General features: G+C 40.5%; 2 protein-coding genes and 2 pseudogenes across 5 annotated transcripts in view; 2 read left to right on the top strand and 2 right to left on the bottom strand.

Moving 5' to 3' along the window:
- Positions 1-8685, top strand: part of LOC311597692 (aldo-keto reductase family 1 member C21-like) — a 16109-nt gene extending 7424 nt beyond the window's left edge. For both annotated transcript variants that reach the window (XM_084781936.1, XM_084781935.1), the window contains exons 7-9: positions 1-75; positions 2251-2333; positions 4855-8685. The exon at positions 1-75 is cut by the window's left edge and continues 91 nt beyond it. In XM_084781936.1, the coding sequence (XP_084638062.1) occupies positions 1-75; positions 2251-2333; positions 4855-4897 (201 nt within the window). In that variant the 3' untranslated portion in view covers positions 4898-8685. The remainder of the gene's footprint in view (positions 76-2250; positions 2334-4854) is intronic.
- A 9944-nt stretch (positions 8686-18629) lies between these two features.
- On the bottom strand, positions 18630-33938 carry AKR1E2 (aldo-keto reductase family 1 member E2). Its single transcript, XM_084782415.1, has 10 exons — positions 33801-33938; positions 32249-32416; positions 30857-30973; positions 30120-30197; positions 28779-28901; positions 25312-25409; positions 23313-23385; positions 22718-22801; positions 21147-21229; positions 18630-20592 (listed from the first exon to the last, which is right to left on the bottom strand). The coding sequence occupies exons 1-10, from the start codon at positions 33837-33839 to the stop codon at positions 20550-20552; spliced, it is 906 nt and encodes a 301-aa protein (XP_084638541.1). The 5' UTR covers positions 33840-33938; the 3' UTR covers positions 18630-20549.
- On the bottom strand, positions 24331-24980 carry LOC311597885 (FUN14 domain-containing protein 2-like; annotated as a pseudogene). The gene has a single exon. The product of its transcript is annotated as an FUN14 domain-containing protein 2-like (transcript).
- A 3015-nt stretch (positions 33939-36953) lies between the features above and the next one.
- On the top strand, positions 36954-38173 carry LOC311597216 (replication protein A 32 kDa subunit-like; annotated as a pseudogene). Its single transcript has one exon. The product of its transcript is annotated as a replication protein A 32 kDa subunit-like (transcript).
- Positions 38174-72089: the final 33916 nt, after the last annotated feature.

Here is a 72089-nt window from a genome sequence, read left to right as displayed (position 1 = left end):
CGCTACCAGCTGCAGCGAGGGCTTGTGGTTCTCAACACCAGCCTCAACCAGAACCGCATCAAAGAGAACACTCAGGTGAGGAGCGCGACCCTGGGCTTCTAGCTGTTCGCCCTAGGTCACCGTGTGCGCTTCCTTGGCGAGTCAGCAGCCATGTACGAGTGTGGGCCTCCTACCTCATGTTTCCATGGTTGTGTTTTGTGTACATGTGAAGGGCTTCGTCCTGCTCTGTGAAAGGACCGTGGCTTTTGTTGCAATATAGAATTAGAATTGGACTCAAGACAGATTGTGGTCTCAGCATTGCATTGGCAATGCACCTAGTAGCCCCGAGTGCATTAAATAACACTTTGTCTTCTGAATCAAGACATCAGACTAGATAAATTTCAGTCTTCAAATTATTTGGGTTTTATTTTTTATTTTGTCACACACACATTTAACACCAGTGCATTTATCCACGTTAAATTTAATTTTACGTCAAGTACCTGCAAACCCTTTAGAGAGTACTTTTCTTTCTTTTATTTTAAATATGAGGTTTGTTTTGTTTTGTTTTTTACCCACAAATAGTTGCATGAGTTAAAGAAATCAATCCCTTCGCATGTTTGGGCTCCCCTAAAGAAACGTTTATGCAGCTAATTGTTCTGTGCTTAGATTTTTTTTTTCCTGTCTCATCTGACTTCCTAGAGGTTTTTCTGGCCTGGGATGGGTTCTGTCATGTCTGCTGTCAGGTCCCCCTGCGCCAAGATAGAGACTGCATTGTTTGCGGTGGAGCCTGTCGCTTCCCCACGTACTTCCTTCTTCTCAGCCCCATAGTCACCGCCTATTACAAGTAATTAATTAAGTTTACATCCTGGCCTCCCTCTTCTCCTCCAAGTCCTTCCCCTTTTCCGATTCCTATTCAGAAAAGGGGAGCCCCTCTTCCCAACCGCCCCAGTTCATCAGGTCCCGTCAGGACTGCGTTTGTCCTCTTCTGCGGTCTGGTCCTTTCATCGATCTTCTACGTAGGTTTTTTCTTTTTAATTTTAATCTCTCTTCTTACTAGTCCTTAAGTCTCAATCCATCCATGATGTCCTTTTACTACTTTCCACAATTCCCAGTTCGTCTTTCTGTTCTTGGAGCGTGGTTCCACGGCTAATTATGTTCTAGTCTAGATCGGGAATACTATTATTTCTGGCAAAGTGCACTGGAAGATAGAGAGATATCAAGACCCATGGGAATATCTTCTTTCATATCCTAAGGCAAGTGGCTCTGCAGTCACACAGTAAGGAATGGACACTGGAAGACAATGTAGACATTATTATGCTCTTTTAACAATTTTTATACATTGTAATTAAAGTGTAATTATACAACTTTCATTCTCCTTTTTTGTCCTTCATTCTCTTCCAAATCACTTACCTCTTATTTCTATCCCATTCTATTGTTAAAGTGATAGGCCCTTCTTTCCCAAATATTATTGTTACATATGTGTGTGTGTGTGAGTGTATGTGCTTAAATACACAATTCTATAAATTAGGCATGTTGAATCCATTTTTTTTTCTTGTGGTGAGTACATGGCTTCAGGGTTGATTACTTTGTATTGGACAACCAATTAGGAAAATGATCCCTGGTAGAGGCTAGCACTTCCTCTGGTATTATTACACTCTTGTCAATCCATTGGCGGTGTTTTTGTATTCAGATAATTCATTGGTCTCAGGTTCTGAGGTGGAATTTGAAGTTTAAAAAAATACATTGCTTTTCAAATGTTTACTAATATCATAAACAGTGATTCTTTCTCTATTTATCCTGATTCCTCTTTGATTTTTTTTTACTCTATTATTTTGAAAATAGCATCATCTGTTCTTTCCAGTTCATTCTTAGGTTCCACCAGAATTACTCCTTTATCATTTCATGTGTTGATGAAAACATACTTACACAATTGCACTCCTGGGCTAGATCTTCTAGGCAGTGATTTTTTTCTTTGTATTGTGTCAGATGCCTTTTCTCTTCACATTCAATTTGAATCTCCTTTGCCTGTTTATCGTGGTTGGACTGGGTATGCGGAGTGCTGTTCAGTGATTCTGTCCCAAGTATTAGTGTCTCACTCGTGTGTTTGGCTAAATATCTTTGTACTTTGTGAGAGCAAGATTTCGCAAGCATCTTGTCAATCAAGTGTCTTCACTGTTCAGACTGTTGCATTAACAATGTGCTGGTCTGGAAACATGCAATTTAATATGTAAATACATAAAGATGTAAAGATGTCTCCTATCTGTGGGGTAGGTTTTTGACTTCAAGTTGACCTCAGAGGATATGAAAGTCCTTGATGGCTTGAATAGAAATGTGCGATACATAACTGCTGACCGGTAAGTAAATTTGGTTTCATATTTTATTCCACCAGGAGTAATGTTTTTGAAGTTATCTCAATAAATATAAAGAGGGCTCAGTCATTAATGCACTTCCTTATAGTATGATGAAAACCTGGGAGCAGTAGTGTGTTCTTGTAATTCAAGTGTCCTGGAGGTGAAAACATGCAGATACCTGGGGCTTGCAGGCCAGCCATCCTATGCTAACTGGTCAGTGAGGACGCCTGTCTCAGAAGAGCTGAATTCATTCTTGAGCATTACACCTGAGAGTTTCCTCTGGACTCCACATTTATATGTGGAAAATACTTGTATTTTCATATGTACCTGTAATCACAAATTAACCTTATATACACACAGGGACACACACATGTGCATTTTAAGAAACATGGAATAGTCTATAGAAACACTCCCATCGCTTTACAGAATGTAACGCACAGAGAGGTTGTATTTTTCATTCTACACATAAGGCTGTAGAATTTAAGACAAGATGTATTATAAATGAGAGAACAAAAGGAACACCCGGTGGGAAAATTAATGAAAAATATGATATTGTATGAAAAGTATATGCATAATGCAAAATAGCATGTAATAAAACTTCTAGATACAGTATTAGTTTAATAGTATACAGAAATATGAATAATCAGCTCATTTTGCACAGAAACAGAGCTAGCATTCATATTATTATCCTTGGTGAATAACCTTTTAATTCTTTATAATTTGTGTGACTTTTGTTATGATGATCTGCGTTTATCTCCCTGGATGTGATATTTTTGTCTCTGACAAATACTATTTCTATTTATAATCAAAACCACTGTATTTTATTTATACATGATATTTATTTATTTATTTATACATGATACTTCATATTTAATACATGATTAATCAATTCTGAAATTGAAATTAAATATGAGTGTAGAAAACATTCCATTTAAGACAGTATTTCCTAAATGAAATATTATGTTACAAGTCCACTAAGCACACAAACGTTAGATAATGCATACTCCAAAGTATTGATACATATATAATATGGTATTGCTCCATCTGACTTTTCTATTTCATAATTATCTAGAAATTTTAGTTAAAAATTTAACATACACATTTATTTGTGCTTGATGATAAAGTATTCTTATGACAATGGTCTTTATATTTTCATTTAATTTTTAAATGCTTTCATCTGTTTTTCATTTTTTAAAAATAGATTCTTTTATCATCTGCTCTGTCCTGATTACAGTGTCTCCCTCCCTCTACTCCTCCTAGATCCTCACCACCTTCTCTCCCCTCCAAATCCACTCTTTTTCTGTCTCATATTTGGATGAACAGGGTTCTAAGAAATAACAACCAAACATGACAAAAATAGAATATAACAAGGGAAAAAAAACATCACTTTGAGGCTGGGCAAGGCAACCCAACAGAAGGAAAAGATGGCAAGAGCAGACACAAGTTTCAGACCAACTCATTCACACACTCAGGAGTCCCCTAAAACTTCTCATCTGAAACGAGTCAGATATACGTTGATGATCTTTTTATCGTACTCAGAGTCAATGAGAGCCCAAGACATAATAAACACAAATGTGATTTAAAACAAAGGAAACTGAATATCAGTAACAGATATCTCCGCCAAATATTTTTAATTTTTTATATTTATTTACTTGTATATATGTGGGCATGTGTGATCCACCACACACTCACCACACAGATGACTACTTGCCGCAGTATTTTCTGTCCTTCAAATATATAGGTCCCAGGGATCAATCTCAGGTCATCAACTGGTAGCTGGTGCTTTACCCAACTAAGCCATCTCCCTACCCCTCAACTATTGTTTAGTATAGGGTATATAAGCTAGTTTCTGTTTTTCTAATCATAGAGCAATCCTTGCTTTCCTCGGGGATGATTAGAATAAAGGGTTGGATATCTTTTTACTTAAAAGTACACTTTAAAATGTATTATATAAATGATTTTTAGATAATTGTATGAGTTTGGCTACATGGTTGTCTGTGCACCACATGCATTGTGGGAGCCACATGGGCCATCAGAGGGCATAGCATCCATTGAAACTGGAGTTAGAGATGGCTGTAAGCCACGATGTAGAGGTTATGAATACCACTTGTGTGCTCTGGTAGAGCATCCAGTGCTTTTAAAAGGCCAAGTAATCTCTCCAGATCCTGTCTGTTTTCTTCTTCTCCTTCTTCTTCTTCTTCTTCTTCTTCTTCTTCTTCTTCTTCTTCTTCTTCTTCTTCTTCCTCTTCTTCTTCTTCTTCTTCATACATACCTTTTTGAACATCTTAGTCTTCATTTTCTATATGGTAAGTAATAGGGAAATAAATCTGAATCATGTATCTATTGTTATCTTTTCAAGTAGAAAGCAATGGTTTTGAAAGTAAGAAAAGACAATTGCATGTTTTGGGAAAAGAAAATTTCATACTTTCACACAAAAATCATCTTCAGAGAAATTACTCCTTAGAAACAGAAAGTAATAGAAAGAGGATGATTAAGGCATTACTGATTTTCTTTGTCTTTGCAGTTTTATTGGTCATCCTAATTTTCCATTTTCTGATGAATACTGAATTATAAGGATGTGTCCTGGAAGGCCTGCTGTTGGGAGACTGCTCAGCTTCAGATATCTGAACTGTCCAGTTCTTCTCTGCAGCAACTGAGAAACTCTTGGATATACTCCTTATCCAAGACAGAAAAAAAAATTGTACCATTTGAAAAAAAAGACTCATTTTTCAGCAGTTATCATGGTCACTGTATTGTTTTTAAGCTTTATCTTTCTCTGATTCATTATGACCCCTAATTAATTTGCCTAAGAGTGCCCAGGATAGTAGATTATAACAGTTACTTCATAAAAAATTCTTCCATGTGAAAAGGTGATGTTCTCATCCTTTGAGGAGTAACAGGCTGCGGGTATATTTTAATGTATGTTTCTTCAGGTCAAGGATGGAAAATGTGTATCTTGTGGTTAGAAAGGTGAGGTGTAGTTGAGAATAGTAGACAATAAATCTAGAGGTACATTAGGTATTTTGGGCACAGAAGTTCGAAGGTTTACACAGAATGAGATTTGGAACATGAGGGCTGTCAGAGCAGAGTGAGAGGTGACTGAGCCAGCAATGTCCATAAGGTCCCAATAACAAGTGTATCATTCCTAGAGACATTTTTATTAGGTATTCATTTTTCTCTTATATATTATGTCACCACTGTGTTTTCCTCTCTCACTATAATTTCTACTCTCCCCTGCCCATGCTTCCCTCTCCTCCAGATCTACTTCTCCTCCATTTCCGTTCAGGAAAGATCAGGCTTCCAAGGGATATCATCCAAGCATGTCATAACAAGTTACAATAAGACTAATGGCATGTGCTGTTCTTCTTCCTGCCAGGAGACACAGCCAGGTGTGCAGCTGCCCTTGCTCCCCTTGCTCCAGCTCCATGGCCTTTCCTCTGGAAGAGGCCTTCTATCCCTTGGATCATCCAGGCCTGGGATCCAAAGGAATAGCCAAGTTACACCCCACCCAGCCTTTATCCTACCTCCCAGACCCACCAGGAACACAGCCAGCAGAGGGACATCCAGGCCTACAGGTCCCCAGGAACACCCAGTCAGCAGAAGTAAGCAACCTGCTATTCCATGGCCTCCACTATCAGACCCAAGGCTCTGCCTGCCTCCCCAAGGAGTCTTGTCAGCATCAAGAACATCCAGCCAAGAGCAGGGTCAGCCAGATGGCTAAAGGCCAGCAAACCTCTGACTTGTACTCTGGTGCCCATGATCTGTTCATTGCCCCTAGGCAAGATGGGCCTGCTAGCACACAGAGGAAGGGGATGCAGGCTGTAAGATGAGATGTAATGGCTGTGTTCAGGCAGTGTGGTAGTTGGGCCCCTTCTAACAGAGGTCTCAGGGAGGGGAATGGGGCAGAAGCAGGAGGGAGTGTGGAAACAGGCAGGTAAGAGAATGCAGGTAACAACTGGGATGTAATGTAAATAAATCATAGTTAATAAAAGTGAAAAATATATTAAATAAAACATTAAAAAAGAACATAATCAACAAGAACTAGCTATCCTACTAGAGCAAACACTGGACATCTGGACACAGCTGAAGCAAAAAAAAAAAAAGAGCCTTAAATTAAACTTTATAAAGTTAATAGAGGCCTTAAATGAGGATATAAATAAATCCCTTAAAGATATCCAGGAAAATTCAACCAAACAGGTGCATGAAATGAATAAATCCCGTAAAGAGAAACAGAAAACTAAAAACAAACAGGTGAAGGAACTGAATAAAGTACAGGAAAATACAACTAAATGGATGAAGGAAATGAATAAAGCTATCCAAAACCTAAAGTTGGAAATAGGAACAATAAAGAAAACACAACCTGAGGAAATCCTGAAGATGGAAATCCAAAGGAAGAGAACAGGAGCTGCAGACACAAATATCAGCAACATAATGAAAAATATGGAAGGAAGAATATCAGGTGTAGAAGAGTTATACATGACTTCTGAACAGAGACTATAAAATACAGAATGGCCTAGGCAGATATCTTACAGATGCTAAGAAACCACAGATGTCATCCCAGACTACTATACCCTGCACAACTTTTAATCACCATAGATGGTAACACAAGATATTCTAAGACAAAAACACATTTTAACAATAGATATCTACAAATCCAGCACAATAGAATATATTAAAAGGAATTTGGTAACCTAATGAAGCTAACTACATCCTGGAAAACAGAAAATAAATAACTGCACATCAGCAAACCTAAAATTTGAAAGCACACACACACACACACACACACACACACACACACACACACACACACAACCACTACCATCACCACCACCACCATCAACAACAGCAACAATATCAAAATGATAGGAATTAACAATCATTGGTCATTAATATTTCTCAACATCAATGGACTCAATTCACCAATAAAAAGTCACAAGGTAACAGAATAGATATAAAAACAGGATCTATCATTCTGCTACTTACAAGACATACACCTCTGCCACAAAGAGAAGCATTACCTCAGAGTAAAGGGCTGGAAAAGCTGTTCCAAGCAAACAGACCCACGAAGCAAGCTGGAGTAGCCATTCTATTATCATTACAGACTTTCAACCAAAACTAATCGGAAGAGATAGGGAAGGACACTTCATACTCATCAAAAGAAAAATCCAGGAAGATTACACCTCAATTCTCAACAGCTATGCCCCAAAAGGGAAGGCACCCTCATTTGTAAAAGAAATATTACCAAAGCTTATATCCCACAGTGAACCCCACACATTAATAGAGGAATAGGAGAAAGTTCAATCTCACTCTCACAAGTGTACAGATAACCAAGGTAGAAACTAAACATAGAATAAATAAAACTAACAGATGTCATGAATCAAATAGAATGAATGAATATCTACAGAGCATTTCACGCAAACACGAAGGAGTACACTTTCTTCTTAGCACCTCACAGAACCTTCTCCAATATTGACTATCTACTTGTTTAAACAAAGCAAACCTCAATACACACAAGAAAATTGAAATAACCCCTTGTATCTTACCAGAAGCTAGATTTGCGTTAAAGCTAGATTTCAATAACAACAAAAAGAAGAGAAAACCTACAAACTCAGGGAAACTGAACAACTCTCTAGTCAATGACCACTGGGTCAGGAAGCAAATAGAGAAATTAAAGACTTTATAGAATTCAATGAAAATGAAAGCATAACATAACCAAATTTATGGGGCACAATGAAGCAGAGCTAAGGGAGAAGGTCATAGCACTTAGCACCTTCATAAGGAAGTTGGAGAGTTCTCATAATAGCAGTGTAAAAGCACACATAAAAGCTCTACAACAAAAGAGAAGCAAACACACCCAAGAGCAATAGATGGCAGGATACAATCAATCTCATGGCTGAAATCAATAACTTAGAGACAAAGAGAATAATACAAAGAATCGATGAAACCAAGAGTAGGTTCTTTGAGAATATCAACAGGATAGATAATCACCTAGCCAAACTAACTAAAAGGCAGAAATACCGTATCCAAATTAACAACAACAAGAAAAAAAGAAAGAAAGAAAGAAAAAAGAAAACAAAAGAAAGAACAAAAGAATTGAAAAGGGAGAGATAACCGCAGACTTTGGAAATCCAAAGAATTATCAGGTCTTACTTTAAAAGCCTGTATTATACAAAATTGGAAAATCTAAATGAAATGGACAACTTTTGATAGATTTCACTTACCAACCTTAAATTGAGATTGGCTAAATAATTTAAACAGTTCTATAAGCCTTAATGGAAGAGTAACTATCATCAAAAGCCTTCCAACCACCACCACCCTAAAAAAATCCACTACCACCACTAACAAAAAACAAAAACAAACTCAAGGCCAAATGGTTTTGCAGAGAATTCTACTCAACTTTCAAAGAACACCTAATGCCTGTATTCCTCAAACTATTCTATGAAAAAAGAAACAGAAAGAACATTGCCAAACTCATTCTATGAAGCCACAGTCACCTGATACCTAAGCCAAAGATTCAAGAATTCCTTCTTTGAACATGCTATCATCTATATTTAGAAAATCTTCTCATTATGTCAAAATGGAATTTTTCATGTTATAGTTGTCTGTTAATACAACAGAGAAATCAACTGTGTTCAGGAAAATCACATTTAAAAAACTTTGTTGTAGAATTCTCTGGCTCTTCAATTTTATGATGCTTAGGATTGTTTCAGGATTGCTTGCTACTCAGCTTCCTCTGGAATCTCCTATCCATCAATCTGTTACATTTGGGAATGTTTCTATTGACTTATCGCCTGGTATTCATTATTCAATTGAATACCTTCCTTCGAAGCTATAGTAACTTAGAAACTTTTGTGGTGCCTTCAGTGTTAGTTCTGTACCCCTTGGTTTTATTAATTTGAAACTTCCACACTGGAAAAAACCTAACCCAAGTATAATAAAACTATTTCCTACTTTTGTAACAGGGTCTTGAGTTCCAGCAAGCTAAAAAAGACATAAAAATCTTACCTGCCATGAATAGAACTTTACATTACTGCAATAATGAAATGGAAGCAATGTTAGTTAAGATATGTTCTGCCATGTATTTCCTCAGTGTGAGTAATATCTCTCTCTCTCTCTCTCTCTCTCTCTCTCTCTCTCTCTCTCTCTCTCTCTCTGTTTATTTTCAAGACAAGGTTTCTCTGTGTGGCCTTGGCTGTCCTGGACTAATTTTGTAGACCAGCCTGGTCTAGAACTCACAGAGACCTGCCTGCCACTGCCTCCTGAGTGCTGCGATAAAAGGCGTGTTCCACCATGCCTGGCTCTTCACTTTAATGTCTTTAATGGTTCCAATTTCTCAGTTCCTTTTCATTCCATATTTGTTAAAAAATACAAACACTGAATGTTGGGAAACCCTGCTACTAAGGCCTCAGTCTGCCATGACCAGAGAGCCCAAAGCTTGATGTAGAATAGAGGACTGCCTTTGTCAGTGAACCTTCCTCTTCTCTGCCCCGGGATTCTGGGCCCCGACACCCTCTACCTGAAAAATGTCACGTAGTCCTTAGGGAAATTACAGGTCCAACTCCCTTTTCCCCCAATAAGAACCATACAATTGAGGTATCTGAGTACTTTAGCCTTTCAGCCAATGATCACTGTCCACCCTTGGCACCCTACACCCACCCAAAGTTCTGTATATGCCCCATTCACCCCAAATAAAATTGATCTTTCTCTTTGAAGCTGATCCCAGCACAGTCATTTGTGCTCGTGCCCAGACAGCACAAAGTCCCCAGTTTGTTGCTTCTGCTCCCTCGTCCTTGGGGGCTGTTGGCCAACAATTCTTGGAACAAGGGAGAGCCACACTGAACTCTCTCAGGGACAGAGAGTTTGTATATTAAATAGGGTAATTTGTATTGGTAATTCCAAATTGTCATTTATAAAGTTGTCTCACATCGCTGGCTAGATTTATTTCTACATATTTTATATTTTTGTAACCATTAAAAATAGTCTTCATTTCTTGATTTCTCTTCTAGATTTTCAATATCGTTATTTGGCTATTTGTCACTGAGTTTTCTGTTTTGACTTTTGCATACTAAAACTTTTCGAGACAGTGTTTCTCTGTGTAGCCTTGGCTGTCCTGGGCTCACTTTGCAGACCAGGCTGACCTCGAACTCACAGAGATCCCCCAAGTGCTGGGATTGAAGGCATGCACCCCATGCATGCATGGCTAAGTTCTTTCTTTCTTTTTTTTAGATAATATCTTTATATTTGGGAAAACATTAAAATATTAAAAATCATTCCTTTTACTTTCTATCTATCTCGGCAAAGATACTTTTAATGAAGCTACTTTCCCCACATATATATTCAATAACTATTTAATTAGATAACGGATATTACACATTAATTTCTCTGTAAGGTTTCTTCATTTTGAAAAGGAAGAAGGAAATATATTTTGATCTTTTCAACAGTCTCTTCCTTCTAAACTCCTAAATCTATCAAGTCTGGCTGTAAACCCAAAGAATAAACCACAGCAGAACAACACATCTTGAGATGCAGTGCAGTCGTGAAGAACACGAGGAACACAGAAGTGTAGTTTAAAAAAAATGTGTCTGTGCTGGTGTTTAGAGTGTCTTCTCACACCAGAACAAGACAGAAGACAGAGGTGGAAGTTCTATGTAGGCACCAGTTCAAGCTGTCATGTTCAATAAGCTTATCTGGGTATTGTCTTCAGCAGTGGGGCCTTGCTGTCTATCTGTGGAGAGTAACCTTGTTGTCTTGGCAACTGTTAAGATTGCTTGGGAACTTCTAGGGGATCCCTTTGGCCAATAACTCAGTTGGATGTAACCCAGTTTGTTGAAGTATTTTTTTTAATATCCTGATTTAATTGTTTTCTTAAAGGCTTACGGCCTCCATCTCCTAACCTAGTCTTGGAAGTTTCTGGTCTCCATGCACTCTAATCTAGGCCTAGAATGTTTTCAGCCTCTGAGACTTACTGCTGAATAATCTTACCCTTTTCAGCTCTTTCTTAACTCAGACTGGCTGGTTCAACTCAGCTGTTCTGGCTCAAACTCCTTTCCAAGATGAGTGATCCAAACTGGCTTCTCTCAGCTTTGACTTGTATTCACACTAACTTTGGCAATATGTTCTAATCTTTTGGCTCCTTCTCATTTTCTGGCTCTTTCTATCTTCACGTGTTTCTAGCTTGTTCTCTCTTCAACCTCGTTCTATAAAACTAACTTCTTTCCTTTCTACACTGCCCTTCAATAGCCCCCCTTTGCTGTGCTGTTCTCCCAAGAGTTCTGTCAAACCTTTCTCTGATTCTTCACTTTTTCTACCACTAAATTAGTCATCACTTTCAAACACACGTGATTCCTTCTAACAAACTAACTATACCTTCATCGTTTGGGATTAAGGATGTATACCATCACCCTTGGACCTAAGCTTCTCTTTACCTGAAACTTGCTCTATACCAGGCTGGCCTTGAACTCAGAGATCTACTTGCCTCTGTCTCCTGGGATTAAAGGTGTGTGACATCACCACCCAGGATGCTTACATTAAAGCTGGCTCACATAGACTTGGGAGGCCTTTGGATGTGATCTTTTGCCAGAGCAGCCATGTTCTGAATTAAAATTCCCGTACACTAGTCCCAGTACTGGGTTACTATTTGGTGATAAGAGGTGGCCAATTGGGACTTCATCCCTCTCCTTATTTGGATGAGATTGCCACCATTACTTCATTAAGATCACCTTCCCATGAAGATGCTCTCATCTCCTTCCCCAGTCCACCCATACACTCTCTCCTATTTCCTCATCCAAGGAAATCTTTGTGTTCCTTTATATACCTGATTTTTCTGGGTCTAAGAATTTAGCTTTGTTATCATTTGCCTAACAGCTAATATCCACAAATAAGTACATACATATCCTATTAATCTTTCTGGGTCAAAATACCTCACTCAGTATGATATTTTTCTAGTTTCATCCATTTTAATGCAAATTTCATAATGTCATTTTTAAAAAAGTGTTGAGCAATACTCATGTAAATGTACCATAGTTTCTTAATCCGTTCTTCTATTGAGGAAAATCTAGATTATTTACAATTTCTGGCTATTATGAGTAGGGCAACAAAAACATTTTTGAACACGTGTCCTTGTGGTAGGATTGGATGTCCTCTGAATATATGCCTGAAAGTGGTATATTCAATATTGATTTAGATTGATTCCCAACTTTCTGAGCAGTTGCCACACTAATTTCATTCAGTGTATATATAAGATTGCACCCTTACCAGCAAATGGATGAGTATTCCCCTTATTCAACAACCTTGAGAGCATTGGCTATCACTTTTGATTATCAATCTTAGCCATTCTGACAGGTAAATTGTAGTCTTAAAGTATTTTTGGTGTATATTTCCCTCATGTTGTACATTTCTGTAACTGTTTCTCAGCCATTTGATATTCTGCTAATGAGAATTCTTTGTTTAGATCTCGGTCAGATATGCACGTTTTATTCAATGCACATTCCAAAGCTGATCATGCTTAGGGACACAAAGTGGACTCAGCAGCCAAACTCTGACACTGAGTGCTTCCCAGAGTTAACTTATAAAGGCAAAGTCCCCAACTAACTCATATAGTAGGGCGGAAAGTATTTGTGACATGCATAGCCTTTTATCTCTTTTCAGAAAAGAACTGCCTTCACATCTCCCTTAAGCCTCGCTGTATTCACCAGGCCCAGTAAATTAGGCGTATCTATGGAGAACTATAGACTTCAAGGAGCAATTAGCATTGGTCACCTATAGAATACACTTTTCTCTGTTTAATGAACCAATTCTGTTTATCACCCAAATGCTCTACAACACTGCCAAGGAACTTTAGGTTCTTCATCTTGTTGCATGGAACTGAGTGGTGGTCCTGAGTTCAGCTCCTAACATCCACATTGGGCAGCTTACTACCACCTATAATCCCAGCTCGATGGGATTTGATGCATTTCTCAAAGGCACACAGATGGTCAGACAGGATACGAGAATATTCTGAACATTGTGAGTTCATTATGGAAGGGTAATTAGACTCAAGTAAGACATGGTTGCATACCCTCTGGAGTGGCTATAAGAACAACGGCAGGCAGTCAATGTGGAAAAATGGGAACTCTCACATCCTTTGGGTTGGAATGTATATTTGTAAACTATAGAAAACAGGTGACTATTTTTCAACAGTTAAGCATAAAACAGACAGTGCCCACCCTGCCAATCCTCCAACTTTATAACAAAGCAAATAGTTTCTATTAATAATTTACCAAGGATAAATTTTGTCCCATTTTTATGCCTTTCTATTTATCTTTATGTGTTTCCAGTGTGAGGAAGCACACGTATCCACTGAGACATGTAACTTCTAGTCTTAAAATCACCAGAACTGAGAAGCCAATGATCACAATTACGTCCATTAAAGAATAATGACGTGAACTTTTTCTCTTTAAAAAATTTTTTTTTAAACTAGATCCATAGCAAGAAAAAGGAAATAATATAAAAATTATAGTGCTTGAAGATACCAAAGTAGAGGCCCAGTTTTCTGATTCCACATCTGAAAGAAGGTCAGAGCATTACATTTCCATTGCAAAGTAAATTTAAATTCGAATGAGTGTAATTTTATTTTCTCTAAAACTTAAGCCTGAAGACATTCCTCAGCATTCACTTGCTTTTGTTATTTGTTTCTTTTTCTGGTGATTTTACAGTGCAAGAAACTGTAGAGAATGTCCTGTCCATTGGCTAGATCTGGGTAGGGGTTAGAAGTTTATTGCATGTCTTGTCCTTGGCTGGTGCCATAATTCGAACAGGACCCCTGGGCCCAGATCTGCCTGTCATAATGTTCTTCTTGTAGGTTTCTAGGACCCTCTGGATCCTTCTATTTCCCCATTCTCCCTTGCTTCTCTCACCTATAGGAAGTCTTCCCCTCTGTCCCACTTTCCTGGTAAGTGAAGATTTTCATGGGACATGCCCCTTGCGCTAGTGTCCAGATATAAGTGAGTATATACCATTTGACTCTTTCTGCTCCTGGGTTAACTCACTCATTGTGATCATTTCTAGTTCAATCCATTTTTCCGCAAATTTCAGGAATTCCTTGTTTTTAATAGCTGAGGACATTCTCCAGTGTTGAGTGGAGAGTGGGGACTGACTTTCACACAAACTCTGGTACCCCATATTTGACCATGTCCCCTGCATGGGGAAACCTGGTGGCACTCAGAGGAAGGATAGCAGGCTACCAAGAAGAGACTTGATACCCTATGAGCATATACAGGGGGAAGAGGTGCCCCTCAGTCACAGTCATAGGGGAGGGGAGTAAGGGGAAAATGGGAGGGAGGGAGGAATGGGAGGATACAAGCGATGGGATAACAATTAAGATGTAATATGAATAAATTAATGAAATATATTTAAAAAAGAAATTGTAGAGAAAAAGACAGCAATGGGGCCTCTGGGGAGCCAAGAGGGAAGTGAAAGAGGATGGTGGGAAGGAAAGGAAGTAACAGATGCCAAGCATGGCAGCAGTACGGGGCAATGCAGGTATGTGTGAAACTGCCAATAATCACACCTAATAAAAGAAACAAGGAACCTTAAGGTCAAACAGCACCATAAGTGGCTGCTGCCTCCTGTTAGAACTGCAAATAAGAAGAGGCAATAATTGCTTTCTCATTGGCACAGGAAAAGATTTTCTGAACAGAACACCAACAACAGCTCCCGTGATAAAATCAGTAATTAACAAATGGGACTTCATGAAACTGGAAATTTCTGTACAGCAAAGGACACCATCAGATGGACAAAGCAACAATTGAAAAAATGTAAAAAGACTTTTACCAACCAACTATCCAATAGAGGCCTAATAGCCCAACCATATAAAGAACTTAAAAAACTAGATATTAGGAAAATAAATAACTTCATTAAAATGGGGATAAGAATTATAACAAAGAATTCTCCTTAGAGGAAACACAAATGAAGGAGAAGCACTTAAAGAAATATTCAATGTCCTTAGTCATCAGGGAAAGGCAAATCCAAACTACTTTGAGATTTCATCTTACATCCATCAGAATGGCTACTATCAATGAAACAAGTAATGGATCATACTGGCGAGGATGTGGAGTATGGTTGGTAGAAGTGCAAACTTGCACAGCCACACTATATAAATCAATACAATGGTTCCTTGGGAAGATGGGAATCAAGGTCCAAGTATACTGTGTTTGGGCATACAGCCAAAGGATGCTTCGCCCTACCACAATGACATTTGCTCATTGCTGCTCTATTCATAAAAGCCAGAAATTGGAGGAAACATAGATGACGCTCAGCAGATGAATGCATACAGAAAATGTGGTGCATTTACAGAACGGAATGTCACCTAGCCATTACAATAAATGAAATCATGAATTTTTCAGGTAAATGGATGAGTGTAGAAAAATTCAAACTGAGTGAGGTAACCCTGACTCAGACAAATATGATATGTATTTACTTAAGTGTTGATAGTTGTCAAGTCAATGAAAAGCATGCTACAATATGCAGAAAAACAGAGGCTAGGCATAGAGTAAGGGCGAGCAGATATGTTCCTCTAAGAAAGGGAAATAGAATAGATGGGAGGGAAGGGTAAAATGGAGAAATAGAGTGAAGAAGGAGAAGAGGGAGGGACTAAGGAAAGATATAAAATTAAGGGTTATTTGAGGGGAAGAAAAGAAACCTAATACAGTAGAAGTTTTCTAAAATATGTACATATGTGAAAGTGATCTAAATGAACTCACCAAAAAATGAGGGAGACAGAGCCCCAATTAGCCATCTCTTGTCACCAAATAGGCTTCTAATGCTGGGACTAGGTTGTATCTAATTTCACTATTGTCCAAAGGGGTCCCATGGAAATCATTAAACAACCCAAGCTGTTGCCAAGAGATTGCTCTCCACAAACTGACAGCAAGGTCCCATTGCTGAAGACAATAGCCTCATAATTCACTGAACATGGAAAAGTCAAGCTGGTGCCTACATAGAGACTTCACCCCAATATGCCAATTAATATCTTTGATACAAGAAGGTACTCTGCAGCTACAAAAGGAGAGATGTAAACACCAACCAAGCTATAAACGTATTGACTTATAATGATGTCCTGCTGGCAAGATATACTAGTTCAGTGGTGGCACAAGACTCATTGGTGTAAATAACCAATATTTGATTTGGCGTAAGGCCAGCTCCACAAGATAGAACCCATACTGGACACTGTTTGAATGACCAAGGACCTGTGACCTGAGCCTAGGTAGCCTAGGTATCTAGGGTAAAATCAATTATTAATTTATATGACTTAGTAATGTCAGACTCCTAATGACACTCTGATATACTCATAGATCAGTTCCTTATTCGACCATAATCAGAGATACTTCCTCCTGCAGCATATGGGAACAAATGAAGAGACCCAGCACTACATATTATGCAAAGAGCAAGAGACCTTGGAACACTCAGCCCTAAGTGGGATGTCCCCATTAAATCCCCACCTAAAGGCTCAGGGTTCCTTGTGGAAGAGAAGGCAGAAACAGTATAAGAGCCAGTAGGAATAGAGGGCACCAAGAAGACAAGGTCCTCTAAATCAACAAGATTGACATATATATGAAGTCATAGAGACTGGGGCAGCATGCACAGGGCCTCACAGGCCTGTGCCAGATGGGGGTCCTAGACATGACACGATCCCATCCCTAACACAGAAGCATCTCTAATGGATAGGCACTTGCAAATGAAATTATCATTTCCTCCAAGGGAATCTCACTGGAGAAACCAACTCGTAGCCCCTCCCTTCTCTCCCTCCTGTCCTACCCTCCCTCCCTCTTCCCTCATCCCTCCTACTTCTCAGTAAAAGGAAGCCTCCTCTCCCAACCCACCCCAGGACATCAAGTCACACCATCACTGAACACATCCTCTTTCTCTATGTCCTGGCTAGGCAGCTCTCCAGGGGGAAGTGATCAAATAGCAGGCCACAGAGTCCATGTCAGAGACAGTCCCTGCTCCCATTCATGTCTTACAGGAAACCTGTGCTGCCCATTGGCTAAATCTGTGTAGGAGGGTCTACCTGGGTCCAGTCCTTGCATGGTCCTTGGTTGATGCTTTAGTCTCAACGAGCCGCTCTGGGGTCTGGTTAGTTGGCTATGTTCTTTGTGTGGAGCTCTTGTCACTTCCAGGTTCTTCTACCTTTACCCCCACTTTCCCACAAGATTCCCTGTGCTTCGTCCAAATGTTTGCCTGTGAATCTCAACATCTTTTTTGATCCTCTGTTGGGTACAGCCTCTTAGAGGACAACTATACTAGGCTCCCATGCAAGCATAGCGTAGCATAGTTAATAGTGTCAGGGGTTGCCTCTCTCACCTAGTGTGCGTCTCAAGGTGGGCTAGGCATTGGTTGGACATTCCTTTAATCTCTGCTCTATTTTTATCCCTGCACGTGATGTAGGCGGGGTAAATTTTGATTTGTGGGTGGTTTGGAGTTCTCCTTCCTCCACTAGGTGTCCTGTCTAGTTAGAGGGTGTCCTCTTCAGCCTCCATGACCCCTGCTACTAAGAATGTCAGCTAGAGTCGCCCCACATCCTCCCAGAGTCCATGTCAGAGTAGGACATGTCCATGTAGGACAGAGACAGGAACTTATTCTGTCACAGTTCTCCTGCTTGCCAGAGACGCCCCTGCCTGCCCCTATGGATTTTCTTCTCTCCACAGGCCCTCTGTCCTCTTGCCCTGGCTGCCCAGGTCTGATTTCCACCCTCACTTCTCCCCACACTCCCTCTCCTAACCTGTTGCCTCTCTTTATCCACTTCCGCTGTCTATTCTATTTCCCCTGAGTGAGATTTAAGCATCCTTCTTTGGATCCTCCTTGGTACAGTTAATAGTGTCAAAGCAGGAATTTAAGTAGTGACATCATATCCAGTTAAAAGCAGAGAGAAAATAAACACCTGGGACTTCACTTGCTTACTTGTTTGCTCTCAGCTAGCTTTCTCTTTTCATATCTTAAAGGGAGCGTTCTGGGTCCCCTGCCTAAGGAGTGGCACCACCCACAATGGGCTCTGTCATCCTCTACCAATTGACAGTAAAGGGAATCTCTCACAGACGTGGCCACGGGCCAACCTGATCTACATATAATTCATTAAGACTCTCTTCCCAGATGATTCTAGGTCGCGTCAAGTTGACACAAGTTGGAACTAACTAGAAGGGCTTATATCCCATGAATCTACATCCAGTATTCTGAGGCCTTGCACAAAATGCAGTTTTACTGCTGGGCAGCCCGGTAGACATCAAACTTTTCAGTTACAAGTGAGGAAACAGTGACTTTTAAAAATAAAAATAGTACCTTTCTTGAGGGTTCATGAGGATAGGCTTAGGTGCAATAGCGTGGGCTACTCTTAAGAATGAAGAGGGACCCACCAGGCAAAATGACCCCTACTTCCGCTCACACAAAAGGGAAGAAGGAATTACAAATTTGCTTTTTGAAATAAAGTTGAAAAACACTGTTTCTGTGGCACCATCAGGTTTTAGGTTCTCTGTGTTTTGGCAGACACCTGGATGCCAAACCTTTGACACAGGAGGAGACACCACACACTTCCTTACCAAAGGGGGTAGTGGTGGTGTTTAGATGTTGTTGGCATAGACATGGCTATGGTCTGAATTTAATATTCACGTGTGCTTGTTAAAATACAATTAGTTTGAAAGCATGTTCTCAAGGGGTTGTCAGTGTCCTTATGTGAGGTCCTGGGACTCCCAAGTCTTCTTTAATCCAACCAAGGGTTGACTAGGGGACAGCGCTGAGATTTTATATTCTCATAAGACAGACAGGAACAAGGTCTGGACAATCACTAGTGTGGTATTCAATCCTCATCCCCATTGCTGTTGTGTAGAAAGTAATGACCCCTGCCCATACCAAAGACATACAACCCACGAGCCAAAGAATCTGCCTAATGCGAGCTGTGATCAGTGACAGCGGTTCCTGTATAGGTCACCAGAGACATACAAAATACTGCAGTTAGATGTCAGTACTAGACTCTCGGAGATAAGACAACACGGAACGTCCAGGTGTAGTCGCATGCACCCGAGTGGAGGATCTCATTTGCTAATGACTGTGTCATGCACTTTCTATGTATGATGCCACTTAATTATCATGCCTTTATGTTGGTGCAGTTTAATAGCTAACTAACTTATATATAGTGACAAATTTAATAAATGATAAGGAGTTGTAAATATAGAAAAAAATAAGTGTTTATGGTAGTGGGGCTGAGGCGGAGTCAGGGTCTGCTAAATGAGATGCAGCCGGCAGTAGAGGCCTTTGTGGATAGTCTAAGCAGCAGGCCACCCAACCCCAGGTCTACCCACACTGCCTGCCGGCTTCACCTGAGCTTCTTGCATCAGGAGCAAATGACTCCCTGTAGCAAATCTCTTTTGTGGACCTAGACCAAGGAGATTCCTTCACTTCTTTTTGGAAGTCAGACTGTGAGAGAAGTGAATACTCCACACGCATGCACACGTAGGTTCAGCTGCATATATATGTGAAGACACACTTCTGAACACACGTGCGCACACACACACACACACACACACGCACACACTCACTCATACACACACACTCACATACTCACACACGCACGCGTGCACACACACACACACACACACACACACACACACACACACAGTCTTAAAAGTTTTTAAATAAGAAAAATAAAAACACTATTTTTCTGATAGAGCCTCAGCTTAATAATTTTTCTTCTCTTAAGTACAGGTAGATTTTACTTTAAAATCATATAGAAAATTCAGGAAAGGTAGAGAGTAGTATGGGGATAAAACACAATTCGCCTCAGCCTGGTGGTTAACGAAGCCAACTCATGGCTATTAATTATACTAATTTGTCAAATCTTACATGTTATTCAAGCACTTCGGTGAAGTAGGTTTTTTTAAAATGTGAAGGGAATTTTAATTCATGAGCCATGAGCATCTCATTTCAGAGAATAGAAGCCATAAGGACCACCTGACATAAATTACATTATTCTCTGTGCTTAGCTCTCTCTAACAACTTGGTAGTGGCCACAGCCATAGAGGTACTTCCCTCTCTCATCCCTAGATCTTTATGTTTTTCTGAGAACTGGTCCTCTGTTCTAGGCAGGATTCTCCCTGCTCTGACTCCGTTGTCATGCTTGCGGAGGTGGATCGGTGCTGATGCCCTTGGTTGTCTCTTTCTGTTGGGCAGACACGGCGGCGAGCGGCTCTGTCTTCAGTACTCTATGTGGAAAGGATAGTCCTTGTGCTTTTCAGTTCTGAGCAAGAGAACCACAAATGAGAAAAAGAAACAAGGAAAAGGTACTTTTGGGGTTGTGAGACAGGGTTTCTCTGTGCGTGCTCTGGCTGTCCTGGAACTGGCTCTGCAGACCAGGCTGGCCTCGAACTCACAGATCGACCTGTCTTTGCCTCCTGGGTGCTCTACCACCACCCAGTGCAACAGGTGTTTTGTTCATTTTTTGTTGTTTGTTTTTGTTAGTTTGTTTTTTTGTTTTGGTTTCAGTTTTTTGATACAGGGTTTCTCTTGTAGCCCTGGCTGTCCCAGGCTGCCCTTGAACTTACAGAGATCCACCTGCCTCTGCCTCTCGAGTGCTGGGATTAAAGGCATGCACCACAGGTATTTTTAAAGGAAATCTTTTCAGTGGCAGAGCGGTGCTTTTCTATCTCTAGTATATAAACTAGCCACTGTCTCCATTCACTGGCTCAACCTTAAACAGGAAAGAGTTGCAGTATGGTTTAATTAAGCTTGAAACATAAAAGTAAACAGCAGCTCCCGAACCAGTCATCAAGGAAGTGGGGGAGATGGACTTACGTAGGGAATGTGGCCAAACGGAGGTTCTTGTTCAGGCTGAGTAGCTCCTCCATATCTTTTTCTGTTAATTCAAAATCAAATACCTGGAACCAAAGCATAGAAAATTCACGGTAAGCCCCATTTAACTGGCATCTGTCTTCCCTAGACACCAAGATGTGAAAGAAGTTCTTCATGAGACACTTAGAACTTCCCAAAACACACGTTGATTTTCATCACTTGACTGACACTGGCATAGCCTCACTTACATTAAGAAACCTTGGGAAGATGAGCTATATATTGTTTTCATATTGTGTGTGTGTGTGGGGGGGGGCGGCGAGGAACCCAGGGGAGGATGTAGAAACACAGAGCACTTTCTCCACTGGTCTACCTCTTTCTTGTAAAAGGAAAAATCCTTCTTCCACCCTATCAACCAGGAACCCAGCTGGTGCGGACTCTACCGCTATTATAATCACACAAGAGCTTTCTAAGGAACTTCATTTTCAAATACTACGCCTAACTCTCCTACCCCTTCCCTCTCCAACACACCTGAGGACCTAACGCACTCTGATCAACACCGCCAAAACCAGTATCTCACAGTGGCCATGACCCACCGTGGCCGAAGGTCGAACTCCAAGGAGAATGAACAGGAAAACTCCCAGTGGCTTTACCACGCCCAAAGTGGGGAAAGCTCTGGGACTGCAACCCCTACCTTGGGAAGATGACTGTCCTCAGGTCTGGCCAAAAGAGCCACCCAGTATCCAAGGGAATTGAAGAGAGGTGGCCTCAATGCTGGATTCATTTAGACCCGTGGGCAGAATAAACAGTATTAGAATAGATACCCAAACCAAGGCTGGTGTCTCTGTGATACAGCCATACTGACTGGGTACTCTCAGCTGTCACAGAGAGTCTACGGTCTACGGCTTGTACTGAAAGACTTTGGCCAGCTCAGAGGAGAAGCCCATAGCCTGCTGTCCTTGATACTTTTCCTCAGGTTAGGCTCACACAGCCGCCTCCTGCTTTTCCAGAGCTAACTCGCACTTTCTGGAGCCTCTCATAAACTGACCTAGTTCTCTGTCCTCAATACAGTCCCCATTTCTGCTATGATTCTTGGTTGAATTTTAAAAGATTATCTTCAAAAAGGCTGCTCTCCCTCCATATTTTGTACATGCTGTAGCTACATAAGACGTCTAGTTCATTAGTTTTCACTGATTCTTAAATGTCAGTAGGCAGAAGTTGAGGAACGTAACATCCAGAGCTGCTGCCCTCAAAAGATCAGTGGACACACCCTACAGGGCCCAGACTGCCTAGATGGTTGCCAACCCTGTATTCCTTCCTCCTGAGCACACACTGGGCATCTCTAGCTTCTGTTGAGGGTTAGTGTGGCAGTCAACATCCAGCCCTCGGGAAGTTGATGGAGAGGGGACAGGAAGGAGTAAGAGCTTGTCCTGACTCACTAGGTGAAGGGCTGATGACCAACACAGTTTACAGAGGAATACACCTCTGCCAGGTGAAGGCCATAGAGATCTGTGGCGTTGTTTGTTCATTATGAAAATTACTCAGTGCTCCTTACGTCATGATCAGGAAATGCCCACCTGGATATTCTCCCTAATCCGACTTGGGGTGACAGATTTGGGAATCACTATCAAGTTCCTTTGGATCTGAAATCGGATCAAAATCTGTAGGAAAGAAAGTTTCACACAGCAATAAACAGATGGAACCAAAGCTAAGGCATTGCAATATTTCATTTCCATTATATAGGGAGAGCTTAAAAGTCTCTTTCATCTCAAAGTCCTTTAGGGATGAAACTGAATTGCTCTGTCAGTATATCAGTAATCAAGGCCATTGGCCTAAGGCGGAGATCAGAGGACCCACCCACACCTTTACTGGGGTCCTTCAGTATGTACCCAGTTCCCGCAGATGACCAGGGCATTAGGAAAAAGCTGACTTTAATGCTTCGTCTCTCACACTGGTTGTCCAGGTAGTTGGTGGGGCAGAGGAAGTGACAGTGGAGGGCATCCTAAGTGCCGATTGGATGCAAACATGGAAACAACCAACTTATGGGGAGTTCTGGTGACTCAACTTGTGCAGGGTGGACTGACCCCTTCCTAGAAACTGACAAAGCTCGGGGCTGTGGGGAAAGGTCGTGGAGAAGTGTGATCCTGGCACGTGACGGCTCTTCCCACATACCTGAGCAGAAGACTTCCCGTGCTTCTTCGCTATCTTCTGAACGACAAAATTATCCATCAACTCAACACCGTTTCTAGAGAGGCACAGCAAAGCGTGTGGACTTGAGACATTAGTCAACACAAGTGCTAAAAAATAACTTTTCTCTATAATTAAAAACTTACTATTTTTAAATTTTATTTCACTTATTTTGTTTGCTTGGTTTTTTAGGGCAACTCACTACATATCCCTAGCTAGGCTCAAATTCAGTCCTCTTGGCTCTGTCTCCTGAGTGCTGAGATTACTGGCAGATTTCAACAGGCTTGGGTAAGGTTTACTATTTTCTTACAGTAACAACTTTTAGTAAAAGAGATTTGTTTGTTGTTTGTTTTTTGAGTTTTATTTTTATGGAAATAATTTATTTCACATGTGCTAGTCTCAATTCTGAATGCCTGGAACATCTCTTTAAAATTCTCACTTAAATGTTGTATTCCATACAAATTGCATAAACAAACAAACAAACAAACAAACAGAATTTCCATACAGGAACACTGCTGCCCCTACTATTTTAAAAAATGTGAAAAATACCTCAAAATTCAAAGCAATAGATCCCTTTCTATAATATGAACATCTAACAATTTTTTCCTTCTTCCACCTAAGTCACTTGAAACAGTCATGAGATACAGTATGTGGTATGGTGGAAAACATTTCTGGACTGGATTGTAACAACCGAGGATGACTCGTCAGACTGCCCATTAGGTTTCCATGAAGGCCTACCAAATGCAATGCCTACATTACGTCATACATCTTTAGCAGAAGTTAACTTTATCATCAGTCTTCTTAGTTATAGCAAGTATATAATACAGTAGCTATATGCTGCTTTTCCAAAACAAGTTTGGAAAAGGATCTTACATAGGGGAAAAGGAACATGTTGTTAAGCTGCACATCAACCAAGATAGCGGTGTACTGGAAGAATTCATGTCTATTGTCTCTTCCAGCACATGCAGCTCATGAGAAGGCCTGTATTAGCCTTATACCAGGAGAAGCCTATGGAAGCCGTTCAGATTTGCCACAACAGGGAGGAAGGCACAGGACAAGAGGAGGAAAGGGAGTGCCCACTGTCCTGTGTTGGAGTCTAGAAGCTGCTGGCAAGAAACAAACACCAACAAAAAGAGAACGCTGAAGTGAGCTTCTTAGGATGCCGTGCTGAGGAGAAAGCCTTCAAACAATCCCCCAGTCACTAGAACACTCTTCTTTACAAATCACACCACCTCCTCAGCTTTGCCCTTGACCTCAGTTGGGGCTGGCTTGTTCTCACAGATCTTCAGCTGCTCTTTGTGTGTTTTTTTCATGTTCTTTTCTACTCGTTGCCAGTAACTTTGATGTACCCAGTATGGTCTGCCAGGTGAAGGAGAAAGAATCCACCTGCTACAGCTGTCACAGCAAATTTCCCAACTGCCAGGAACATGAAATTGGTGCACCATCCAGGAACACCTCTAGTGAGCAGCTGGGTTGCTACTCTACACTTCGCCACTGCTGGCCCTGATTCCTGCCCAAACAGCTGACACCATCCTGGATGCTCCCTGATTCCTGCCCCAACATCTAACGCCACCCTGCTTGCTCTTTACTTATTTCTGCAAGATCAAGCGCCTCAAATTTTCCGTTGAAGTTGCCTTGGCTTGTTTTGGCCATTTCGGGGAACTAGTATCAGTACAAGAGATTTTTGAGACTATGACAGTAACCGTCAAGAATCTACCCAGGCAAGGATAAAAGTAAGCCATTTTATTTTAGCCATGACTACAATTAGCTGTTTTATTTTATTTTAGTCAGGGTGTCATGTTTGGCTTTGAGCTTGCTATGTAGGCTGAGAATGACTTGGAACTTCTGATCTCTCTCCCTTCTCTCCAAAGTGCTGGGGTTACAGGTGCACTGAACACGGCATCAGAAGCCGGAGCAAGCGAAGCCTAGGGGAGCATCTAGTGTCGGCCCACATGTGGATTAGCAGTCTCTGATGAGTCCTTACCTTGAGCCACCAAGAGGACGGTATGCAGTCACAGACACATCTCTTTCATGGCAAAACTCAATCAGATTCTTCTGATTAAGGTATGGATGGCATTCAATCTACAAACAGAATCACAGTGCACCAAAATTATTCAGGCCAACTGCATGCTAGGAAAGCACTGAAGAGGCGACATCCTTAACAACGTCAGCATCAACAGATAGGTACAAGGGCCCTCTTATGCCCTGGCTGTCTCCACCTACGAATGAGTAGGTTGGTCTCTGCCAGCTCCGTGATGCCAGGTGCTCGAAATGGCCGAGTCACTGGACTCTCAGACATCCCAACATCGTCTGCTCAGCAAGGCTTTCTTCCATCACGCAGGAAAAAGCAGGACAAGTCTGAATCCACCCCCACTTTCTCCCTCCCTAGTTTCCACTACAGAACTTAGATTACCCAACACATTTCATTTGCTTATTGGCTATCTTTTGTCACCAGAACTGGAGTTTCAAACACAAGCCTGGAGAGCAGTGCTTCTGCCTTCTCCATTTTCTCATGCACAATTCCAGGTTACAAACAGACTTATTTAGAGGGAGTTGAGGAGAATTACAGCCTGTGGCTTAGCGCTTAGGACCGTGCCACATGCCGCAAGCTCAAATTCCAGGGAGGTGTCTCTTGAAAGTGTGTTCATGTCCCCTGCAGCATGGACTTGTCACAGGAAATTACCTAATTTCGCCCATTCAACAAATATTTATTGAAAAACTTCACATGCCCAAGCTGGTTTCAGTTTTGGGCTACACCTACAACCGAATTCAGACAAAAATCTCTCTGGTCAGTAAACTTGAATCTTGGTGACAATAGCCTGCAAACATGCAAAGTGTGCGAGGCTTGAGGGTCTGCATGTGCTGCAGCAGGACAGGAAGGGCAGGCAGGAGGGGAAGACTCATTTCTGCACCCTGCCAGCATAGGTAAGGACAGCGTTACCCGCTACCCTTCTGGTGGCAATGTGTACGGGCTGGGAGAGTGAAAGGGAGCGGTTGCTTTCCTTAGTTGGGGTGAGAGGTCTATGAGAAGCCTGGTTTTCTGAACACACTTGGTCATCTGCCTCCAAAAACTTAACAAGAATCGAGATCCATGTCATACCTACCCACTGCATCACCTAACCATAGGAGCTGTAAAGAAACACCCCCATCCCACCCCACAACTGGCAAAGAGACACCTTGGTGGTGTACATCAGCCAGGAGCAGAGTAGATGGCAGTCTTTTGTTCATCCTAGTTTGATGCCTGGCTCAGTGGCCAAAGCTGTCTTATGCCTAGGACTCATAAAAATCAAACCAAATCAAATAAAATCAGATCTGGGCAGCATAATATGGGAGGAGGAAGAGAGACAGAGACCTGTGGACTGCCATGCCACCCACAGACCTGCCCTCCATCTCACGGCACAGGTGGTTCACAGACACCCACTTGATGCCTCCCCATGCAAGATGGCACCCAGTGGCCACCACCATGTGGCCAGCCTGCGGTGTGAGATATCACAGTGTGCACATATGTAGTGGTCAGATGGAAGAGAAAGAGAGGTGGAGCAGCTTGAGCCTTACGGAGAGAGACGAAACTGGAGACTAAGGAGCAGCTGGTTGTGAGTGGCCAGCTGCAACCCCTGGGGCCATGGTGAGGTCTCAGCTCAAGCTGACACCGTGGGCCATGTCTGAGTCCATGGCTACGCACCACCAGGGGTCAGTGTCAATGTCAGCTGTTCACATCACCACTAGAGAACATGGGGTGTCCCTGGTTGGGGCAGCTGCAGGGACCAGTGGACCAGTAGATGTCCTGGTGCTGTGCATAACTGATTCTACCCCTCACTGGATGGTGCACTCTGGAGAGCTGTCCCCTCGCTCACCTGGAGAGTGGGCCCTGCAGGCCTCTCCCAGGCAGAACAGTGGGGCTGGCCCTGGTGGTGGGAGTGAGGGCGCCCAGGGGGGGTAAGTGTGACAGACTGACCCTGCAACTCACCTGCTGTGGGGTGGCACGAGCATAGAAGTGACGCCCTCCCAACCTCCCTTGCCTCTCACTACCTTCCACAGCTGCAAGAATTAGCCCTGGGGTCATGACAGTGGGTGAGCTGGCCATTCCCCTCATGAGCTGCTGCACTTGGGAGGGCAGGCCCTGCTTCTTGCTTGGACAACACAGCAGAGCTGACCCTAGTTGAGAGACCACAGGTGAGCTGGCCCTGAGTGCTACAGCATGGGAGAGCTGGCTGTGTCACTCATCTGACATGAGGTGGCCCAGGTCAGGGGTGGGAAGGAAGATGTCCTGTCCCCTTGTCCCTTGATACCTGACGCAATCGAGAGAGCTGACCACTGGGCCATGAGAGTGGATGAGCTGGCCCTGCCTCTTGCGGATGGTGACACTGGGTGGCCTAGCTGGAGCAGTGCTGGAGAGCTTGCCCTGGTGGTACAGATAAGGGAGAGCCAATGTGCTGACCTGGTCAGCCACCATCCAGGCACAGATCTAAGTCTCCGAGTTGCCCCCCTCCCTTAAATCTCTATCATCTGTGAATGGCTAAGATTCGGGAAAGGGCTCCAGGCCTGCTGTTCCCAAGCTGCAGGATCTCCATGACACAGAGCAACAACAGGATAACTGGGAGGGGTCCCAAAGAGGATCCAAGTGTTGATGGTGGCACAGAAGTTAGACCTTTCAAACTAAACCGATGACTCGTTGCAATGAACATGTGAAAGTGAAGATGGGTGGACAGAGCGATACACTATGGGATACGCTTTAATATACTGCACCTTCCGGGATGGGATGTTTTCTATGCTTTGCTTTTGCTGTTGTTGTTGTTGTTGGTCGTGGTGGTGGTGGTAGTTGTGGAAGTGTGTGTGTGTGTGTGTGTGTGTGTGTGTGTGTGTGTGTTAATTTTGGGAGAATGCTGTGAGGGCAAGAAGCAGACATGAAGTGCTAGAGAGCTGAGGGAACTGGGGTGTATGCTGTAAAACTCACAAAAACTCAAAAGGTTTTTTTTTTTAAGTAGTAGTTGTTCTGACAGGACCAACTTCCATGCACTCAGTTCTGTGATGGAGGCACAGAAGATGTTGACAGAGATGGGTTACCTGAATGAGCTCGCCCTGACTCATCATCTACTTGCAGAGCAGTGAGGGAGAAACTGCTGAGTCTGCTGGGTCTCATTCCAAACATGGTGGACTGTACTCAGGGTCAGAGCTGTTGACTTGATTTCCTAATCAGCCAGAGACTTCACAACTGAAGCTTCTCAAGGTCTTGGAGACAGATGTCTCAGACTTAGTCTTGGTTCAAAGACCCTTTTTTGATGTATTTCCCAGAAAAAAAAAATAAGAAAGACTCTTGCCCACTACACCAGTCATCGGCCTGTTACCTCATTACAACTTATACTGGCACACACACGTTGTATGCCTCATCCACCTCCACGTGGCGGGAAATCACCCACACTGAGTAAGACTTCGGACTACCCACCAGCTCACCTGGTTGGTTAGTGGCCTGAATCTCAATCCAGGCTTATTTAAAAGTCTCTCGAGCTGTTCATGGTTAAAGTTTGACACCCCAATGTGCTTCACCAGACCCTCAATCACCAGGTCCTCCATGGCCTGAAAGGGAAAGAAATGTGCTGAGTATTCAAGTTCCCTAGTCCCCTGACAAGCCATGCCCCTTAGTGGCCTGTCACAGACTTCTGGCACTTTCAACACATTTTACTTGAAGTTACAAAACCATGTGGTCAATATTATCTACACCAGGGCTGTCTTAAAAGTTACATGAAAGGATACACACAAAGCATTTAGCTCAGGCTAGATCTCAGCAGGGGTACCAGAGCTCACAGTGGGAGTGGCCTATTTTCTATTCCTACTTTGTCAGCTTTGTTGACTTCAGGAGACTCTCAAGGCCACCACCTTCCTGCTCTCTCTTGCTCCCTTTGCCTCAAACGTTCACCATTCTTCATCTGGTCCCTGAACACTGACTTGTCACTTTGTCATCTTCCCTCTAACTTTTTCCTTTTCCTATCTTCCCAATGTGTGCTTCAAAATATTGCCAACATTATGTTTGGTAACAATTAAAAGGGAACCTGCAGGAGCTAGGTAAGGACAATGTTGGTGACCACCCTAGGCTGATGGGAACATGGGTTTTTAACCTTCTTTTCTTATACTCTGAATTTCCTGGAAAGAAAAAAACCTGGTACTTTCAATTTTTAAAAAGAAACAGTTGAGGGGAAAAGAGAGATCTGTATTATTCTCTACACTAAAATAAATTAATGAGAAATTCATTTGAGTTCATCTTGAGTTTTTCAAGTACTCATCCATAATTCATACTGTGTGTTAGCTTCTTTTCCTGTTGTTTTGACAAGATTCTCAAAAAAGCAATGTAAGGAAGGGCTTATTTTTGGCTCACAGTTAAAGTGGCAATGCGTCATGGTAAGTTGAGTCTGGGTCACAGGAGTGCTGAAGGCCTTAGTCACATTTCATCCACAGTTAGGAAACAGGGGGGTGAACACGGGTGCCTGAGCCCCTTTTTCATTTGTTCTAAGACCTGAGTCCATGGAATGATGCTACTGGCATCTAGGGTAAATCTTTTGTATCTTTATTTCATCCATTCTAGGAACGTCTTCAGAGACATGCCCAGAGGCCGATTCTTATCTAGATGACTCGAGATCGTGTTGTGTTGACAATCAACATTTAACCACCATGTCCTGTCAACCACGTATCTGAAATACTTCCTGATGTATTTTAACACAGAAGCTCAAGGTCTCGTGCAGCTTTCATTTTGGTTACTGTGGGAATGGTGACGTGTCAAGTTGGCGTGGCTCCACTTACCTCCCAAGTGTCTAGGAAGCTGGTGTTACTGGGTATGACCCTGCCATTGCAATCCAGTGGTACATCTTTTTCCCCGGGCTGTGAGAATCAGAAGGAAGGGAGCTTAATGGGGCTTGTGGCTTCCTCCATCAGGAGACTACACAGGGAGAGGATGCAGTGAATTCGCATCTAAGCCTTGACCCTGCCACTGAAGCTTACTGTAGTGGCTGTGACACTTCCCCTCTCCAGGCCTCAGTTGCCACCTTAGACCGAGTGCTAAGGGAGGGCGAGGCCAGCAAAATCTCACCATGAAGTATGAGAAAAGCTTGAGCCCCCGCCCGGTTCAGATTTCTAAAGGCGAGGAACAAGGAGGCTTCCTCCATGTCCTAATATGATTGACTTTCTCCCAACAACATCATTGGGCTCCTCCCTCTTTTCTCTAAGACTTCTCGTCAAGATGAGTGACTATCATGAGAGAGTACAAAGGATGGAGGGTAGAGAAAGACACCCTGAGAGGTAAATGTCTAGTCGTTCTTCTGAGCAGTGACAAAGGGTTGATGCCTTTCTTGTGACCAATTATACCTTCCTGGTAACAAGCATCAGAAAATATACATCTAGTAATTTCCAAGCATTCCAAATGTTGGAAATTCTAGCCTAATTTGCATTTCCGTTAAGTTTTCTATGATGCTTCCGAGCCCTCTCCCATGCTGACATTTCTGTGCATCTTTTCAGGGACCTAGGCACAAACTGAGTGGCACCTTGAAGCCCATGGGCCAGTGTATGAGGTAGAGGTCCAGGTAATCCAAGTTCAAGGCCTTCAGGGTGTTGGTGCATGCTGTTTTCACCAAAGACTTCTTGTGGTAGGTGCACCACAACTGCAGAAGAGAAGGGAGACAATTGTCACAAGGCCACAATCTAAAACTACCGAGTCACACACTCCTTGGTCCCTCCCACAAACCTGCTTCTGACAATAACCCAAGGCAGGTTCTGAAGGAAGTAGTAAGTAGTATTGCCCTTAGGAAAGGATTATTGGGTTTTCCACAGAAGTACCCTCCTGGGGTACAACGTAGAAAGGAATTGGGAGGGAGCCCTATGTGTGTTAAACTAGGTGAGCTCAAATTGTCTTGTATTTATTATCTTATATTTATGCAGACACATTTCCTTCCATAATGAATAGAAAAAACCGTAATTGTTTTTACGTCATTATTCCCCTCGCTATCTGTTTACTAATGGCCACAGAAGCTAACATGAAGGCTCCAACGAAGCAAGTGTAAATGAAAATTAAGCAGGTGAGTGTATCCAAGACAAGAAAACAACCAGCAGCCCAAGATGGAGGCGGGCTGGCTTATCAGTGTATCATTGAATCTTCAGCTAGCCTAGCAGCCAGGGAGCCCCAGGGATCACCCTGTCTCCATGCCCCCTCCCGCGTTCCGGGTCACAGGAAGTACAAACTATGCCTATCTTCTTAACCTGGGCACTGAGGACTGGAGCTCTGCTCCTCATGCTTGCGGAGCCAGAGCTTGTTTTCTCATTTGTATTAACATACCGCAGCTGCCTCGTTCACAGGAGAAGGCAACTGCCAGACCTGGAAGGAACCGTTGTTCCCAACTCTCTAAGTTTCAAGGAAAAGTCATATGTGTGTGACTGTGGTGACGTGACCCCTGTCCCTTTCTCCAGGGTCCCTCTGCCTCCCAGAGACTCCTGCTGTGTTCATGCACGCCTTAGGTTTGTTTTATTTGCTTCCTGTTTGTAAAGCTATCGTGACTGCATCGGTTTCTTAGTACTGAGTTTGGAATTCTGGCGTGTCCCTGGAGATGGGGTTCACAGGGCTAGAACTTTATTCTGTTCACCACAGACGCAAGGGTGTCAACCGAGATTTGTGCTCGCCCACGTATTGTTGATTGGTGCTGACTTTGCCTATCCATCTGAATGGCCAATTTAAGAGGGGGGGGGAGGAATTAAGCCAATCAACACATAATGTAACTTCTCATGCTCAGGAGCTGGAGAAGAACCAACTACAAACCAGAGCCCCCAATTCCTACAAGGAAATTGAAACATCCTTTAGGCTAGATGATTCTAGCTTTCCTAGTACCCAATACTACAGGGGCTGACCCTCTGCTGTACCTGGCAACCAGGAAGCCTTGCCTTACCTTACTGACGATAAACAGTTCCTCTCTCTTCACCTCACCCTCCTTGATCTTGGCATTGATCCCCATTCCAACCTCACTTTCGTTTTGGTACAAGTAAGCACAATCGAAGTGCCGGTACCCCAGGCTGATGGCCACCTTCACCGCTTCAGTCACTTCTCCCGGAGGGGCCTGCAATGCGATCAAACACGAGGAGCCCCTCCTCCCTCAGGGGAGCCCAGCTCCTCCCGCCTCCCCTGGGAAGGCAGAACCAAGCAGTACATAAACAGTCCTAGTGCCGGCCAGACCCGAAGTCAGGGGACGCCCAAGTCAGAGTGAGATTAATATCCTGTCCTAGCTCCTTGGCCCATCTGGGGAAAGACCGCAGGTGTTTCCAGCTCCTGCAGAGGACTGAACTGTGTGTCTCGCTTTCTGGGTGATCACAGAACACGTGACAGCAGCTGGGGCATGAAGCCTTTTGAGGACTAACAGTCTGGGGTGCTTGAATCCACTCTAAGGGTAACAGGTAATTATTCCCACAAAAGAGACCCATCAGATACCTATATGCCACGTATGAGAAAAGTTTATTGATGCACAGCCTACATTTCCAGCAAGTCTGAAAACTGTAGTCCAGGCTAGCCTTGAGCCTGAACTCTTCCTTGTTTTGTCCTAAAGTTTCCTTGGCTATTATATCAAAGCAAGACCACCAGTCAATGTCGCGTTTTGCTACGGTTTTCCATTACCTTCCACGTTGTTTGAAATTCATATACCTGGTTTTCAGGAGGTAGAATTAAGTGTTTTCACTGTGTTGGGAATGTAATGCTTTCCCCTCTTGTTTTTATTTATTTATTATTTTATTGATGTTCCTTCCATGTCAGCTTTCACTATGTGGCACCAAAGAGCACTCAAATTATCAAATTGCCTAAAAATCCCACTCTTTACAAAAATTTCCAGAAAAGCGTTTATTTTAAAACGTCTTGCTAAACATTTTTTTCATAAAATATATATTGATCACACCCCCCAATTCATTCAAGATCCTCCCCACCTACTCATTCACGTTTTATTTAAAAAAGTATTTTTACTAACATCTACTATCTACTGCGCAAGTAATGTAACTACTAGCAAATATCTCTCTTGCCATTAAGCGGAAGCCAGAAACTTACATTAGCGTATTTATTTTTCTTTTCTTTTGGTTTATTTTAGCGTGCAAATTAGCACGCTTCCTTGTGGCCTTTTCATACAGACTTGGTTTGGGTGTGGGAAGAGCATAAGTGCTACATGGCACAAATGGTTTTTTGGAGGCTGGGGGTCGCACAAGCCTGGGTTCAAGATCACTTTGCTTTATATAAAGTTAGCCTAACTGCTTTTTCAACCTGGCAAGGAGCCGGTGTTTAGATCTAATAAAAGCGGCTTCTTGCGAGGGAGCCCGAACTCTCCTCTTTATCTCTCTTCAGGCAGGACCTTGATCAGAGCCCGGGTCAGGAAGGAGTCATTGCTTGACTATGACCGTTCCTGAGCAAGTATTCATGAGGCGCGATCCCCCTTAGCCCGACCGCAGACCGGAGAGCCTCCTTACCTTCCAGGTGCCCAGGCCCACTGTAGGGATGTTATACATGGCTCCCCTCGGCCCACAGGCTCAGCTACAAACTTGCACTGGAGGTGCCAGGCAGCGGCCAAAGGCGCCCAGCTTGTCAGACAGTCCAGTCGGCGTAATGCCGTGATTGGCTGAAGTTCTAGCATTCTAATTGGCTGACGGGGTCGGAAGGTTCTCTGATTGGCTGGTAGGCTGGGCGACTGGGTTTGGTTGCGCATTTCACCCCTCCTAAAGCCTCTCGGATCCCAGGAGTCCTGTCTCCTAGCAACCTGACTAAATCCCAGATCCAGTTCTCAGTGCTTTGGGGGAATAGGTTAGGGTGCAGGCTTATTTCTTGGACGTCAGATGTCTTAGACTGATGTTTGTTCCTATTATACTGGAAAATAATCGGTTTGAGTATATTAACTATCTTGCAACCTTGCAATGGCTACTTCGAGAAGGGCTTGTTATGTTGATTCTTTAAAAATATTAATAAATTAAAATAACACCTGTGAACAAGGAAACTTTTGTTTCTGTCTTCTCGTTCTGTAAATACTTTATTTTCTCCCTTATCTTATTTGTCTTAGCTGGTTTTTCCGATGTTGAAAAACAGAAGTGAGAAAGTCATTGCCATGTCCCTAATAATGGAAAATATGATAGGAATATAATTCTCTCAGGATGTGTCTAGTGGAATTAGAAAGCCAGGATTGAAAGTTAAGAATCTGTGGAACATTATTGACACTATGCTTCTAATGGCCTTGACAAAATACATTTGTATTCTGTGGTGAAACTTGTCACTCAAAGTATGTGTGGGTCTTGTGACAGCATCCAGCTACTAATACTCTAACGTGTGGAGGTTCTTATCTGTATTGACCTTATTCCCAAGTGCTGTCTTCTGTGGCATGTGATAATTGTGACTGTTGTCTGGATGATTTGCTTACTGCACGATACATTGCTACGTAACAGGTGGTTAGCAGTCTTACATGGGCATAGCTGCAGAGTAGCATGTTTGGGAGATGAGATTGGAAAAACTCAAATGTAAATACAGTACAGCCTGCAGTAGAAAAGTTGCAAAGGATAAAATTAGGGTAGAATTAAAGTCAGTGAAACTGGAAATGATAATTAGCATAAAATTTAGAGACAGGCAGTATTGATGGATGGAAGCAGCGATGAAACTGTTTGATGTAAAGATCTTCCATATATCAAGGGGGAAAGGAGAAAAGTAGATTTTACATGCGTTTCTGAATGGAAGAGATTGCTCAGAGATTTAGAGTACTGGTTGCTCAAACATTAGGATTGGAGTTAGGATAGTGATGCAGGCATGCCCGTGAATCCTACCCAGGACTGTAGTAACACTTAATAACAAAGGAGGCTGTGAACTTGAAAGAGAGCAAGGGTTATCTGGGCAGGCTTTGAAAGAGGAAAAAGAAGGGAGAATTGTAATTATAATTGTGAAAAAAAGATTGGCCTTCCCATAAGATATCCCTCAGAGGTATGTCCGGTGGACCATCTCCCAGGAGAGTCTAGATGTCCCTCAATAGATGGTAATCCTAAAATCACAAGCTGAATCAGTTAGAAGGAACCAGAAAAGCAGAGGAGGAAGGTAAATGGCTATTTTGAAACTATCAACATTATTAAAATAATTACAAAATTGAGGACTTACTATATTATAATGCTAAAAATTTGTACCCTTTATCTTGCTTATTAATAATTTATCAGAATTCAACAATGTTACATTGTAACTAGGATCAGCAAATTAAGACAACTATTGTTTTCTTTGACTTTTGCTATATTAAATCTCAGATATGTTCGTTTGAGCGTCATACGCTCAAGGCAGACATTCTGTGGGTGTAAAAACTGTATATCTTCTTTGTTTCTCTTTATTTATTTGCATTTTGTAAAATTTGCAAAGTTAAGCCATTAAATGCAAGGCAACTTTTGTGTAGTTTTTGATCATAAAAATATTTCTGTGCAAATTAACATGGAAGTATCCATTTGCATGAGAATGTGTTTTCAGATGTCAATTATTAGCACTATCTGTGATAGGCTTTTTATTATTCATAGCTACACTTACAGTTGTAGTCCATGAATCTACAGAAATATTTTCATCATTTTACAAAAGTGTAGTTTGACCTAGTGATGTCTTCTTTTTTAATGGTCATGCCAAATTTCTTAGCTATTAATTTAGGAAAATAACATAAATGCTCCAGATGTAAATCCTTGAGAAAGTACCACTATACTTTACAAGAAACTTGAAACCTCAGATTTCGACGAGACTCACAGCCAAGCATTAGGCGGAGCTCAGGAAGTTCTGTGGAAGAATGGGAGGGAAGGATAGAAGGACCCAGAGGGGACAAGAAGGCTACAAGAAGACCAACAGCATCCACTAACCTAGACACATGGGGGCTTACAGAGGTGGAAGCACCAACAAAGAGCATGCGTGGACTAGACCTAGACCCCCTACACATATGTAACCAATGGGCAGTTTGATCTTCATGGGGATCCCCTAGTAAGTTGAGCAGGTGCTGTCTATGACATGGACTCTGTTACCTGCTTTCAATCACTGCCTTGCCTGGCCTCAGTGTATGAGAAGCTCAGTCCTGACTTGATGTCCTGAGGTGGGTTGGTATGTGTGTGTGTGTGGCTCCCCTTTGATGAGGACAACGGGAGGGGAGACAAGGAGAGGAGGGTGAGAGCGAGAGAGCAGAAGGAGAGATGGGAGGGGGATACAATGGGGATGCAAAGTGAATTTATAAATAAAAATAATAAATAAATAAATAAATAAATAAATAAAAGCCAACATAAAAAAAGAAAAAAAAGGAAACTCAGATTTCAAGGAGGTTGGTAATGTTAAAACCGTGAAAACCTTGACCATGTACTCATGACAGGAGGAGACAAATATACATACATACCTGCATACACATGATGCACATGCATTCACGCATACATGTGCATCATGCATATGTACATGTGTATATAGACAAATATTTTCTCAATTACCTATTCAATAGACATAGCATACTTTGGTCTATGCAAGCAACTTAACAATGGGAAATGTGGCAGGAAGACCTAAGGTAACTATGAAACATTTGGATGCTGATAGATTAATTTTATACATGCATTTTAATAAACAGCATTTTAGAAACCATATTTTATTCTTGATTATTTTTAGATGACAGTGAGAAAATTTACCGAACACAAGTCACAAGTTGATAGTACCTGAAGTACTTTGGAAATATTTTATAATGATATAAAAAGTGCAAGCCAATGTAAAGTAGATACAATGCCATCACACTGAGGTGGCAAATAGTTCTGAGGGGTCCACCCAGCTCTCCGGACTTAAGCTTCTTGGGCCTCTTAGGAAAGGGGATGTGGAATAGCAGGCTCGAAAGCTTTGGCAGCTCCACCTGCTGGTGGCTTCATGCAGTCAGTCCCCTGTGGCTTCAGGTCGCCCATATGGACACAGGCAGAGAAGAAATCAAGAGTGGGAGCCCAGCACAGTGTGATCTGTACCGTATCTCAGCTGCTTTCTGCTACACTGACTAACGAAGTGTTCAAAATTGGGAATGTTGAGATTTCACAGGCCGTTAGTGTGGGAATAATCAGACACGCCGAGAAGGCTCCCACCAACAGTGCTTACAAAATAGATGACATGACTGCTGTGGCCATGGATGTTCGCCAGTGGGTTGACACAGACGATGCCAGTGGTGAAAACACTGTGGTTCCTCCAGAAACATACGTGAAAGTGGCTGGCCACCTCAGGTCTTTTCAGATAAAAAAGAGCTGGGTAGCCTTTAAGACGATTCCCCTGGAAGATATGAGTGAGTTCACGGCACATATTCTGCAAGTGGTCAATTCACACAAATTCAGCTACCAGGTCTCTTTGGGAGGCTATCTTCAGGCGTGAGCCAGGAAGCTTCAGTGGGAATAACTTCATGCCAGTGAACGGCCTCACTGTGGTCCAAAACCAGGTGCTGAATTTGATCAATGCTTGCTCAAGACCAGACGGACTGAACTTCCGGGATCTCTGGAGCCAGCTCCAGCACATGCCTGTAGCTTCAGTCAAGCAAATAGTGGATTTTCTGTGTAACGAAGGGCATGTTTATTCTACTGTGAATGATCATCACTTTAAGTCCACAAAAGCACACTAACGAGCTCATTAGGGACCTGAAGTATTTGCAGCTGGACCTGTTTTCATCCTCTGGTCTCCAGCTCTGCAGGTTTTGGTCAGTAGCTTCTAGGACAGAAGTTTCATGGAGAAGATCTCAGCTGAAGTCCTCTGAAAACTTCCCGCCTTGCTTTCTTCTTTGTGGTTTAGAGGTTCCGGAGGAGACAGCTGAGAGGGAAGTAAACCAGGGTGGGACTTCTTGCTAGTCAGGACTGATGGATGGAATTGAAAGAGAGAGAGAGAGTGTGTGTAGGGGCAAAATTAATGCTATATCCTATATGTAATTTATATTCTGCATTTAATACCATGTTCTGTATGAGAACTTGCCTCCAGGTGACCCCACTCCTTCCTGCCCTCTGGAATGATGGCACACTGCCATAAACTGGGCCTGCCAGCACTCTCCAGAAACTCCAGAGCAATTAGATACAATTAACGCCCAATGATCCTTTGAAATAAAACAACTTCCCTGGAGATTCAATCTCCTGGACCCAACCTGCCTGAAGGTCTGCATTCCTGAGACTCACGACCCCCACTTATGTTTTTTTCCTTACTTCCCTGTGACGCCAACCCCTAATTACAGTTGTTCCTTATTAACCCATTATGCTTGAAGTTCTGGTATCATTCTCCTATCCTGCTGCGTCAGGAAGGATTGTGATGCAAAGCTCTGAGCCCATAATACATGACCCTGTGTGTGTTGCATCGGTATTGAGTCCTGGTGGTCTTTTTGGGGGCTCTCGTGATCTGGGTAATCTCAGCATAACAAGAGCAGGGCAGAACTACATCATACTTTGCAGTTTCTGTTCTTAAAAGGCTTCTTGTTGAGAGGATGAGCAATACTAGGGCAAAAAACAAACAAACAAACAAACACCCACTATCTTCTACCTGTTTTGTTTCCCACTCTGGATGTGTCAGCTGCTTTCACAATCGCACTTTTCCTTCCTCTTGTCTTGCCTGCTGTGGCTGAAACTAGGTTGAAGTGAGCCTGAGGTTCTGGCACACCGACCAAACAGGGCAGAGAGGAAGGAATGGCACTACATTGTTTGTAATATAAATGTCCATGTGTTTAATAAAACAGTTCAACTGTATATTTATTTTAAAAAGTGCAAAAATAAATTTAAAAAACATTTAAAAAGAGGCATGCAGATCTACAGAGCAAGTTCCAGGAAGCCAAAGCTACACAGAGAAACCCTGTCTCTAAAAACAAAAACTAAATAAAACAACAACAAAAAGGAATCGAGGACAAATAAGTTGGTTCTTCCTGCCCTCTGGTGGCCATTCCTGAAAATGCTTTTTTAGATATCAAATATCAGTATTGTCTGTGATAGGCTTTTTATTACTCATAGCCACAGTTAAAGGTGATATAGGTGTGTATGTGTGTGTGTGTGTGTGTGTGTGTGTGTGTGTATACATGTAAATACATATATACATGATATATACATATAACACATGTATAGGGTGTATATATATATATAACAATACATGCATATGTGTAAATGCACACATGTATAAATATACATGTGTTGACAGACATATGTGTGTATATGTGTTTAATTGGAATTACCTTACTACCTTACATAGGATACAATGTTTCTCCCAGATACTCTAGTTGCCAAATAAAATGCTCACTGCCAGGTGTGCCATACCTTTCCTTGGGTTGTTGATTTGGAGGCCCCAAGACCTTCAGAACATTCCAGACCATTGCCACTGATCTTGGGTGCACACCAGAACTTGATGGTGTGATTGCAATGTTGAAGACTCCACATATCCTCGTCACCGTATACAGAAAAACCAAGCTGGTACTTCCTAGGGAGCTTCTGTGCTGTCTAGCTTTCCTATAGTATCAGAAGGTACTGTGTGGGCTGTTGTGGAACAGTCATCAACAGTTTAGCTATAAACCTTATTAAGAAAATAATGTGCTGCATGGCAAGATCTGCCTGTGGACACGTGCAAACATTTAGGGGTAACCAACTACTTTTTGATTGGATATGATGTCCACCCATATGGTGAAATGCACTCCTGGGACTGCAAATCCCGACAAGAACTCATGGTTGTGGAGCTCACAAGCCTCAAGGGGTAATCTACTATTAATATCATTTATGACGTAGTATCAAACTACCTCTGAATTTTTATCTATATGCCACTGATTAGCACAGCTCTCACATCTTATCAGAGACATGTCTTTGTGCAGTAGAGGGCAATTAACACAGAAACTCATAACTGCTCAGTGTATAGAGAAGAAGTGTTTGTGGAGTGCTCATCTCTAGATGAGATAACATCACACCCTTCCTCGCAAGACTTAGGGGTCACTTCAGGTCGGGTAGAAAGATTGTAAGAGTCAGGAGTTGAAAAAAACTGAAGCTAAACAATGGATTTTTTTTCTTTCTTTCTTTCTTTCTTTTCTTTTCTTTTTTTTTTCTTTTTTTTTTAGCCTGTGATAGTATCATGAGTTTACAGCAGGTGTAGCTGCCTGCACCAAACCTAAACAAGAGCAAGCCAATCAGAGGATCAGTTTGCAAGGCAGGGGAGTCTTGAGTCCCCACCCCTAGCTGATGATCTAATGCCAGGGATAGCTTCTGGAGGAAGGGTAGTTAGTTTTTTAGAGTATATAGTCTCTGGCGTGTCAGCCATACTCTCTATACATATGGGCAGCATAAATTAGACTTTATTGGTCTGTGTGTGTGTGTGTGTGTGTGTGTGTGTGTGTGTGTGTGTGTGAGAGAGAGAGAGAGAGAGAGAGAGAGAGAGAGAGAGAGAGAGAGAGAGAGAGAGAGAATCAGCTATAATGATGGACTTCAGCACTTGAAACATTGTTAAGAAAATGTAAAGCCAAGCCATAGAGTAACAGGCTACATCAGAAAAACATACCTTTAAAAAATAATTATCAGTAAGGAAATAAACCAAAAATTTAATAACGAAAAAGTGACAAAAAATTGAGCAAACGATGTGACCTCACACTTCAGCAAACAAGCACATGAAAAAGTGCCTAGTGTCTTCAGTTCTTTGAGAAATTCACATTAAATTACAGTGAGATACTAGTTAACATCTCCTAGGCTGGTCACCAGTAAATGATTGGCCACAAGTGAAGTGTGCTGAGCAAACAGAACTCTCAGGTAGGCATGCAAAAACTAGCCACTTTAGAGGGAAAATGTCTGTAACAGCTTTATTTGTAATCCCCCTGCAAAACAGGAAACGCACAAAAAGGCATTTATCTTCTTGTCACACATTCACTCACTTCCGCTTTCCTTACTTTACTCCTACAGCCACTTTACTTAATAGGCATCCTCTAATGATAAACATCTCAGAAATAAGGGCCGGTGAAGAGGTTTTCAAATTCTGAGGATTAGGGATAATATGCACACTGGCAAATATCCACTCTGTAACTCTTTCTCCTCATTCCCATTCTTTAACAAATTAAAGTCTCTGTTCAGCTGGGACTCTGGTCCTTCAATTCATCCTCCTTTGATAGACCTCAGGAAACCATTGAGACACAGTTTCAAAGCCCGTGATTACAACTCTTGCATGTTCTTTCAGCAGAGCTAAACTCAGAAGATAATTATTCTCTTTAAAAAAAAAAAATCAGTTGGCTCAACATATTTTCAAAAGAGGAAATTCCCAGGCATTGAGAAACACATCTGGGTTACATAGAAAACGTTTCCTAGGCAAGAAAAGTCTTTCTGACTGTGCAAAATGTCATTAAAATTTCATTCGTGTGTTGGGGGGTTACGACTACCCCAAATCCCCCTTACTTGAGTCTGTATGACATTAAGACACGAGCAAGAGAGTCATCACGGTGATTTTGCTTAGCCAAGCAGCTGTGACCATCAAGTGCTGTATTAAAGGGTCTTTTGCGGGGAAGGGGAGGGCTTATAAGTAATCCCCATATTCCCAGTGTGTACAGGCATCATATGACTGCTCTACCTGTGAAAGGCACATGAGAGTCATGGCTTCAGTTACTCCTTAGAAGTGCTGACCTCTGGGAATTATGTCTTAATTCTTGTAAATTATTCATCAAGTTTCTTAGGTTTGTGTTTATCTGTATATCCTATTAAAATCTACAGACAAGTAAAACGGACAAAAGGACAATGGGATGCAGAAATGAAACATCGGGGTGATGTATGGATTTCCTACATGACCTCTCATGTGCGTCACATTGCTTCTTGTGGAAATAATTATGACTTGTATATTTTAGATCCTTGGAAAGATGTGGCATTCTTAGAAGGGAACAGCTCTGGGACAGTCTAATCTCTTCATCAGTAGGTTTTTATCTTCCCTGTTCACTCGTCAAAAGGATTAGAATCCAGCTGGGAAGATGGTTCAGTAGGTAAAATATTTGCCACACAAACATGAGGATCTAGTTTTGGTTCATGGATGTGGTTACTGTATAGTGTTCCTCTCTAATTCCAGCATTCCTACAGAGAGATGGGAGGTAGAGACAAGAGACTCCTCAAGTCATAAGCCAGATAGCCTGGCATATTTAGTAGTCAACAAGTGACCCTGTCTCAGTCAAGGTGAAAAGGTAAGGATTAATACCCAATGGTTTGCCTTCTAACCTCCACATGGGAGTTATGGCATGCACACCTATACTTGCACACATAAACATGCTTACACATACTATACACAACACACACACACACACACACACAGAGAGAGAGAGAGAGAGAGAGAGAGAGAGAGAGAGAGAGAGAGAGGGAAACAGAGAGAGAGAGAGAGAGAGAGAAACAGAGAGAGAGAGAGAGAGAGAGAGAGAGAGAGAGAGAGAGAGAAACAGAGAGAGAGAGAGAGAGAAACAGAGAGACAGAGACAGAGACAGAGACAGATTCACTTCAAAAATACCAGAACCCAGAGCTCTGGCTGGGCAATTCAAACTCTACAGTGCGCAATTGGTTACTTACTTAGTTAGTTAGTTAGTTAGTTAGTTAGATAGATAGATAGATAGATAGATAGATGATAGATAGACAGATGATAGATAGATAGATAGATAGATAGATAGATAGTAGATAGCAGATAGATAGATGATAGATGTAGATACTGCTACTATGATTTGTAAAGATATCTGAAGTAGTCAAACTTGTCCAAATAGTCCCTTGTTGGAGATAGTATCACCTGATTCAGGGAAAGAGAATATAGGACTATGGAAGATGGGATGATACTTGTTCACAATCAACTATATATCTCACAATTGCTGTTCTTATAAGAGAGACAGACACAAGTGACCACGGAGGAGACAGAGGCGATGGTGTCGGAAGCTGAAACAAACCAAGAAAGGTCAAGCAGTCACTGGTCACTGTGAGAGGAGCGTGGGGCGTGTTATTTCATGGAGCCTTCTATGGGAAATAATATGCGCACACTTTTGCTGTGGATTTTTGGTCTCAGGACTTGTGAGATAGTACATTTCTTCCTGTTTTCCCAAACCTTTTAAAAACAGCTTTTATAGGAAACTAATAGAGTAAACAAATTAATCATCTAAAGTAGGGCTCTTATTTAAATCATTTCCTGTTTCTTTTTACTATTAACTAAACTTTAAAATAAAGATTTCCCTCTCACCTTCATGGACTAGATTTACTTCCCAAGAAAACAAGTTATTATAAAAAAAAAAAAAGGCAGTATCTGGTGTTTTTCTTTTTTCTTTTTCTTTTTCTTTTTTCCCTGTTTTGAGCATGCCAGCTCTTCCACGTTTGGCCTTGTCATGACACCCACCAGCCATGCCCACTATGCTCTTGGACTTCTAAGACTCCAGAACTACAAAGTATGAATGCTTTTTTTCTTCATAAATCAGTTGATTTGTGGTGTTTTTCTATAGCTCATGTAAGAGACTTTAGTCAGCATTACCAAAAATATTCTTGATGCACTGTACATGAAAAGGTAAAGTATATTCTATAGGAGAGGGGGAAATGCAGGGGGAGGGGACAGTGAGGGCCAGACAGGGAGGAGAGGAGCGAGAGGGCTGGAGTCAGTCTGCAAAGAGATTAAATTAATAAATAAATGAAAAAGGTGAAAAAGAGGTTTTTATATTGACATGTAACAACTTCATCATTGTAACATTGAAGCCAGAAATGAATTATCCTTTTAAATTTCCTATTTTTATTTTAATAAGATTATTACCAGTGATACAAATCATATAAGATAACGGTCTTTGAGGTTCTCAACACAGTTGTCAGTTATGAAATAAAACCAGGAAGTATTTATTTTAAATTACAAATTAAAAGGTGCAGTAAGTCTTGTCATAGAAGTCATGGCTGCAGGAGTTTGGGTAGGCAGCTTTCACTGGACCTGCAATCAGGAGGCAGAGAGAGATGCCTACTGCTGCCCAGTTTGCCTTTTCCTTTTCACACATTCTAGCTCCTAGCCCATGGGACAGTGCTGCTCACCCTAGGGCAAGCATCCCTGCCTCTGCCAGTCATAAGAAGAAACGTCTGCACCTGGGAGTCCAGAATCTTGTCTTCTATTTGATTCTAAATCTAGTCAACTTGAAGATCAGTATTAAAAATGGCAGTTGCTTTGGGGACTGTGAGGCTGGCTTTGCAGATATTTCGACCACACATGCAGACCATGTGTTTCCAACAGCTTGATCCTTCAGTCCACAAATTAAAAATAGAGACTGTAAGTATAACTGAAAATGTTCAGTAGTGTTGGCAGATAAGGGCACAGGTAGGAATTTTAATTAGATTTATTTGGATCATAAGTTCCCTTCCCCGACAACAATACAAATTCCAAGAAGCTACATAAACTTTGACTTCCTGTTAGCAGTTGTCAAACTAAGCCAGCTAAAGAAGGTTCATGAATGTGGTGACGTAGGCAGGAGCGAGGGTACACAACACACTGAAGTGTTTACATATTATATACTCTACATATTAGAATATGATATACTAAATGTAGCTACATAGTCTACATAATAATACAGTTATATAAATCTGTAAGCCAAAATGTATCCATATGACCAGCATTTAAATGTAAAATCCAGGTAGGGAACTGTTGTTATATATTAAAGTCACTGGAAAAGGCAGTTTTTGTCTACTTACTCTCTGTGTGTAGAACATTCTAAATCACAGGAACTGCTCAGAAAGCCACAGAAATATGGATAAAGACTAAACATAAGATATATCAACATAAAATAAAGCTTGCTAGCAAGCAGAAGAAATTTCTTTTATTTACCCAAATTGAAATTTAGATAGTATTAATGCTGCTTTAAAAATAGGGCATAGAATAAATTCCAGGCCTTCAAAAGATTTCTTTCTACTCCAAAGAACAATGCAAATGCAAATGAGCCATAAAGAAAAAAAAGAATAAAATGGCCACCGAGTGACCTGTACTTAAAGTTGCCAGGTGTTACTTTATTTGAGGCTGGGGACAATTCTTGGTGACAAAAATGAGTGACAGGCCTTATGTTCTACCCTTCATTAGCCTAGCAGGAAGGAGAGGACGAGTCCTGCAAAGGGCCAGGTGCAACAGGAAAGAAGGAGCGCTAGAAGTCAGGGACAAGGACAATTTAACAGGTAGGGTGGGCAGAGCAGCACTTCAGGTTGGGCTATGGGCGTTAGCACGAGATTAGGGTTGAGAGAGAAATATTGGAAACTCAGAGAAAGTCTTTCTCCCTGAGGCTGTGGTGGGGCGTGTGCAGACAGATGACCACCTGCCGAAGACACCAGGACAGAGACAGTAGGGGACCTACCCACGAATCACCCCAGTACTTAGCACCTCTCCTCTGAAACAACATTAATGAAGCTCTCAGTTGAAGCAAATATCTCAGTTTCCAATTTATGCAGGAAGGAGACTTTGTGGCTCAGGAAAAAAAAAACATTTCTAATGTGACCAGCCTTTTCAGATAGTACAAGCCGTGGGCTTGCGGCATGAAAATCAGATGTTTTGGGCATTTGTTATGGAAGTGTGACTTACCTTTATAAGGCAGTTTTAAGTTTAGAAAACTAGAATACAGGGATGAATAAAATCCCCCCAAATAAATATTTACCTACATCTATGTAGGAATTACAAAAAGATTGTTCTTTTTTAAATGTACATTGGGAAGAAGAGACAAAAGCCAGGCCAATCCAAGCCGAGATGGTGCGAGCCAGCCAGGTATGTGGCCACCCAAGACTCACCTGTTGCAGGCTGGGAAGATGTCTGTGGTACCCCTACTCTGACCCTCAACCCACCTCCCCCAAAAAATAACAGCAGAAACAGGAAGCTACCAAAGAGAAACTTTATAAAGTGTGATGGAGATGCCAAAGAGTAGGTCTCCGCAATCGGTGTCTTCTGGTGGAGGGTTAGAAGGGGAAGGGCTCAGTTCTGTCTCAGTGAGAGGGGCACTTAGAATTTGACACAAAAGTGGACTTTCTTTCTTTTCTTTGTTTCTCTTTTCTTTTCTTTTTTTAAAATTATTTTTATCTTTTTCGTCTTCTGTTGGGGGGAAAGTTACAAGGGGGATGGACATGGGAGGAGTTGGAAGAGACTGTGCTCAGGGTGCATGATGGGAAACTCCCAGATAATGAGTAAAAATGTTATTTAGAAAAAAAAGAAAGAAAGAGAATGTTTATCACTACACAAGTGGTTCTTTCCAAAGAGATACCTAGTTCATTTTGAAAATGGCAAGGAGAACCCAATTGTCCTTTCAGCACATTAAATTAAGTTTCTCTGGAGTCCTTACTGGGCTCACTTCCAATAGAAAAAAGTGTGTCACCTTGCATTACACGAGATTTCCTCTCTAGCAGAATCTCTTCAAATTTCAGGAAGTTTTATTTTCCTGAAAGGTGCTTAGAGGGGTGTGATTATGATTTTAAATATTTAAGAATTATCGAAATACCAACACATCTAGTTCTAGAGACAAGATCTTATTGGACAAACTCAATATGATCTTGCAATGGTTTCTCGGGAAAATGTGTATGTGTTGAGATATAAAAGCGATTTTAGAATTTCATCACATGAATCCAGATATAGTGGCTCCAGACCATCATTGTAGCACTAAGGAGGCAGAGACAAGAGGCTGAAGAATTCAAGGTTATGCTCGTCTAAACAGCAAGTTTGAGGCCAGGCTAGGATTAGTGAGAATCTGCACCAAGAAAGGAGAAAGAGGAAGAGGCCAAAGGAGAGAGATGAGGAGAAGGAGACATTACATTATACGTGTAAGCGTTACTTTTCATAAAAGGAGGCTTTCATACGTATGTCCTTCTTTAAAGGGTCAAGTTTCTGCTATACAGTCCTGACTGTGAGTTTATTGAAAAGAGACTATCCAGTTGAAAAGAGATAATTCCACTTGCTGTTGGCCAAAATAAATGTTCTTTATATCTCTTACACCATAGGACTCTGTTCTCTTATATCTATCTCTAAACATTGTTTAAAATGCCCGGAAACCAGCAAACCCATCGCACCATCTCTTTGTGATGCTGTGTGAACTTAGCTGTTTTCTTTGGCTTGGTGTGGACGGGTTGGTTCACTCCTCATGGAGAAAGCCTTATGATGGGACAGTCAAGCATGTGAACTCTGTTGAGTCTAAGTGTGTCCTTCACTGAGAAACCCCCACTGGTAGCCTTCATGGCACTGCTTCCCTGGGCATCTATCTGATTCATTTCTGTTTTTCCGTGTGATAGTAGGGACTCAATTTTTAACTTGTTTATTCAATAAAAGTCAGCATGGGAGCATTTACACTGAGAATTATTACGCCAATAGACTAACATTATGAATCTTAATGAGACGGGTAGAGGAATTGGCAAATAAAACAATTTGAATATCATTTTAACAGATACAAAGAGTAAGGGTTATTATCTTGAGGAGACAAGTTCATTAAATTAGTAGCCAGCATCACCAAATAAATTATAGAAATCAATTATATAAAAATCAAAGCATGACTTTTTGACATGACAATTAAAAGATCATGGATTAATTTACCACATCCAATACAAGAGAAAGTAGAGAAGCTGGTCTGCCGAATATTAAATGGTATGAAGAGGCAAATAACAATGGGCTCTTAAGGCAGATTGGGCATAAAGAATGAAAAATTATGAATTTATGTTACAAGCCGCCGAGTGTATGCATACTTAGTGGATGCGCATGCCTCTATATTTTTTATAATTGTGGTCTTTATTGTACTCCACAGGTGGCAATCTTGATTCTCTAGTCATATCCAGACAACTATTCTCTGTTACTTTTAGCTACTGGTGACATAGGAAATTGTTATTTCTAGGCTCTTCTAACCCGAAGCAAACTTCTGTGCTGGAAGGAGAGCTATTTAACTTTATTCAGAACAGAGGCATTATTTTTGAAGATGAGACTTTATTTTTGTAGGAACTCAGCCACACTTTCATAACTGACACCTATCGCAAAATGCATAACCTCACCAGGGTGTCATAAATATGTGAATCCCTGCAGAATTCTAGGAGTGAAACATTATCAACACAAATTAATATCTTACTTTAAATGAGGTGAATGTGTATACTAAGCACAAAAGTCTGATTATGATATTTTGAGCCTGCCTGTATGTCATTGGCCAACCACTACTGTGCTACACGTCAGCGGCTAGCTATGCCTCATATGGTAGCCTATTTGCAAGAATTCTCATTCTTTGTGTGTTTGGTTGAAACAAGAAAAATACATAAGCCAGTTTGCCAGGCATAACATTGCATTTAGTTCCATATATTTCTGTGTGAGACAATGGCATTCTGTAGAATACATTTTAAAAAATTCCATCAGCCACAAACTACTGGTTTTACTTTTACACTCCTTTTGCCATGTTGTAGATATGGTTGATAACACTTTCCTCTTGTACTAAATAAAGAGAAATCTCATGCTAAAACATTTCTCGGCTTCAGTTTCTTAGTCTTTATCTTATCTGGTAAAAGTGTAAATAAGGAACTGTGGATTAGAAGGACATCACTTTGTTTTCAAGAAAATCTGTCTTTAAAATTGAATTTTTGAAGGTAGTTATTAAATGTTCTGAGTATTTATTTAAGAAGTGTTGGGAAGAACATTAACATTTCCCTCACCTGGAAGTATTTTTTGAAACATAAAACATGCTGTTGAAACAAAACGAGGACTTAATTTTGGTTCCTAGCACTCACTTGATGTCTCAATCACGTGCCACTGCAGTTCCAGGGGATCCAGTCCCCTGATCTGATTTTTGGAGGCAACACACACATACGCACACACTCACACATACACACAAACACTCATACATACACACATACACACACTCACATACACTTATACACACATATACTCACACACACAAACACTCACGCACACACACAAACACTCACACATACACCCACATACACATACTCACACACACATACACTTAAACACACACATACACACAAACACTCATACAGACACACACTCACATATACTTATACACACATGCACTCACAAACACATACACACAAACACTCATACATTCACATACACATACACACACTCACACACACATACACTTAAACACACACATACACACAAACACTCATACATACACACACTCACATATACTTATACACACATACACTCACACACACAAACACTCACACATACACACAAACACTCACACATACACCGACATACACACACACTCACACACACATACACTTAAACACACACATACACTTAAACACACACATACATACACACTCACACACATACACTTAAACACACACATACACACAAACACTCACACAGACACCCACACCCACGCACTCAGACTCACATACACTTATACACATATATACACGCACACACATATAGCCTGGCAGCACCTACATGGATCCAGAAGTCTCTAAACAAACATACTTACCTAAAAAAGAAAAGCAGAAGCAACCTATAGTTGTTACTGCTCTCCTTTTTCAATTCAAAACCAGAACATGAGCTCTGGAGACTGTGAGCAGCTGGGGCTGGGGGTAGTGCAGACCTGAACTGAGCCTGGTGAGGCTGACCTACAAAACTTGAGAACAAGGATTGTTCTAACTCCAGGTTACACATGCTGAATTTCAATGACCCAGTCGCAATATCGCCTTTTCCAAGATCCTCATAAAAGATGTGATGTTAGGTTTGATTACACATTTTGCTTCATGTCGTTGCTAGAATATTATCCTTATGAAATGCCAATGTTATGCTTAAGAATATATTAAAGAATGAGAGAGAACCCCAAGGACACTGATGAAGGCGGTGCACACTTCACTTGTGTTATCTGGCCTTGACACTAAACAAGATGCAGCCAATTTTATTTTCAAGTTAGCCACACATGTTTTCACATCTAAGGAAAACCCACAGATGTGTGAGTGCTTTCCTCCTAAGTTAGCTCAGTTCTTATTTTCAACTCAAGTACTCAGATTCCTCTACCACTAATATTTATAGAGTCCATTTCAACACAAAACAAGTAGAAAGTGGCAGAGTAATTTCTTTCAGCTTTACTTATCTTTTCAGATATGTTTTGAAATGTACACACTGCTCTGAAATGTAGCACATATATTTACACACTTGGAAGTAGAAATTGAATTTTAGCTATATGGATATGGCTCAGATATTAAAAAAACATAAAGTCAAAGATATATATATGGGTCCAGGGACCCTCTGGATAATTCTTGCTGTTCACCCTTCATTTTTCCCACCTGCTACGTCAGCAGCTAATAAACCCATTGATGGAGAAAATGTCTGTCTACAAAATACCTTTCTCCCTTTTCTAGAACGTGGCTCCACGGTACCTCTCAACCAGCAAAACTGTATGATCTTCTAAGCCATCTTTTTAAGTCCAATGACTGCCTCAAAGAAAGTACTCAGAGAAAACGCCTTCAAGCTACTTCAAACTAGGCTACATGAGATAAACTTCATATTACATCCTTCACGGTTCCCTATAAAATTGGACACAATTATATTTAATGTATACCATTTTATCTGGTTATATTATTCTACATAACATACGATCATAGTGTATTTAATGTACTATACAGTATATTGTAAATGTTGAAGGAATCTTATTTGAAGGATCACTTACACAACTGGCCAAGTAGTATTTTACATTGATTTACTGGTTGTAGATGTGTATAGGCTGCCTTGTGCTGTGGTGCGTGTGTAGAAATCAGAGGACTCTTTTGGGATTCCTTTCTCTTCTTCCACCATGTGGGTCCTGGGGATTGTACATGCTTAGATTAAATCCACTCTCCACTTCCCTTAAACTGTTTCCAGATCTCTCCCTGCAAGCTACAAGCTACATCCTACTTCCGATTTCACGTCATCATCTCCCCCACCTTCTCTTGTTCCTCCTCCTCCTCCTCCTCTTTCTCCTCCTCTTCCTTCTTCCTTCCTTCTGATTCCTCTCCTGCTTTTCTGCCTTTCCTTTTCAATCGACTGGGTACAATTAGTCAGTGGTGACCTTGTGCACATCAGTTTAGGGTCACCTAATGGATCATGGAGAGCTTACCTTCAACCCATAGTTTGGTGCATCATTTTCACCTCTTTATTGGATGGCAATTAATACAGACATTTACTACTGGCCAAAGTAGTTCATGGGAAGCTTGACATACGGTAAACTCTCTCTCGTAACAGATGTAGTCAATTGCAAAAGTAGACAGATTTGGCTCTTTAGACTTATACTGAGAGAAGAAAATGAGAATGGGTAGGAACATTTGAATGAAGACTTTTTAGTACTTCTGTTGTGGTAATTAGAGGTGCCAGTAGATGGCTCAGTGGACAAGAGCACTTACACTGTGAACGTGAGGACCTGAGTTTGAATCTCCAGCATCTACATGAAAAGCCAGGTATGACTGCATGTTCCTGTGACCCCAGCATTGGGGTGCAAAGAGAGGTGGATCCTGGGAGCTCACAGGCCACTCAGCCAAGGCTAAAGGACAAGCCTCCTGTCTTAAGCAAAAAGGGCAGAGAGTGATACACTTGACATCCTAATTTGTCCTCTACATGTACATATAAGTGCACACATACTTCACATGCACCCTTCCCCTACACACACACACACACACACACACACACACACACACACACACACACAGAGAGAGAGAGAGAGAGAGAGAGAGAGAGAGAGAGAGAGAGAGAGAGAGAGAGAGAGAGAGAGTGTTTTAAGGGAATTTTAATCATTTTTTTTCTTTCTTTTTTTTTATGTTCTGTTTTTCAAGACATGGTTTCTCTGTATAGCTCTGGCTGTCCTGGGAACTCACTCTGTAGACCAGGATGGCCTTGAACTCACAGAGATTTGCCTGCCTCTGCCTCTCAAATTCTGGGATTAAAAGTTTGCACTCCCGCTGCCAGGCTGGGAATTTTAATTCTTAGAGTTTACTTACCATGCTGATTCATTACATTTGCACAGCAATAAAGAATAAAGAAATAGAAACTGTTGGCACTACCCAAGAATTTATGAACATACTGTATGCTTGCTTGTTTGCTTTGGATATCATGACGGCAAAATACCTGAAAGAATAGATTATGAGATGTGAGATTTATTTTGGCTGCTTTTAGAGGTTAAATCCCATCAGGGAAGGGAAGGTACCACAGAAGGACTGGGAAATGCTGCTTCTCGAGTGATGTCTAGACCAGAAAGCAGCGAGCACACTGAGAATGGAGCCGTGCTACACTCCCCAGAGACCCACCCGCACAAGCCAGAAACCGTCTCCTCAGATTTCACAACCTCTCCTACTGCACTGCCGTCTGTGGGCCAAGTGTTCAGACACACGAGCCTGTGGGGGATATTTCAGATGCAAAACTCAGTCATCAATAGCAACTGCAGTTCATAGCTGAGATAAGGGGCACAAGGGATTTGGAGGTTCTTCTTGACCTGTGGAGGTGAGAGCCCCCTTAGTGGAGGTACCAGAAGCCTCCTGATTTCTGCAGGATGGGCTAGCATCTTGAGCATCCTCCACATCTTCAGTTCGTCTGTTACTTCTATAGTTTGTGCTGTTTTATTTCAAGTGTCACATATCTGGCTTCTTAGGAACTTGGCCCTTATATTACTGACAGCGACATGTATTTCTAAGTAAAGGTAAGCCACCAGTCAGGGCCAGTAATCTGATATTAGCCCGAGGCCCAAGGCCACGGCATAAATATGATGAGGGAAAGTGATTTGAAATAGAGCTTGACATTCATGCAAGAAGCCAGAAATGTCAACTGTTGCTTGAGGCAAACATTTCTTTTCCAGGGTAAATGTTACAGCCTCTTATGAGTGTATCGTTCAAGGCTATGTTTAGAGGACAGTGTGACATCATGGAATTCACTCTCATTAACAATCCATGTTTGTGTTTAGCCAGAAGATATTTAATCCACCAGCTTGTTGTGATCATCAGAACAGAAGACACAAGGCATTTCCTTCTTCCTGTAAACAAGGCCAAGTGCATCTCTCAGCTTCAGCTTTTTTGAATATGAATGCATCATAAAATAGTTTCTTCTTCATTTAAGTTGCCTTTGATAGAAAATTAAATTTTTAATAAGCAGTTTTAATATACATTTAAATGCATACACGCATGCACGCATGCACACAACCTCTTTCATTAGAGCTCAATGTCAAAATGCAACCTATTTTGTTCTTTTTGTCCTAGATAATGCATATTTCTGAGACCATCTTCTAGAGCTTTTAATCTGGTGAATTCAATTCCATCATTTATTCTCAAGGTAACTGTGTTTGAAAATCTTACTGGAGTTGCTAGATAAATGTTTCACCAAGACACATAACAAGCATTTATTATGTGTTTACTGGAACAAAGCAAATGTGAATGGTATAATCCTCATCTCCCACTCTTTGAAAAACTGGCTCTGGGGGCCTAGCTAAAACAGAGACAGGTCAGAAGCCAATTATAGAAGCCGATTACAGCAGCAGCAGAGGAGAACATTCTGGAAGGAGGACAGAAGAAAAATGAATAACAAAAGAGGAAGTAATACACTCAGAAGCAAACTTCAGCTTATGTTTTGTATATGTCTAGGAAATATGTTCCAAGCAATAGTAGCTATTTTGAGGCACTTCTGTTGCCTGGACTTCTCTCTGGGGATCTTGTTAAATGGTGAAACGGTTTCAGTGGATATCAGTTTTGGGAACAAGAGTCTGCATTTTTATCAGGCTTTCATGTTATGCTGGCGAGGCTGATCCCTGACCACACTCTGACAAAATATATGGAATGCCCATGAAGAAATGCAATATTTTTACTTCAAGAGATAAATATATTTTTTCTTCCCTCAAGCTGTTTTATTTACAAAGGTAACAATATTTACAAAAGTAACAACAGTTAACTAATATTCTAAAGTGTCCTCCAATCCTTTAGTTGTTCTTTCCAGTTCTTAAAAAAAATAGCATCATGTATCTAGACGGGTAGTTACTGTTTCCCAAAGAGTGGTGAATTAGTCAGCCAGCTTCATGCAGTTGAACGCCTACCTTTGAATATAACATTATTTAAATGCCTGTCTTCAGATTACTCTCATAGGACACAAAGCTTAGAAAAGATCATCAAGTGAAATATTCTACTTCAAGTTTAAGAGGATATATAGAGGAGCTGGAGAGAGGGCTGAGCAGTAAGGAGCACTTGCTGCTCTTGCAGAGGGCCTGGGTTTGGTTCCCAGGACCTACATGTCAGAAGGAGGCATTGTATTTTAAACTCCGTCCAGTCCTCTGGAAGAGTAGCCATATTCATAACTACTGAACCATCTCTCCAATCCCAGGACTAAAATTTTTATCAAGGAATCAGTTATATATATTTGATTATGTATAAATATATTGATTATATATTACTTATTTATGATATAATACATATTTAACTGATTCCTTTCTTCAGCAGTTTGATGCTTAGTGGAATAGTATGTAATCAATTATACTACAAACAGTTTAACACAATCAAATTAAAATACCAAGGCATCCAGAAAGCTAAATTTTTGGATATTATCTCAAGGCTTCACAAACTGAACTCTTTTTATCATATGTTTATTTTTCTTTGGGTCCTACATTCAAAGGATTGTTTAAAAACTTGTGCTCTTGTCAGGTGTGGTGGCGCATGCCTTTAATCCCAGCAGAGGCAGTGGATCACTGTGAGTTTGAGGCCAGCCTAGTCTACAAAGTGAGTTCAGGACAGCCAAAGCTACACAGAGAAACCCTATATTGAACAAACAAAACAAAACAAACAACAAACAAACAAACAAACAAAACCCTCAAAACAGCCAAACCAGACAAGCAAAACCCAAAAACTGTGCTTTACAGTCAAAATACTTATTTAGCATCCAAATGCTTCTTAGAAACATCCCTTTCGTGTTTATCATAATCAAATGATTGTTAAAGATTTGCATTCTGTTATCTTTACCTGTTGAATGGAGAAAAGAGCTGCAACATCTCTCTGACATGCAAGGTCAAGGCCATGCAGGTTGAAAGAGAGCTTTGCACTGAGAATAGGGATTCATTTACCTGCTTTTTGTTTTAATTTAATTTAAAAAATTTATTCACTTTACATCTCGATCATAGCCCCCTCCCTAGTCTCCTCTCAGTGGTCCTGCCTTCCCTTCCTATTCCCCCTCCTCCCTCCCCTAGTCCTCAGAAAGGGGGAGGTCTCCTCCCCCATCAGCTGACCTCAGCCTATCAGTCTCATTAGGGCTGCAGTGCTGGGTGAAGTGGCTGAAGAGCAAGCAACAGAGTCTGTGACAGAGACAGCCAGCTCTCTGCTTACTAAGCCATCCACATGGAAACTGAGCTGCCCATTGGCTATATCTGAGCAGGGGGCCTTGGTTCCATGGTTGGAGCATCAGTCTCCACAGCGCCCCCACCCCAGATTTGTTGGCTTCTTTGGTCTTCTTGTGGAGCTCCTGTCACCTCCAGATCCTTAAATCCCTCCACTCTTCCATAAGACTCTTGGGCTCTGCCCAAAATTTGACTGGGAGCCTCAGTTTCTGCTTCAATCCCCTGCTGTACGGAGTCTTTCAGAGGACAACTATGGTAGCTCCCATCCTGTTCCCTCTCTTCAGTGGCTTCCAGTGCCTATTCTATTTGCCCTTTTGAATGAGAATTAAGCATCCTCCCTAGGGTCCTCTTTGTTACTTAGCTTTTTTAGGACTGTGGATTGTAATGTGGTTATCCTGTATTATGTGGCTAATATCTGCTTATAAGTGAGAATATACCATGTGTGTCTTTTTTGGTCTGAGTTACCTCATTCAGATCTTTTCCAGATCCATTCATTTTCTTGCAAATTTGCATGATGTCCTTGTTTTAAATAGCTGCGTTGTATTCCATTGTGTAGATGTCCCACAGTTTTCTTTATCCATTCTTCAGTTGAGGGACATCTGAGTTATTTCCAATTTCTGGCTATTACGAATAATGCCACTACTCCTGACAGACGGGTCATGTGCAATATATGTAAATAACTCAAAAAATTAAACACCGACAAACCAAGTAATCCAATTAAAAATGGGGTACAGAGCTAAACAGAGAATTCTCAACAGAGGACTAATGAGTGGCAGAGAGACACTTAAAGAAATGGTCAAAGTCTTTAGTCATCGGGGAAATGTAAATCAAAACTATGCTGAGATTCCATCTTACACCTATCAAAATGGCTAAGATCAAAAACTCAAGTGACAGCATATGCTAGCGAGGATGTAGAGAAAGGGGAACACTTCTCCATTGCTGGTGGGAGAACAAACTTGTACAATCATTTTCAGAATCAATCTGGTATGTTCTCAGAAAATTGGAAATAGCTCTACCTCATGACCCAGGTATACCACTCCTGAGCATATACCCAAAAGATGCTCCACCATACAACAGGGACATTTTTTCAGAACTATGCCCTTTACCTGCTTTTTATAGAGGAATTATAGAAGATAACCTGAAGGAGACACATCAACTGTCACATCGAAGCTCTTCTGACTCGTTGCCACTTGATTTTTACAAAGATCTTATATTGTTTTTAAAATTATCTGTATTACCAGTAGGCCTGGTTATCAATCAATCAGGACACAGACATTTGCTATATTTTAAAATAGCCTTAGTTAACCTGGGGCAGGGCAGATATTAATCCTCTAAACTACCTTCCATATTGGGGCAGGCATGGGATCCCTGCCTCAATCCCATGCTATCTGCTTCCAATAACTTCTATCAAGCCACCTCCCATCCATAATCCCAAATATTTACTAATAATGTTCTTCATCTGGGCTGGATTCTCCATCCATGCTGCCGGCCATGTGCTTCTCCTCCAGCTAACCCATGGCGGCCTTCCTCTCTTCCCTTCAAGTCTCTCTCCTTTCTCCTCAAAGTGGTCTTTGTTTTCTTCTTCCCAGAATTCCTCTCTCTCTCTTAGCCCCACCTATCTCTTTTTCCCTGCCCAGGTGCGATGGCTTTTTATTAAGCAAAAGGTGGGTCACACAGACAGCAAAAAGTAATTAGCATCAAAATACATCAGACCATCCCCCAACAATCTGATAACAGGAAGACAATTTAGATAACAGATTATGAGAGTTTTGTGTAGAATAAAAAAGTTATGATACTAAAGCAACTAACAATTTAATGATCCTATCAAGGAACATGTATGAACCCAGTGGCTGTTGACAACTAAATGGCTTTTTGTTGCAAAATATTTCTATTTACATACCCAAACATATAAGTATCTTGTCAGCTATGCTCATTTTATTGGTGCTCTCTTTGAGGGCACTCTGCATTTCTACTATTTTCTTCTTTATTTCTTTTTTAAATTAATTAATTTATTTAATCACTTTACAGCCTAGTCGCAGCCCTTTGAGTATTTTGCATCTGATCTCTGCATTGCCCTTTGGATCTTGCATTTTATCACTTCATTCTTTTTACTATGACTCTTCAGTTATGAATCATTTTGTACTTTCTGATAGTCCAAACATCTGCGCTGCAGTAAAGCTTATGTTTGTGTCAACTTTTCTTGCCTTTTGGTGTTCTTTGTATTCTGAATTGAAAGCTGGACAAGTATTGGGTGGCAATTGCAGGAAACAAGCTCTTACTTGGAGGACCACAGTCCAATGTTTGCTGTTTTAGGAGTGACATTGGGGTTCCTTAAAAAAAAAAAGCCCTAAAGACAACAAATACCTTCAGATCTTCTGGGTATAACCCTCTTGTGATAGTTAATTTCATGCATGTTAAACAGTCTAATGGAGGCTGAGATACTTAGGGGAATATCACCTCTGTGTATGCTTCCGAGGCTGTCTCTGTAAGAAATAAACACCTGGATCTCTAAACTAAGTAAAGATTGCCTTAAAGTGAAGCAAGGACCGCTCAATCTGTGGATGACTTGAATAAAGACACAAGGTGGAAGAAAGCCGATTTCTCCTCTGTTCTGGCTGGGACATTTTTCTTCTGCTCTCAGATAGTAGTGCTCCTGCAGCTGTGGCCTCCAGTCTTGGGCCAAGACTTAAATATTAACAACTCTGGTCTTACACTTGGGGGCTCAGGTTACATCCTGGGTTAGTCACGGCTCTCTATAGTCACAGAGATATGCAATGATCACATATATCTATACCTATAGCCATGTATCTCGCACATATATGCTTTACTGGTTGACTTTTGGCTGCAGTCCAGCTAATCCAACAATGGACAGCTCAGAATAGAAAGTCCAAGAATCTCGTAGTTGCTCAGCCCCACACGGCTGACTGGCTCAGCGGTTTTCTGTATGTGCTGGAATCCCAAAGAAGTAGGCTTCAATGCCAGTGAAGGGATGGATGTGCTGGAGAGGCGAGGGCAAGTGGGCGAAGAGCACAACTCTCCTGCTTCCCTGTCTTTATATAGGCTTCCAGCAGAATGTGTGCGCCATGTTAAAGGCATGCCTTCCTGCCTCAAGATTTGGATTAAAGGTGTGTGTCTCCCCTTCTCAAAGGTCTGGACTAGAAGTAGATTCACCCAATTGAACCCAGAGAGAAAAATCTCTCACAGGTGTGCCCTTCCTTTCTGGATTGTTGTTCACTTCAGAAATTGTCAAGTGAACAACCAAGAATAGCTATTACTCATCCCCGATACTCCCGAGTTTCTTCAGTCAACTAGCATATTTGGCGATTTCTCAGACTCTCTGATCACATGATATGGTAGTTACTCATGATTAATCTTTGTCTGTGTATGTGAATATATCATCACATAGGTTCTGTTTCTATGGAAAAGTCTGATTGATGTACCATTGTCATTGTACCACCACCCCACTCTTGTGAATTATAAAACAGTGAATGGTAGAAAAATCATTCAGTGTTTTCAGGACCAACTCTTAGTGCATCTGCAGCTCCAGGCTGTGACCTTTGAAGTGTGGCTACAATGGTATAATACTTCTCCTCACTGAGATGGAGCTGACATTTTTTAAAAACTATCAAGATTAGAGGTTTAACTTAACATAGAAATAGAAGGTTATCTTTTCAGCTGGGTGTAATGGCTGTTGCCTGTAGTCCCAGAATTTAGGACTCTGAAAGAGTATCCCCACTCCTCTTTCTCTCCCGCCCTCATCCCCCTTCTCTGTCTTATTTCTAAGCTTTTTACATGGGGTCTCAAATACATAGTTGAGGCTGGTGTCAAACTCATCGCCCCCTTAACTCATGGTGGTGAGAGTGCTCTCTGGAGTTATTGGGGAAAAGATTCTAAATAAACCTCTATTGCTGTTCTTCTCCCCATACCAGAACCCCCAGAGATTGTGCTTAAGGTCATCCCCGTGAGAGCCTGATAAGTTACCTGGAACAAGAGACTAAGCATAAAGAATCCTTTCTATCCCCTGGACCAAAATCTTCTCATGAGTCCATGCTTACATAGAAGGCATCCATTACAATTATAGGTTCATCAGAATTACATCATCCACTGGAATTGCATCATCCATGAGAACTATATCATCCATCAGATTTACTGCTTCAGAGTGTTCGTTCATTTGTGGCCCCAGAAGGCTCTGTCTAAGGGAGGAGATTTTTGCAATGGTCCCTGGATTTGCCTAAAATTGGGGATGACATTTTTTTCTCCGGATAAATGTCTCTGATGTCTCTGATAAATCCAAGGAAAGCATGTGTTTTCCAGCTTGTTATCTAGGAGTGATAGCTTCTAAGTTCTTTGCGTATTGAAGTCAAAACCAGAAGTTGGGCATTAGTTTTTTTTAATGTACATGTTTTGAAGATGTTTTCTTACTCTATAAAGAAACACATTTAAAAAAATAGACAGTAACCAAATAGAAAAGGTCTACAGACACATTTTTCAGTATAATAAAAAAATTGAACAGTATTTTCAACGATGGATGGAAGAGACATGTTGGGATGTTGTTCCAGAAAAAAGAGGAAGCTAACTCATGAAGGAGTGCTTGAACATGAGTGCTGAGTTTAGCATTGGAAGGACTGGTCGGGAAAGGCATGGACAGTTTCATATATATATATGTCAAACTTTTGTAAAAAAGATTACAGAGAAAGAATGCATTGTTCCAGAAATTTATGTAGAATGTAAAAGATCCTATATCTACACAAAGACACAGAGGTACAGACAGAAAGACAGATATGCACCCCCTCTTCCTCCTCGTGTGTGTGTGTATGTGCTCGCGGACACACACACACACACACACACACACACACACACACACACACACACACATGAGTTTTGCTACATTAACACACCATGTCAGTGTGTGGTGTATTCAGACATCATTGCAATTTCAGGTCACTTCTCAAGCCTCTGCATGTTTTCTGCTCAGTGTCCTGATTCCCTGGTGTTTCAGACACTAGATTCCATTTTCAGGTGTCCCAGTCAGTTCTTTTATAATCTTAGTGTGTATGTGTACATCCTTTGAAGGGGACTGTCAGGAGACCAAAAGCTATAATTACATACAAGGGGATGAGCCTTTTCCGTAAGAAAGTTTGAGCAGTGGCTGTGAGCCTTGAGTGTGTATACAGTGAGCATAAACATCTGACTGAGAAAGTAACATGATGCCCCGATACAGAATAGTCCCATTTTTCAGACTCAGCATTGTCCTACGGATCCTTAATTCATGTCATTCTTCTCGACATGATTTTGTGTTTATTCTGTTTGATTGTTGCCTGTTTCACGTGGAGCTTCTTTTTCTTTTTTGTTATTGAGAACAGTTCTTACTCTGTAGCACAGGCTGTCATGGAGCTCGCTATGTCGGCCAGGCTTACCTTCAACTGCTCCTTGTGGCCTAGGGTCACAGCTCTGTGCCCTGACACTTAGCTCCTCACAGTGTTTCCTGAGGCAGCGTCTGAACGGGTGTAGACATCTGAGTACTTTGTGTGACAAGTCCCCAACATATGGTTACTATCTTTGTAGTATCTTGAGGTTGGCCGGCATCTTGGACATTCATGATAACTGTCTGCCTTTAGCACCTCAGACTTTATTTGCAAAAGAAAAATAAAAAGATAAGGTAAAATTTTATAGGTTGCTGAATTCCATATACCTATATAAGCAAGTAATTGATTAAATGTGAGATTTCCAATTGTCTTAATGCATAACCACTCCATCTGATCTGTCCTGATCTCCTCTGCACTTAAAAACTAAGCAGAAATTCAAATCTCGTTTCTAGGAATCAATTTATGCTTTAAATTCCTCCACATCTACTTTAGCTTTGATGATGGATGAGACTCTTAAACCAAATTAGCACTTCCTTGGTTACCTGTAAGTTGCTCACTTATATTTAACTGATTGGACCCAACATGCATGATTATGCTATCACATACTCCATTGATCCATCTTAATACACTCCAGGATCTTCACCTCGACAAATCGCAGCCTATTCATAAAAAATCTGCAACCAATTCTTCACTCATGGTTCAAGACTAAAAAAAAAAAAAAAAAAAAAGGACTTATGCTTAATATATCTTACTTCAGTAGAGATATCTTTGAAAATATAACACTGTTGTCACATTTTCTTATAATAAGATTAACTAGTAAACATGGAGTGATTGAAATAATATTTTTATTAAAAGTCTTGACCATTGCCCACTGAAGATTGGTTCTAGGACCGACACTGGACACTGTCATAGGTTTCAATAGCTGTGATAAAACACCACAATCAAGACAACCTGTGGAAGAAAGGATTTATTTCACTTACACTTCTAAGTGATAGTTCATCTTGGATGGAAGTGAGAGCAGGAACTGAAGCAAGGCAGGAACTTGGAGGCAGGAACTGAAGTACAAGCCATGGGGAAATGCTGCTTATTGCCTTGCTCATTATGGTGTGCTCAGACTGCTTTTCTATAGCAACCAGGACCACAGTCTCAGCGATGGCACTGTCCCCATTGAGCTGTGCCCTCCACAAATCATTAATGAAGAAAATGCACAACAGACTTACCCACAGACCAATCTGATTTTTCTCAATTGAGGCTCCTTCTCCAAAATGACTCTAGCTTATATCAAGTTGACCAAAAACTATCCAGCACAGACACCAAATTCTGTCCTCAGCTTATCAAAGACTTCTTTCATTTTCATATAAAATATTGCATAATAGTTCAATTTTCCCATTTATTTATCTTTAGTTCTAAGGTTCATTATGTGATCACCCTTTCAGATGTTTTTTCATCACTGACTTATTTTTTTTTTATTTTTCTTCTGAAAGGCTTTATTCAAATTTTAACATGTTTTAATTACCTGTTGATGTCTAGAAGTGTGTCCTTCAAAACTTTGTCCTCTCTCTTTCTCAAAGGCAATCAGATTAATGTTTATTTGTAGAAGTTGGCCAGGAAGAGAAGGGCACAATCTCACAGGGCACAGAAAAGATCTTATGCTTTGACCCAATTCTTCTAATTTGTTTACTATCCAATCCTTTCCTGCTTTAGATGAGAATTCTGCACCCCAGTGTGCAGTCTCCATGTATCAGGATTTTCTAGGTAAAGTGGGTAAAGTCACGATACCCTAAGAACACTAATGGCTTTTGTTTGTGTGTTTTGTCTTTGTGTAGCCTGGCTGTGTTGGAACTTGCTCATAGATTGGTCTGGCCTCTAACTCATAGAGATTCACCTGCCTCTGCCAACCAAGTGCTAGGATTAAAGTTGTGGGCCACCACTACCCAGCTACTAATGACTTATTATTTAGGCTGTTTTTTAACCCTCTGGTAACAAAGCCACATTCACATCCATTTTTGTATTTGTAGCACTCAGGTCTCTGTCCTTCTGAGTTGGAATCTTTCCAACATTTGTTATAGAAAGACTGACACCATGTTATGTTACATTAGTTTCCACTGACCCCCTGCTTTCTCTTCTCCAGCATTTGTTCATGTAATGTAATGTCCCATCTGCTATTGCCTCTGCTCTTCTTCCTTTAGCTCTATGTTTTCCTTTTCTTTCCATCATAGGAGGATTCACCAGCACATCATTGGATATACATCTATACTATGACTGGCACATTAATTTATTTAGAAATGCTATGCAAATTTATTCTTTATATATGGCATCCAAAATACATTATTTAATGGAGAAGAAGCTTACATTTATGAATTTATATTTTATATGCGATAGAAACCTGAAGAAAAGTATGTCTAAAAAGGCTTGAGGCTGAAAAACATCTAATACATGGAATTTGAGAAATTTGTATTTTTATGAATAACAATTGGTGTTTATCTTTGCAGTAAGTCCTCTCCTTGCCCTGGGATGAAATACTATGGAGAATGTTAAGTCTTACAATATAATCCTAGGTAGAAGGCAGGGTGAGTGTTACACAGTTATAATTTTTTATGCATAGGATTAACCAAGATGCAGTGTCTTTATTTTGAGATAATCTGACATTCTTAGAAATGGAAGTCATTTCTCTGTGAATTGGAGCATTTTAAACTTAAGTTTGACTGGAGGAAATTTAGTGATTAAAAAGTAGCTACACATCAGAAAACTGGCGGCCACATGGATTGTAAGGAGGGTGTTGCATGCTAAGGCCACTTAATACTCTTGAAGAGAATAGGAGTTAGGCTTGTCCAACACCAACTGACAATTAGTCTTTTCTTCAGGGACATACTTAAGGATGAGTAAATATGTCTTTGGGTGAAAATGGAACTTTAAAATTTTTATTACAATAATTTCATTTATTTTTTTATATTATATTTGCATAATTCTCCCTGATGGTCAAGCTCACATTAAAGGTGATTCTTCTGAAAACAAAAAGAAACCCACATTGTCAATTAACCAGGAACAAGAAGGATGATAGCATCAGATTTCTGCAAATTTTCAGAAAGGCTATGCCCAGACACCACCCCGTGACTTCTTGGCCCTCACTGAAGAATGTAGCTCTGCAAGGATTGGTGTGTGGTATAGGCAGATATCCAGAGAGGATACCAGTCTTTTCATTTTTTTTTTACTCTTTATTTTTTGTATTTTATTTTTACTTATACACTTATGTTATTACACATATATACAATGAACTACCTACAGCAAGAAGAACCATGAAACAATCAGGAATTATATAAATATTACATTCTTAGTATTTTGTCTATTTGTATTTGACAGCCTTGAAGAAAACAACTTTCCTATCTTGGTGTGTCTAACATTCTGAATATAAATCAATATCTATCATATCTCATCATTATCAACTGAAAACATCTATCTAGACCTGAAAACATCTTAACTCCTAAACAACTAAGCTTAATTGTAAGACTAAACTATCTGGCCTTCAACCTCATGAGAGACTTGAGAAGGAATAAAATTAATTACCTGAGTATACAGGGAGTGCAGGTTAGTAGCTTCCAAAGGGGGTAAAAAAAATACAGAGACAGTTTGTTACCTGAACCATCACCCAAAACTCTCTATAACATTGGATCATCATCTTCAGCCTTCTGGCCCAATATATCTGACAGACATATTGCAAAGCAAGAACTATTGAGGACTTGCTTAACCTGCCTTGGCAGAGTTTGGCTGTTGACTCTGCCTGCATCCAAACTTGCCCATTATTAGGCAGAATTCTGTCTGTGGTAGAAATGAGGACATTTTCCCCAGTGGCTTGTTTGCTACATTTGAAGCCATCTCTGTAAGGAGGTTCTTTGATGTTCATCATCTTCTTTGAGATAGGCTGGGTGTTGCCAGGAGTTAACTAACCTGTCTCATTGTCAGTGAATCTTTAAAATAATAAAAACATCTTTAAATGCCATATTCTGTATGTCTCTGAGTTTTTTTTGAAAATCTTATCTTATCTTTCTATAGAATCATATCTATCTGTTAAGCCTAGATGTATATTCCTGTGATAAAAATAGACTACTAATTGATATGACCATGATTTGACCAACTAAAAGTTAACTGGTATAACCTACTTATCCTAAAGAGCCTGAAATAGCACTTTCAAAGTATTGGAGGTAAACCTTGTATTCTACTTGTGCTATATGGGTACAATACTTCATATTAATAATTTATAATAATATAATAATAATTATATAATATAATAATATATTGTATATAATATATAATATATAATATATAATATAATAATAATTAATAAACTGGACCACAAACATTATTCCTAGCTTGTTTAAGCATTTCCCCCAATTTAATTTGAGATGAAACAAAGGTATTATTTGTTCCAAATCAGCCAGAGGAAGCCTTAAGAGAACAACACCCCATTTACCTTAAGGGGGGTTGGGTAGGTTTTTGGTTGCCTTCTGGGGCAATAGATGTTTATTTTCATTAGGAGTTGGTTTTAAGTTACTGTTGGTCTAATTCAGATAGAAAACGAGGTTGGACTCAGGGATGTCTCTCTTTTCCTTTATATTTCTTTCTTAGGTTTGGAGATAGTGGTTGAAAAGAAAGAAGGAGGAATATAAAAATCTAGAGAGATAATAGGACAAAAAGTAGATTATTGAATCTACTCCTCAACGGAAGGCCTTAATTGTTACTCACAAGGTTACTTTTAATTCATTGGTATAGAATTTTGTATATTGATGCAAGATAAGTTTAATTTTGCTACATTGTATAGAATCCAAATTTAAGATTACTCTTCACACACTGCATATATTTCTACTCTAATACAACTCAAGTAGAATATAAGGTTTACCTCCAATACTTTGAAAGTGCTAATGCAGTATATTTAGGATAAGTACCTATATCTTCTTAGTCACTAGTGCTAATGCTCTATGAGCTATTGACGTAAGAGTAGGAGGGCTCCTGCTGAAAATGACAAAAACAATCTACCTTAGTGGATACTTGCAAAGAGAATTTCATATTCACAAAGTTTTGTTTCCTATTTCCTGTAGATGGCGCTAAATCCATAGACATGTTTGTAAGGCTTGGAATTTCCGGGAAAGGGACTGACTATTCCTAGTCCTACTGTTTGCTATTAAAGGCTCCTAATTGTTTTGACAGGAAGTGGTGCTATAGTGTTCAAGATTCGATGCTAAAGACAATTTCTTTACTTTATGAAAAACAAAACAAACAAACAAACAAAAAAACCACTAAAACCAAGACCAAACCAAACACGTCTTGGGGACTGACATCTGTGGCTGTGCGCTAGCCTTTCAAGAGGCTTGGCTTTTTCGAGAGCCGAAGGACTTCGTTACTTTTGTGCTTTTATCGAAGGTCAAGTCTGACTGCTTTTGTTTTCTTTTTCATAAAATTTAAAGTGCCCATTATCTATTGTTTCTACTCCCTTCCTGTTCCTCCACTGTTTTGGAAGGCTGAATGGCCATCTAGGACAACCGTAAGGCGTTCATGTTCATAGTGTTCCGCTTAGTCAGTTAAGAAACACTACATAGCTGTGGTCTGAGAGGCACTTTATTGCTTCCCCATATGGTTCCAAGGGGAAGTCAGAGCACAATGTGACTAACGGATGGGCGGGGTGGGGGTGGGAAAGCAAGGGGAACAGCAAGCTGCTTCTAAGGACTGCATTGTGATCCAAGAGTGAGCCTTCCTGCCACTGTCGTTTTTGATTCCTGAGGCCAGCAGAGAAGTTTCTGCCTTCAGGGAGATAATATAAAATAAAGCTTTAGCGTTTCTAAATATCAATGCTAACGTAAAACGTGCTTTCATTAGGTAGATTGCTCGTGTTTGAGATGACATTTTAAGTTCTCCACAGGATATTAAATGCTCAATTTTTCAAAAATAAGAAGAGGAAACTTCTGAAAATGTTTCTGATTTTTTTGTTGTTTTTGTTAATACTCCCTAGGCCCATCACCCTTCTTCTGATCAGCTTTTATTTCTTCAATCAAATAATAAATCTCAGGCAAACAAACAAACAAAAAACAACCACTGATCCACTATAATCTGCATTATTATCCTGAGTTTAAGACACTTTAAATATTTTGAAGTTTATAAAGGATGCATGGTTCACATCAAAGTAAATTCCAGGCTCCATATTTTAATGTTATGTATTAAAGCATCTAGCAGTCTCAAATACCTATGACATCCTCAATCACCCATTCATTTCAAATGGATTAATACATAAATTTGAAATGTGACTTCATTTCATTGATATATGAGTTTTCATTTTATACTTCAACTAATACTCAAAATATTACAGTACTCAATTTTGTAGACTAGTTAACTAACATATGTATCATCTATTATTAGTTTTTAGCCATTTGGAAAATGAAAGAAAAGAAATATTGTTGGTAAAGAGGCAATTTATGGCATATGTGTTTACCAAGTCAGCAGTCAGGATTATTATTTTTAAAATAATAACATTAAATATCATCAAAGTCATATTTACTATTGCACAAATAACTCATTGCTTTGATTTATTGGGAGTTTTTAGATGGCATTCTCTTTGCTGTGCATTTTTCTCAACATTTCATTAAAACAAATAGAGTCCTAGTCAAGTCGTGATATCATCCAGGTCGGTTAACATTTTTATATTGGTTTGTAGCGAGAAATGCTTTGTATGTGTTTTGTAATTACCTAAACTTCATATAGTTTCAAAGCTTTTGAAATACTCAGGAAATTGTCAGTTTTCACAATAATGAGAGGTAATTATTTTTGTGATTACGATATATGTTTGTCTTTCTTTTACCTTGTCTTATACATATATTTGAACAAGTAATCCAATAATTTGAAATAAATCTAAAGATAATGTGACCCCTGAGGTGTATTTTTCTCTAAGTTTTGAAAAAAGTATGCAAACCATCTAGGGGGCACAATTCTGTTTCTGTAGCCATACTGTCAGCCTGTTATCTTAAAAACAGAACTGAAAAAATGAAATGGGAATGACGTTTGAATGATGAGGACATTTAAGTGAATTTCTACACACTATAAAATTGACTATTAGTTGTCAGCATTTATATTTATATTTAAATATTTTATAGTTAAAATTTTTATTTAGGTAAGGTTTTACAATTTGTCCTTACTTGAATTGGCTATTTCAAATTCCCTTTGGTTTGGCACTGCTGGAGAACAGAAATGATTAACTGGGTAAGGTGATGGGTTTCCTGTGTCTTCCTGCTCACTGCCTTTCTTAATAAGGTCTGGCTAACATTAGCTGGATTCGATTATGTCCTTACTGATGCTTTCATTCTTTTACCTGGTCAGCCTTCATACATTGAACTTGCTGAGGTCTGGCCCAATTGGCTATAAATATTTACCCCACCCATAAAATGTATACAAGCTCAAAAGCAACCAAAAAGGAACATACTCAATCCAATCACTCAATTGGAGATGGAGAAGCAGAAATGAGTAATTATTAGTTTATGCAAGCATAGGAATTGTTGCTGCTGCTGCTGATTTCAAACACAAATGCTATTTAGCCCCAGAAAGAAATACTACATCTTGAGCATTAAGAGTCCTGTACTGAATTTATTTTTGAATAATAATTGTTACTGTAGTTTTACATCCATGCTGCGATTGATCTACTGTTTCTAAGTGAAGGTAGATGGGAGAGAGTGAAGAGAGAGACAAAGAAAATGTTGGGATTGACAATCAAATTGCACCACAGTATTATACCAATGAAGTATTTTGAACTAGCTAAAGTGGATTTGCATTTTCTGAAGCATAACCCTCCCAGTCATTGTAAAGACATCACCAATATCCTGCTTCAGAGGGACTTTGAACTCCCAAGGCTCGTGTCCTCATGACAACCCCTAGTGTTTTCACAGAGCTCAGCAGTGGACGTTTTAGCCATCCTTCACGGGATGCACTAAAGAAGGGTTCATTTTAAAGCACCTCTGCCTATTGTTATGGCCATAGTGTTTATCAGCAACTTCATTGTTTGCTTTCAGGATTATTTCCAAATATCAAATATGGTTATATAACATTAGAGGATTGGGAATACATGGTGTCCTAATTCAAAGAGGGATTTTTGGATTTCAACATTTATGGATGCCTTTATTATTCTTATCTCACCTTCAGCTGGCCCTGGGTCCGGCCAAAGGTAGCAGTTGTGCAAACTCTACAAACCAGACCTTCCCCAAAACTTGATGTTTGTTTCCAATGGATCAGTGGTGGAAGGATAGGGCTATGTTTGTTCAATATTAGAATTATTTAAACTCACCAAAACTATGTGTCCCTTTTTTTTTACCCTAAAAGAGACACTTTATCTCCCTTTTCATAAACAGAAAACACCTTTCCATGTGTATCTTGACAGTTCAAAGAGATGCAAGGTATCGAATAAGGAATTATGCTTTTTAATTATTCTTTGATGCTATATAAAATACAATCTTTTTATGAAAAAAGGAATTTCCTTTGTTCTTTGTTCATTAATATACTTTTATTCATCACAACTTTGACTCAAATCATCCCTTTCACAAAAAGCACTCACGTTGCTTCCTGCTCCTTGGCAGGATGTAGTCATGCATATGTATGACACATCACAATGTGTCATTTTGGGAAAGACTCTGTTAGCATGCCTATGGGAAGAAGTATAGTTAGGTGATTGTAGCCAGGAAAGCCGCTTCATTTTGCAGCTTTTAGCTTCCTGGAGTGAGTCTGGAGTTTCAGGGAGAGATTTCATTTTAAATACTGGTTGTCAGTGTCCAAATGATCCATTTTAAAAAAAAATACCAGAAAATCCAAAGTGGTATGCATTTAAGAAAAGAAAAAAAAAAGCATTTTCTGAAGCTCCTTGAAGACATGTGGAAAAGCAAATAATGCATGTAATATAAAGCTCACAACTTCACATTAGTCTCAAAGCATCAGAATTATTGACATTTATGCTCACCTTACATGGGGTTCAGAAAGCATTCTGAAAGCCTTTCCAGGGAGTAGGGTTATCACAAATGAAACGTGCTATTAAAAATATGAACGAGATTAGTTTCTCAATTGGACAGCTTTAGAACTGCCAACAGATGGCGCTACAACCTATTTTAACTTTACCTCTGACAGAAACTGTCAGTCATTTCCTCCCTCTGCCTAATGATCCTAAAAATAAGACATTATTGACAAATAATATTTAAAAATATAATCATGAAATATTTAATAATCGTGTTAATGTAATTATAGCAGTGTCATACATGATATCTGAGTCTTTTCCCCCCTTAAGCTATTTCTGGTCCAAGTTTCGCTTTAATGGCTAAGAATTCTGTGATTTGTGCTTAGACTGCCTACAACAGAGGCACTTAGGGAGCATTTTAATTACCTGAGTCCATCATGGATTAAATTAGTCACATTGTTGTCTGAGTTCTACATTAGCCCTGTAATAAAATTTGGGAGGTATGTGATTATTAATGACAATATATGTCTGCCTATGTTTATTCAGGACACATTTTCTGAGGCAGGTGTCATCTGAGGGATGGCATTTTCAGTGAGAACATATCCTCTGCCCATTTTTGTTGTGTGACCCAACCAAGACATTTTGCCAAATGTTTCCTTTCCAGCCTCTAGCTATTTCTGTAGCAAAGAGAAAGAGAGCTGTTGTTCACACATTTATCTCAGACTATGAAGATATTTCCTGTAGACTCAACCATTTTCACAGAAAATGAATGATTAGGAAGCTATAACTTCGACAATGTTGCCAGAAGGCTAATAGAAGTATATATAGTCATTCATATTGAAAAACACGCTACATTATAGAAAAAATGGAAGCAATGGGAGGTTGAGGTCAGAAGGAACAGACACTGTACCAATAATAATCACCACAGCTAATAAGTTAAAATGACAGAATGTTGATTATAGCTGTGGACTTCAAATCAGTAACTTGTACATGAATGTGGGGACCATCCATAGGAACATAGTTAACATATGAAATTATTTAAAAATAAGTAAGATATAATGTTAAATTTAATTTGTTACTTCTTGCTGCTTTTTTTGTGATGATAATGCCAAATGTTAAAAATGCTCTCTAACAGATTATAAATGATAATTTCTGTTGAAAATAATTAGACACTTTTGTTGCAAAGTAATGTTCTAGTTTCCTTTCTGTTGTTGTGATCAAAAGCAACTTAGAGAAGAAAAGGGTTTACTTCATCTCATATTTTAGAATGCATCACTGAAGGAATTCAAGGCAGACACTGAGGTAGGAACTTGAAGTAGAAATCACGGAAGAATGTTGTTTGCTGTTTCACTCACAGGCTCATGCGTAGCTTTCTTACACATCCCAGAACCACCTGCCCAGGGAATGGTGCCACTCACAGTAGCATATGTCCTCCCACATCAACTGACTATCAAGGCAACCCCCCAGGAACATTCTTACACACTCTAATCTAGGCTGTGTCAAGTTGGCTATTACAGTTAGCCAGGACAGGTGAGAAAAAAGAATTTCTGGAAAATCAAAATTTCTTGAAGATAAGTACATATCTACTTCCTCTTATCCTTCTTCTTCTTCTTCTTCTTCTTCTTCTTCTTCTTCTTCTTCTTCTTCTTCTTCCTATGAATAATATATTTCATTGTTGCTTTTATTTTTCTTTCTTTTTAAAGACAGTTCTTATTTTTTCTCAGGTTGGCCTCAGACTCAGTAGTCTGAGGGAAGGCCACATTGACGCCTTTATTCTCTGCCTTTTAAACACTGAGGATACAGGATTTCAACCCAAACCACAACATGGTAAGGCTTTCTATCAACCAATGAAAAAATGGTGGCATTCTAACAATAAAAGGACTTTTTTGTGTGTCATAATCAGGAAATTCAACGTTAAAAATAAAACTACATCCTTGTCATGCCCACAGAACAATGTCGTACAGCCATTGTTCAGGTACTCAGCATGAAGCCAACATCCTCTCCACAATAAGGTTGCCTATACAATACTGCAAACATCATGGCAGTAGAGATGCCAACATGGATGAAAGAAAGCTTCACAAGGTCCCACCGCTAGATCGGTCAATGGCTGTTGAAAGAGAGAAAGCCAGTTTTCTTCAGGGATAATGCCCTG

The sequence above is a fragment of the Acomys minous genome (assembly GCF_964271855.1).
Source record: "Acomys minous genome assembly, chromosome: 5".
NCBI lineage: Eukaryota > Metazoa > Chordata > Mammalia > Rodentia > Muridae > Acomys > Acomys minous.
This window is presented reverse-complemented; position numbering and strand designations above follow the sequence as displayed.

Bases quoted from the DNA above. Each gene is read 5' to 3' on its own strand.
- AKR1E2 (XM_084782415.1), bottom strand. From the start codon at position 33,839: ATGTATAACATCCCTACAGTGGGCCTGGGCACCTGGAAG. The intron at 30,974-32,248 runs GTAAGGCAAGGC...TCTCTTCTGCAG, and splicing joins AACTGTTTATCGTCAGTAAG to TTGTGGTGCACCTACCACAA. The intron at 25,410-28,778 runs GTGAGCTGGTGG...TTCTGTTTGTAG, and splicing joins TCAGGCCACTAACCAACCAG to ATTGAATGCCATCCATACCT.